At 37.8% G+C, this 65617-nt stretch overlaps 3 protein-coding genes and 2 long non-coding RNA genes across 5 annotated transcripts; 1 reads left to right on the top strand and 4 right to left on the bottom strand.

Annotated features, from left to right (window-relative positions):
- Window positions 1–28750: 28750 nt before the first annotated feature.
- On the bottom strand, window positions 28751–29895 carry LOC113758207 (protein SMG7L-like). Its single transcript, XM_027301159.1, has 3 exons — window positions 29710–29895; window positions 29262–29384; window positions 28751–29071 (listed from the first exon to the last, which is right to left on the bottom strand). Exons 1-3 carry the CDS (start codon window positions 29881–29883, stop codon window positions 28856–28858), a joined length of 513 nt encoding a protein of 170 aa, XP_027156960.1. The 5' UTR covers window positions 29884–29895; the 3' UTR covers window positions 28751–28855.
- A 710-nt stretch (window positions 29896–30605) lies between these two features.
- Window positions 30606–33875, bottom strand: LOC113758208. Its single transcript, XR_003466633.1, has 3 exons — window positions 33671–33875; window positions 31800–31878; window positions 30606–30646 (listed from the first exon to the last, which is right to left on the bottom strand). It is a non-coding gene; the product is annotated as an uncharacterized LOC113758208 (long non-coding RNA).
- A 3094-nt stretch (window positions 33876–36969) lies between these two features.
- LOC113758206 lies at window positions 36970–40231 on the bottom strand. Its single transcript, XR_003466632.1, has 3 exons — window positions 40027–40231; window positions 38157–38235; window positions 36970–37010 (listed from the first exon to the last, which is right to left on the bottom strand). It is a non-coding gene; the product is annotated as an uncharacterized LOC113758206 (long non-coding RNA).
- Window positions 40232–41340: 1109 nt separating this feature from the next.
- LOC113758204 lies at window positions 41341–42331 on the top strand. The gene is made up of 2 exons (XM_027301157.1): window positions 41341–41797; window positions 41984–42331. The coding sequence occupies exons 1-2, from the start codon at window positions 41369–41371 to the stop codon at window positions 42083–42085; spliced, it is 531 nt and encodes a 176-aa protein (XP_027156958.1). The 5' UTR covers window positions 41341–41368; the 3' UTR covers window positions 42086–42331.
- Window positions 42332–55763: 13432 nt separating this feature from the next.
- On the bottom strand, window positions 55764–56398 carry LOC113758205. Its single transcript, XM_027301158.1, has 2 exons — window positions 56203–56398; window positions 55764–56071 (listed from the first exon to the last, which is right to left on the bottom strand). The coding sequence occupies exons 1-2, from the start codon at window positions 56396–56398 to the stop codon at window positions 55764–55766; spliced, it is 504 nt and encodes a 167-aa protein (XP_027156959.1).
- Window positions 56399–65617: the final 9219 nt, after the last annotated feature.

The raw sequence follows: 65617 nt of genomic DNA, 5'->3' as shown, positions 1-65617 counted from the left end.
TTTTATGGATTATATCTTGGTTTTGGTTGAATTGGTGAAGTTTTATAATTATTGGGGATTTTTCTGTTTTCATATGGATATGATTGTGTGGCTATATATGATGATTGGAAATGATGTTTAAGGACTCTATGAGGTGGAAAAAGTGGTCAATTGCAATCAATTTCTGTTTTGGAAGAAATTTCAGAAAATTTGGTTTTGTGAAGGAACATTCTGCCCGAATTTTTTGCTCCTAGTTAGAGGCCGAATTGGCCTTGGCTTAAAACATGAAAATTGTAGGGAATGACATTTTAGAGGTTCCTACAAAATTTCAGGTCAATCGGAGTGTTGTAGAAAGTGAAAAGTTGAAATTACTATTGCTGTTCTGGTTTTACCCGAATGTAAGAATTTCGCCTGTAATTGATTGTTTTGGTTAGGAATGCTTCCGAATTGGTTGTTGAGGCCTTCTGATGAAATTTATCCCTGTTTCTTATCTTTCGGCTGGCTTCGTAATTTCTTGATTTGGACTTAGGTAGCCTGATTTATGATGTTTCCGCTAGAATGCGTTCTGTGAATCTGTTTTTGTGATTCTGGTATGGTATCTTGCATTTTTGACCTGGTTACACTCGAAACTGGGTTGAGTGTGTGACGCCCCACATCTCCCTAAGGCGGACCAAAGGGTATCCGCGGACGCCTGCCCAGCTCACGCCAGGACTCAAGCAATTCCATTCAATTTCAAACCGAACTAATCACTTCGATGAGAACAACATGAATACAATAATGCGGAAGCGTTCAAGCTTAATAAGTCACTTAATGTATAACCAACACATCGGGTAATCATGAAACGACTTAAATTCAAAGTACACATCAGGGCCCAAACTTTTCAAGTTTACAATTTCCAAAAGTACAACCCAAACCAGGGCCTAGTCAAAATATATAACAGGAGTCTTAACAAAATTTCAACGGATGGTTTCTCCATATTTCTCCAAGAGTCGGTCCTGTTAAGGAAAACAAAACTAAAGGGTGAGCGAAACGCTCGTGAGGCCAAGAACACACATGCAAGCACTTAGTCAAATAACAAACCCAAATTTAATAAATAAAACCATGTCTTTTTAACAATCAATTATTCAAACAAGAAAAGTAATCAGAAACAATTCAAGGATATAGTAGCTCTCAGGAGCTAAGTTCCACTCGATCTGCCGTTGCCATTCGTATACCTTCCCGCATTGACCCTCCTGTCAACCGGGTCGGTATTTCCATTTCCGTAGATCACCACTTACTTTCCTCCGTCCACCGTACACCTCAAGGGCCCACAAGTCTATTATTGGGCGATACTCTACAAGTATGCCAAGCAAGACCTCTTATTAGGTCGAGCTTATAATCTCATGGCTCGCCCAAGTTCCCGACCAAGCCCATTGCCGGCTCGAGTTCAAGGTCGGCCTATGAGTTTGGGCGTCCCCCATATTTTTGAAAGTCGAGGAGGTTCACTCCAACGACACAAGCATTCATGACATAACATTGCATTTCATTCATTCATTCAAGACATTCCATTCATTCATTTGAAATTAGAACGAGTGCGATAAAGTACACACCCGCCCTTATTTTTAAAACTTTCAACAAATACCACAATTAAACAAGTATCAAAATTCACACACTTGACACTCACCGAGCAATTCAACAAGAATTATTTTCCGGAAGTTCAAGTGTCCACGGTGAGATCCTCTTGAAGGTCTCCTTGTGCGCCTGGCAAATTAATAGTGGATAACCACACAATTAACCCACTTATCAAGAAAGATTGTACACTAGTACAATCTAAGAATTATTTTGCAAAAAGGAACCTCAATTACACGTAAATCGAGGTTCAACTTGCCGTTTATTAGGTATAATTTTATTTGAGTTTTTATCATGAAAATCGTAAGCAAAACGTTTAAGAATATAAAAAGAATAAAGAGTTTTTTGAAAAACTCTATTTTCTTGGAATTGGAAAATTTTCCAGTTTTATGATAAATCTTTGAAAAATCGTAACTCGCTCGGTATAAGTCGAGAATTGGAAAACTTTATACCGTTGGAAACCTCTTAGAGAGTACTATAAGTTCCTAGAAGACACTTTTCCATGAATCGAAGTGAAAAGTGGTCAAAAATGAGCGTGAAGGCGCAGGGTCGGTTTTCATGGCAGAATGAAGTTGGTTTTTGGCCAACTTTGAAAATTCGGCACGATTCGTACGTTGCAAACCGGCCTCTGAAATTTTCAGCTCAATTAGTGTTGTAAGTGAAGTGTATGACAAAACAAACGGATCAAGAATCGGAGTTTCGAGCACCGAGATACGGTAGCCCGAAGTTGAGCAAATTCAAGACTGGAGAAGAATTTCCAGATTTGAACCCCCAACTTTAGAATTTTAATTAGGTATCGAAACGAACTTGAATTGGCACCAAAATTGGCAGTGTTTCAATACTATATGGAAAGTATCTCTCTATCGAATTTCGGGGAAAAATACCTTCGGCAAGGTAGTTAATGAGCCAACCGAAGTTCAAGAAAATTCCTAAGGCATTCTGCCTTTGACTTTCATTTCCCAAATTTCCAATCGTTCAACCAAGAAGGTTATCCAACCATGGTTCATTTGTAAAATGAGGGTCTAAGATACACCCATAATATCTTTGGTAAGTGTTTAATATCAAAAACATCAACTAACAAGTTCACTACAAGATTTGGTTCCAAACCAGTCCAAACGTTAGGGTTTTCCGAAACAGAGCAGTCCACTTGTTTCAGTCACAACTCAGTCAATATAGCTCGAAATTGAGCATGGCTTACGCCGTTGGAAAATACATTCATAGTACTAAAATATCACAGAAGAAGTCATTCCCAAATTCGGCACCCATCTGGTTCAAATTCGGGCATCAAGTTGCTGCCTGTACACTTCATTCCAGAGGAGCAGAGCAACAGGACAGCGAACTTAAAACATTTGGTTCGGCTTGCTCACAGAGAATCAGAACGTGAATTTTATACCAAATTAAAGCTAGGAATGTCTAGTTTCAAACGCCACCGACGGCACATGATTTCGACATCCGAGGACAGAGTTATAGCCAAAATACCAACGCTGGACAGTGCATTACGGGACAGATTTCCAGATTTGCTGGTTTCGGAAAAAAAATTCATTTGCTCCATTAAACCTCAATATTTTCCAATGAAATTTTTCACACATCTAATACATCCTACAAACATCCAATTCAAGCAATTAAAGCATTAAAAATTGGCCTGGAAATGGCCGAACATGGCAGGGGCAAAATCGGAAAGTTTAGCTTCTTACACCCAATGAAGTTTCCACTAATTACCCATCACTAATGCATCATTAAAATCACTAAACCAACAATATAATCACCATTAATCATCACATCAGCAACAACAACTCAAGTGTGGGAATACCAAGAGCCCACAATCACATTTTTACACCATAAACAAGTAACTAAGTGCATGCATGAGTTTGATCTTGCTATATAACCTCCAAAAGACAAGAATTTGTGGGTTGATCATTACCTCTTCCTTGGGTGTGCAAGACCAGAAAATTTCGGCCCTCTTGAAGCTCCAAAGAAACCGTGAGATGCAGCCTTTTGTTAGCTAAATGTAGTCTCCAAGTGGTTTGCTAAGAGATCTCCAAGTTTGGTGTGATTTGGGTGGATTTTGGTGCATGGATTGAAGATGAAAAATGAAGAACAAATGGAGAGTTCTTCTCCTCTTTGTTGTTCGGCCAAGTGAGGTAAAGAGAGAGAGAGTGTGCTGATGCAATTGGCTTCCAAAGGAAGATTCTTTGTGTGGTGTAAAATGCACCTCAAAGTCAACTTGAAATAGTGTAATTTAGGGTGCGTTTGGACTCGATTTCTCGAGCGTTTGGTTCACTAGTGCACTAAACCTCTAATGCACTCATGTTAATATAAATATTATTCACTCTTAATTGTCCCGGAATAAAGGTCTAAAGTCCCTCAAATGAAGTCGCGCGTGTGAAAACGCGTACCGTCAATTTTACCGCTATAACGCGAACTTTCGAAAAATTCTTATAACGATTGCACTACTAACTATCACTTGAATATTTATACTTAAGATTACCTATTTTAGTACCATAGTACAAGTCTCTAATATTCCAAGCTTATTGTGCTACTACGCGGATAAAATCTCCAAGTACTATTCACTATTTTTACGAAACGCGCTCTAGGAAATTAATTTTCGAAACGAATCATTTTAAAAATATAACGAAGTTATATTACCATGTATTTAGGTCTAATAAGACTAGAAAATATTCCTTGGAAATAAAATCCAATTAAATAATTTATTAAGCCATAAATTAGGCATAAAATAATAGTTTTTGCGAGTCCTCACATCCTCTCCCCCTTAAGAAAATTTCGTCCTCGAAATTTACCTTGGTCGATGAATAAGTCTGGATACTTCTCCTTGATTGTCTCTTCAACTTCCCATGTTGCTTCCTCGACTCCATGGTTCTTCCATAGAACTTTCACTAGTGGTATCTGCTTGTTCCTCAATTCCTTCACCTTTCGATCCAGAAGTTTTACCGGTCTCTCCTCATAGGTTAGGGTTTCATCAATCTCAATATTCTCCGGTTGTAAAACATGAGAGGGGTCTGGATGATACTTCTTAAGCATGGACACATGAAACACGTTATGAATACGAGATAAACTCGGTGGTAATTCCAGCTTATAGGCTACATTCCCAACTCGCTGAATAATCTTATAAGGCCCTACAAACCTTGGTTGTAGTTTCTTCCCTTTTCCGGACATCAAACTTGCTTTTAAAGGCGTAATCTTGAGAAATACCATATCTCCAACAGTGAACTCCAAATCCTTCCTCCGATTGTCGGCATAACTCTTTTGTCTACTCTGAGCGGTTTGAATTCTTTGCCGTACCAATTTCACCTTTTCATTAGCCTCCTCAATCCAAGATACAGTAGTCGTGTCTAAGATTTTCCGTTCACCTACTTCATCCCAACAATCGAAATTCCTTAACCATCAATCCAGCCATTTGTACCTGACGGCTCAAAGCATCGGCCACTACATTGGCCTTCCCAGGATGGTACTTAATAATGCAGTCATAATCTTCCAGAAATTCCATCCATCTACGTTGCCTCAAATTCAGCTCCTTCTGAGAAAATAAGTACTTAAGACTTTTGTGATCTGTAAAAACCTCAAATGTCACTCCGTATAAATAGTGTCTCCATTTCTTCAAAGCAAAGACCACAGCCGCTAACTCCAAATCATGGGTCGGATAATTTCCTTCATGCGGTTTCAACTTTCTGGAGGCATAAGCTATCACTTTATCATTTTGCATCAAAACACATCCCAAACCTTCCTTAGATGCATCAGTGTAAACCACAAAACTATCATGTCCATTTGGTAGAGCTAGAACAGGCGCTCTTGTCAACCGTCTTTTCAACTCCTGAAAACTTCCTTCACACTTAGAATTCCAAATAAACTTTCTATTTTTCTTGGTCAACTCAGTCATAGGTCCAGCGATTTTCGAAAAATCCTGGATGAATCTCCGGTAATACCCCGCCAATCCTATAAAACTCCGAACTTCCGTTGGGTTTTCCGGTCGTTTCCATTTCGAAACAGCTTCCACTTTAGCTGGATCCACTTTAATCCCATCCTTAGAAATTATATGCCCTAGGAAAGTCACTTCCTTCAGCCAGAATTCACACTTGCTAAACTTAGCATATAACTGATGTTCCCTCAAGATTTGTAAAACAATTCTCAAATGTTTCTCATGATCTTTCACATTCTTAGAATACACCAAAATGTCATCAATGAAAATCACCACAAATTGATCCAAGTAAGGCTTAAAAACCCTATGCATTAAATCCATAAAAGCGGCAGGTGCATTGGTTAACCCAAAAGGCATCACTGCAAACTCGAAGTGCCCATACCTCGAGTTAAAAGCAGTCTTAGGTATATCCTTCTCCAAAATCCTCAATTGATAGTAACCTTGCCTTAGATCCAACTTTGAAAACACTACCGCCCCTGGCAGTTGGTCAAACAGTTCATCAATGTGGGGCAGTGGGTATTTATTCTTAATCGTAACATCATTTAAGCCTCGATAATCTATACATAACCTCAAACTCCCATCCTTCTTCTTTACAAACAAAACTGGGGCTCCCCACGGGGAATCACTCTCCCGTATAAAACCTCGTTCCAACAAATCCTGTAATTGTAATTTCAACTCCTTCAATTCAGCTGGGCCATCCTGTATGGTGTCCTTGATATAGGTGCTGTTCCCGGAGCTAAATCAATTTTAAAAGCTATTTCCCGTTCCGGGGGTAGAGACTCCAATTCTTCAGGAAAAACGTCAGAAAATTCTTTTACTACCGGTGTGTCCTCCAGATTCACCTTATCGCTAGGAGTATTAATAAGAAAAGCTAAATACCCTTGAGCTCCTTTACTTAACAACTTTCTAGCCCGGATTCCCGAAATAAGTGCAGACGAGGCTAACTTACCCCTTACATCCAGTAGAGCATGGCTTATATAATAATCACTTATCAGGTTCAAGTATTACATATCACACCAATCCAACCTATCAAATAGTCATGGTCCAATAGGGAATTAATCGCGTAATCAGATAATACAGGCAAAAGGCTTGAAGTCGGACGTAAAGTCCCAGACATTTGGAAGAAATTCAGGATATAGCGAAGCTTCAAATCAAAAGTTCATCCCTGGTGGTGCTGGACAACACAACAAGCAATGCCCCACCAGAGAGTTTCAGTTCAACCGCTACAGAAGAGTAGTAGCCGGTCTACAACCACACCAGTACGAATAAGTTCAAGAGTAGGGTCAAAGCAGAGCCAAATACTTCAGGTTCATGGTGCATGAGTATGAACAAAAGTATAAGTTCAAGTTCAAGTGCAAGTTCAAGTTCAAATTCAAGGGTCATGAGTACGAGTAAGAACACACTGGCCTAACCTCTGTCCAGCAATTCACATTCTTAAACAGTCACAAAATTCAAGTCCACATTCCATATATTCAGTCAAATTAGGTCCATTGAGGATACGCAAGAGCACACTAGCCTAAACAGGTTCAAGTCTCAAGTAAGCTCAGTCTAATCGGTTTCAGGCAGTTCGAGTTCTCTTACCAACCCACTGCAATACTTTCGGAGTTCAAACTTCCTAAGATTGAAATACTGGCACAGAACCAATCATAACATATATTGCGCACAAGAAAAGCTCACCAAGTTTCTAGCTAGGTTAATCCATTATACACTAGTAGATCGGAGCTTCGGGTTTATGTTCGATTCATATTCGGTACTAGGGACCTATTAAATTATATGAAACTGTCTATCAATTTGTCTCACAAGTACAGGGTTGTCTAAGCCCTCGGTCACGGTCCCCTTTTCTCGTTCCTGCTTCCCTACTTAAGAAAAGTCTATAAGCACAGGAAAAGGCATAGCTAAGCATAAAGAGCACATTGCGTATACAAGTTGCAAACACATTTAAAATCAGGTCATGATTCGTTACATGTATCAAAAGTTATAACACGGTTAGAAGTTACAAAACAAGACCAATATGTCCAATATTGCACATAGGCAATTAAGTGCTACAAAAATATAGAAGTACATACAAGCAGGATACAAAAGGCCTCACAGCGTGCACTACCCCTTTCTAAGTCCATAGTTAACCCAAAGGGTCCAGACATCACTAATTTCAATCAGATCACACGCCTTTACGAAATTAGATCCAATAAAGCCATAACGCAAGCTAAAACCAAGATTATCCATTCGAAGTTCAAAATCTTTAATAACCAGCCACCAGTCGGAACACCATCATCTCCAAAATAACCAGTCTTAGGGTTTTGTAATTAAAGTTTCAAGCTCCAAGTTCAAACCCAAGAATAAGTACAACTTACTACCTTACGTGTCGAATGGAAACCAAATCAATTCACACTAACTTGTACTCTTGAATGCAGTTGCTCTCTATATCTCAAAGTTGCCTCAGTCCGTACATTTAAAATTGGCTCACTCTTCTTGAAAGTCAAGAATTTTAAAACATAAGAAGAGTATTTCAAGTAATCAAAAATCTTATCAAGTTCAGGATTCACATTATTAAACATAAGCTTGCCATTCTTTCGAAAACTCAGGATATATAGATATATTTTTCTTCGTGTAAAGCATGGACAAATTCAAGTGTGAGATTACACCAATATACAATCAAGGGGGAAAACTTAGTTTAGAAAATGTTAATCTTGTATTAACCCATCATATACAAAGTTCAACAACTCATTAGTTATTCACAAATTTTCAAATGTGAAATTCAAGTAAAACTCACCCTTTTACCAAAATCGGAAAATTACACATATTTAAAGCACATATATCTTACTTCCACTCATCGCTTACAAATAAAACTAGTACATCCTAGTTTTTCTTTAAATTTTCAAAGCAGAATATCTTTAGAAGATATGTGGGCGAAAAATACATTTTATTCCTTTGTACTTTTATCTTGGTTCAAAATCATCACACATGGAGTTTGACTATCAAATCTCGGTCTCTTACCCTCCATAGCCAGTACTAATAATTATCTCAATTCTTTCCACACTTACAAATATAATGATAATTCAAATTCATCCAATCTTTCACTACAAATCTCTCATCCCAAATCTTCCTTCAATATAACATCACCTAATTCCTCAGTTTCTTCTGCAAGTCCCAAATAAGAACTCCCAAATAATAAATTTCTTTAACCCCTAAGATACAATAGATCCTTGTCACATAATATCCAAATTAATCCCACAGTCAGGCATCCTAAACTTTAAGCCTAGGATACGCTACAGAGATCTGAAGCCTAAGCTCTGATACCAACTGTGACGCCCCACATCTCCCTAAGGCGGACCAAAGGGTATCCGCGGACGCCTGCCCAGCTCACGCCAGGACTCAAGCAATTCCATTCAATTTCAAACCGAACTAATCACTTCGATGAGAACAACATGAATACAATAATGCGGAAGCGTTCAAGCTTAATAAGTCACTTAATGTATAACCAACACATCGGGTAATCATGAAACGACTTAAATTCAAAGTACACATCAGGGCCCAAACTTTTCAAGTTTACAATTTCCAAAAGTACAACCCAAACCAGGGCCTAGTCAAAATATATAACAGGAGTCTTAACAAAATTTCAACGGATGGTTTCTCCATATTTCTCCAAGAGTCGGTCCTGTTAAGGAAAACAAAACTAAAGGGTGAGCGAAACGCTCGTGAGGCCAAGAACACACATGCAAGCACTTAGTCAAATAACAAACCCAAATTTAATAAATAAAACCATGTCTTTTTAACAATCAATTATTCAAACAAGAAAAGTAATCAGAAACAATTCAAGGATATAGTAGCTCTCAGGAGCTAAGTTCCACTCGATCTGCCGTTGCCATTCGTATACCTTCCCGCATTGACCCTCCTGTCAACCGGGTCGGTATTTCCATTTCCGTAGATCACCACTTACTTTCCTCCGTCCACCGTACACCTCAAGGGCCCACAAGTCTATTATTGGGCGATACTCTACAAGTATGCCAAGCAAGACCTCTTATTAGGTCGAGCTTATAATCTCATGGCTCGCCCAAGTTCCCGACCAAGCCCATTGCCGGCTCGAGTTCAAGGTCGGCCTATGAGTTTGGGCGTCCCCCATATTTTTGAAAGTCGAGGAGGTTCACTCCAACGACACAAGCATTCATGACATAACATTGCATTTCATTCATTCATTCAAGACATTCCATTCATTCATTTGAAATTAGAACGAGTGCGATAAAGTACACACCCGCCCTTATTTTTAAAACTTTCAACAAATACCACAATTAAACAAGTATCAAAATTCACACACTTGACACTCACCGAGCAATTCAACAAGAATTATTTTCCGGAAGTTCAAGTGTCCACGGTGAGATCCTCTTGAAGGTCTCCTTGTGCGCCTGGCAAATTAATAGTGGATAACCACACAATTAACCCACTTATCAAGAAAGATTGTACACTAGTACAATCTAAGAATTATTTTGCAAAAAGGAACCTCAATTACACGTAAATCGAGGTTCAACTTGCCGTTTATTAGGTATAATTTTATTTGAGTTTTTATCATGAAAATCGTAAGCAAAACGTTTAAGAATATAAAAAGAATAAAGAGTTTTTTGAAAAACTCTATTTTCTTGGAATTGGAAAATTTTCCAGTTTTATGATAAATCTTTGAAAAATCGTAACTCGCTCGGTATAAGTCGAGAATTGGAAAACTTTATACCGTTGGAAACCTCTTAGAGAGTACTATAAGTTCCTAGAAGACACTTTTCCATGAATCGAAGTGAAAAGTGGTCAAAAATGAGCGTGAAGGCGCAGGGTCGGTTTTCATGGCAGAATGAAGTTGGTTTTTGGCCAACTTTGAAAATTCGGCACGATTCGTACGTTGCAAACCGGCCTCTGAAATTTTCAGCTCAATTAGTGTTGCAAGTGAAGTGTATGACAAAACAAACGGATCAAGAATCGGAGTTTCGAGCACCGAGATACGGTAGCCCGAAGTTGAGCAAATTCAAGACTGGAGAAGAATTTCCAGATTTGAACCCCCAACTTTAGAATTTTAATTAGGTATCGAAACGAACTTGAATTGGCACCAAAATTGGCAGTGTTTCAATACTATATGGAAAGTATCTCTCTATCGAATTTCGGGGAAAAATACCTTCGGCAAGGTAGTTAATGAGCCAACCGAAGTTCAAGAAAATTCCTAAGGCATTCTGCCTTTGACTTTCATTTCCCAAATTTCCAATCGTTCAACCAAGAAGGTTATCCAACCATGGTTCATTTGTAAAATGAGGGTCTAAGATACACCCATAATATCTTTGGTAAGTGTTTAATATCAAAAACATCAACTAACAAGTTCACTACAAGATTTGGTTCCAAACCAGTCCAAACGTTAGGGTTTTCCAAAACAGAGCAGTCCACTTGTTTCAGTCACAACTCAGTCAATATAGCTCGAAATTGAGCATGGCTTACGCCGTTGGAAAATACATTCATAGTACTAAAATATCACAGAAGAAGTCATTCCCAAATTCGGCACCCATCTGGTTCAAATTCGGGCATCAAGTTGCTGCCTGTACACTTCATTCCAGAGGAGCAGAGCAACAGGACAGCGAACTTAAAACATTTGGTTCGGCTTGCTCACAGAGAATCAGAACGTGCATTTTATACCAAATTAAAGCTAGGAATGTCTAGTTTCAAACGCCACCGACGGCACATGATTTCGACATCCGAGGACAGAGTTATAGCCAAAATACCAACGCTGGACAGTGCATTACGGGACAGATTTCCAGATTTGCTGGTTTCGGAAAAAAAATTCATTTGCTCCATTAAACCTCAATATTTTCCAATGAAATTTTTCACACATCTAATACATCCTACAAACATCCAATTCAAGCAATTAAACCATTAAAAATTGGCCTGGAAATGGCCGAACATGGCAGGGGCAAAATCGGAAAGTTTAGCTTCTTACACCCAATGAAGTTTCCACTAATTACCCATCACTAATGCATCATTAAAATCACTAAACCAACAATATAATCACCATTAATCATCACATCAGCAACAACAACTCAAGTGTGGGAATACCAAGAGCCCACAATCACATTTTTACACCATAAACAAGTAACTAAGTGCATGCATGAGTTTGATCTTGCTATATAACCTCCAAAAGACAAGAATTTGTGGGTTGATCATTACCTCTTCCTTGGGTGTGCAAGACCAGAAAATTTCGGCCCTCTTGAAGCTCCAAAGAAACCGTGAGATGCAGCCTTTTGTTAGCTAAATGTAGTCTCCAAGTGGTTTGCTAAGAGATCTCCAAGTTTGGTGTGATTTGGGTGGATTTTGGTGCATGGATTGAAGATGAAAAATGAAGAACAAATGGAGAGTTCTTCTCCTCTTTGTTGTTCGGCCAAGTGAGGTAAAGAGAGAGAGAGTGTGCTGATGCAATTGGCTTCCAAAGGAAGATTCTTTGTGTGGTGTAAAATGCACCTCAAAGTCAACTTGAAATAGTGTAATTTAGGGTGCGTTTGGACTCGATTTCTCGAGCGTTTGGTTCACTAGTACACTAAACCTCTAATGCACTCATGTTAATATAAATATTATTCACTCTTAATTGTCCCGGAATAAAGGTCTAAAGTCCCTCAAATGAAGTCGCGCGTGTGAAAACGCGTACCGTCAATTTTACCGCTATAACGCGAACTTTCGAAAAATTCTTATAACGATTGCACTACTAACTATCACTTGAATATTTATACTTAAGATTACCTATTTTAGTACCATAGTACAAGTCTCTAATATTCCAAGCTTATTGTGCTACTACGCGGATAAAATCTCCAAGTACTATTCACTATTTTTACGAAACGCGCTCTAGGAAATTAATTTTCGAAACGAATCATTTTAAAAATATAACGAAGTTATATTACCATGTATTTAGGTCTAATAAGACTAGAAAATATTCCTTGGAAATAAAATCCAATTAAATAATTTATTAAGCCATAAATTAGGCATAAAATAATAGTTTTTGCGAGTCCTCACAGAGTGACCTTCTGTAATATTGTAGCCCTGTCTTTTAGCTTCGAAATGGTGTATCTTACACCTTCATCCGACAATCTTAGCGCCTTTGGTACCATTACCGCAAAATGACGTCAAAACAGTTTTTCTGGTTTTGAGCTTAACTTTCATTTCCGGACTTTTCCCTAGCTTGACTTGTACTTGTACTACTGGGAGCTTGCTAAATTGCTATTGAATGAACTTGTTGTTGTGTGTGTACCTTTGGGTTGGAATGAGGAAATAATGAAGCCTTGATGGCTGGAAAAGTAATGAAAGATAAGAGGAAGTGCTGTCCGAATTTTGAAAGGACTTGTTTGCATTGAGTTTGTGAACTAAGACTTGGATTTGAGTAAGGCAATGATATATGATGGATGGTTCCTGAGCCATGGAGGTGAGTGACCCCAAACTATTGTTAAAGCTTCTTATGAAATGTTTCTTGCATTATTTACTCGACTGCATCTCATGCGTGCTTGCATGTGAATTCATGATATGAGTTTGGCTTCAATGAGTTCTTGGGGAGTCTTGTGCTGGACACCAACGTCTCCACCTCTGTGTACTTGGAGCAAATGGCTCCGGAGCTCAAAAAGGGGCTCCCTCTGAATGTTAATGTTAATGTTAATGTTAAATGATCTATTTGAGCGTTGGGTGTTCAAGTGCTATGACTTCACTGGCTCACGAGAGCAATAAACGGACATTTGTTCTTTGAATCATGACATCATCGAAAGGATCGAAATGCAATATTGTGAAATATATTTGATTACTGATTTTACTGGTTACTCGCTGAGCTTCTAGCTCACCCCAAAAATATTTTATTCCCCTCCACAGGGCTCGAGGCGAAGGAAACATTTGTATTAAAGTTCTCCGTGTGAATGGTTGGTATTAAAGTTCTCCGTGTGAATGGTTGGTATCAAGGATCAGAGTGGCACAGCGGAAGCGTGGACGCTTCGCTTTTGATATGTAATTATTGGAAAATTTGATGTAATATTTGAGTTTTATCTTGTAATCTGTTTGAGAAATGTAGTGAACGACTGAGTCCCGGCGAGAGCTGGGCAGGCGGCCCGCCGAACCCTCTGGTTCGCCTTAGGGGGAGGTGGGGCTGTCACAGGTGGTATCAGAGCTTAGGCTTCAGATCTCTGTAGTGTATCCTAGGCTGGAAGTTTAGGATGCCGGACTGTGGGTTTGGTCTGAAATATTAGAGATTTTTGCGGGATGTCTTGACTTGATTGGTACAAGAGGGAATGTCGAGGACGACATTCTTTTAAGGAGGGGAGATTGTGACGCCCCGAAAAGTATAAGTGTGAGAACCCGGAAATTTTCTAATTTTCTAGGGTTTATTTTATTTAATCGTCCGCCTTTTCTACATTTTCTTTATTAGAAAATTTCCCCAGATAAAGTTTATGAGCAACGATAGTTTTAAAATGATTTTTCTAGTATCGGTTAGTTTTTGAGAAATTAAGAGCGTATTTTGAACGTGGGACCCGCAAGAGCGGTAAATGCATTATATTTTTGACAACTTGTTGGAATTTTGTATTAAGTGATATTATTTTACAAAGTGTTAAGATATTTGTATTGGAGTGATAAAAAGATAAGTTTTAAACCAAAAAGGTGACAAGTGTCACCTTGTGATTTAATCTTGGACTTTGACCATTATTTCTTACATTTACTAATACTCAATTTTGACCCAAAAATCATCCTATTTCTATGCTTCATGGCCGGCTCTCTCTCAAAGGAAAAGAAGAAAAATCTCTCAACTTTCTAGCTTCTCATCTCACTCAATCTTCAATTCTAACCGATTAAACTTGAATTTACTCCATAAAACCTCTTAGTTTGGTGGAGTTGAGCTTGGTTGTGAAGTTGTTTGGAAAGCTAAGGTGACTAATTGCTCTATCTCTTGTATTGCTAAGGTGAGTTGTGAAGAACCACTTTCCTTCCTCTAATGATGTTCAATTCATGATTGGTGGTGGTATAAGATGCACTTTTATGGATTATATCTTGGTTTTGGTTGAATTGGTGAAGTTTTATAATTATTGGGGATTTTTCTGTTTTCATATGGATATGATTGTGTGGCTATATATGATGATTGGAAATGATGTTTAAGGACTCTATGAGGTGGAAAAAGTGGTCAATTGCAATCAATTTCTGTTTTGGAAGAAATTTCAGAAAATTTGGTTTTGTGAAGGAACATTCTGCCCGAATTTTTTGCTCCTAGTTAGAGGCCGAATTGGCCTTGGCTTAAAACATGAAAATTGTAGGGAATGACATTTTAGAGGTTCCTACAAAATTTCAGGTCAATCGGAGTGTTGTAGAAAGTGAAAAGTTGAAATTACTATTGCTGTTCTGGTTTTACCCGAATGTAAGAATTTCGCCTGTAATTGATTGTTTTGGTTAGGAATGCTTCCGAATTGGTTGTTGAGGCCTTCTGATGAAATTTATCCCTGTTTCTTATCTTTCGGCTGGTTCATAATTTCTTGATTTGGACTTAGGTAGCCTGATTTATGATGTTTCCGCTCGAATGCGTTCTGTGAATATGTTTTTGTGATTCTGGTATGGTATCTTGCATTTTTGACATGGTTACACTCGAAACTGGGTTGAGTGACCTTCTGTAATATTGTAACCCTGTCTTTTAGCTTCGAAATGGTGTATCTTGTACCTTCATCCGACAATCGTAGCGCCTTTGGTACCATTACCGTAAAATGACGTCAAAACTATTTTTCTGGTTTTGAGCTTAACTTTCATTTCCGGACTTTTCCCTAGCTTGACTTGTACTTGTACTACTGGGAGCTTGCTGAATGGCTATTGAATGAACTTGTTGTTGTGTGTGTACCTTTGGGTTGGAATGAGGAAATAATGAAGCCTTGATGGCTGGAAAAGTAATGAAAGATAAGAGGAAGTGCTGTCCGAATTTTGAAAGGACTTGTTTGCATTGAGTTTGTGAACTAAGACTTGGATTTGAGTAAGGCAATGATATATGATGGATGGTTCCTGAGCCATGGAGGTGAGTGACCCCAAACTATTGTTAAAGCTTCTTATGAAATGTTTCTTGCATTATTTACTCGACTGCATCTCATGCGTGCTTGCATGTGAATTCATGATATGAGTTTGGCTTCAATGAGTTCTTGGGGAGTCTTGTGCTGGACACCAACGTCTCCACCTCTGTGTACTTGGAGCAAATGGCTCCGGAGCTCAAAAAGGGGCTCCCTCTGAATGTTAATGTTAATGTTAAATGATCTATTTGAGCGTTGGGTGTTCAAGTGCTATGACTTCACTGGCTCACGAGAGCAATAAACGGACATTTGTTCTTTGAATCATGACATCATCGAAAGGATCGAAATGCAATATTGTGAAATATATTTGATTACTGATTTTACTGGTTACTCGCTGAGCTTCTAGCTCACCCCAAAAATATTTTATTCCCCTCCACAGGGCTTGAGGCGAAGGAAACGTTTGTATTAAAGTTCTCCGTGTGAATGGTTGGTATTAAAGTTCTCCGTGTGAATGGTTGGTATCAAGGATCAGAGTGGCACAGCGGAAGCGTGGACGCTTCTTTTGATATGTAATTATTGGAAAATTTGATGTAATATTTGAGTTTTATCTTGTAATCTGTTTGAGAAATGTAGTGAACGACTGAGTCCCGGCGAGAGCTGGGCAGGCGGCCCGCCGAACCCTCTGGTTCGCCTTAGGGGGAGGTGGGGCTGTCACACTAATCCTCTTCAATTCCTTTGTGACCCACAAGCCATCTTCCAATGAGTTAAGAATTGCTAGGCAAATCACCAACAACGTCTTGATTTGGAACGAGGCTTGATTCAACACTTTGACAGTTTCTGTGCTCACATTGGCAACGACCCACCGTTGTGATAATGAAGTGTGTGAAGATTATAGAGGTAGTCTCGCAATAAGGCTTGGAGCCAGTACTTCTCTTGCAGTGAAGTTTAGAGGAAGAAAAAGTTTTGATGGTAGAACTACATGGCAAAAAGATTAAGCACCGCAAAATTTAACTCAAATTTCTAGAGAAACTCATGCACTTCTGATGTCAATAGGGACCATGAGTTACTGTTTATAACATCAACTTTCCCTTGCTCATTTTATTCTTTTAGTACTAGAATTAGAGAAAAAAGCTTGTTCCGTTGATCCGAACTCACTCCTCTCTTCAATTACCTATATTATTGTGACAACTTAGGATTTTAATTGGGAGCAAATTGCTTGTCATCCGTCCTCCTCCAGTAAACTTTTTCACCTCTTATTAACGTCTTGTCTTTTGCTGTACTAAGGTTTCGATTGTTCACCATCATTAAAAAAAAAACAAATCTTTTATCTTTTGTTTTCATTGGAAAGAGCAATAAAGCAAGAAAACAAAGGTAAAAAGGTAATCTTCGTAAAGGTGAAAAAGACTTGAGATGTGTTATTTCAACTAAAGGATTTTAGAATTCAATGAAAACCCCAAAAGTGCATGAGTGACAAAGAAGTATTTCATAATTTCTTGATGAATAGCTTCTATTTTAAGGCTTTTCTTTTGAATTCATATTTTTTTAATTTAATAAAAAATATTTCCAGTTTAGCAATGGTTATGAGTAATTGAAAGAAAAGGGGGAAAAAAGAAGAAAAAGAAACCAGTCACCATGTGACAGCCCCACCTTCCCCTAAGGCGAACCAAAGGGGTTAGCGGACTGCCTGCCCAGCTCTCGCCAGGACTAACGGTGCAATTTAGAGCGATCTATTGCGTTCCGGAACTTACAAATGTGCGTAAACAAGTTAAAATGTCAAAATAAAAAAAAATAAAAAAAAAAGAAATCCGGAGTCGGCCATGAATAGTAACCGACCCGTCAGAACCCAACCAAATATCAAGCAAACATTCACATCTTGAAACTTAGCATTTACAAGCCAAAGTGGCATACAAAAGTATTCAAAAGTGGATACATGTCTGGTTTGCCAAATCAAAAGAGAAACGGTCCCAAAAGTACATTTAGGGTTTCAATAAATGAGCTATACAAAAGATATGTCCAACTAGCTCAATTCGGCAACCAATTATCAATTGCAGTCCAAAAGTATTTATTTTCCTGTAAGGAAAACAAAAGGAATAGAGTGAGCTAATTGCCCAGTGAGATAATACTACTCAAGCAACCAAGTTCATAGATGCATCAAGCTTTTCAGTCCAATTCATCAAAAGTAAATAAAGACACACATCAATAATGATGATAAAAGGATTCGGGCGGCTCTCAAGAGCCCTTTTCCTCGTTTGCATTCTTGATCGAATCTCATTGACTCTCCATCAATGTTTAAAAGTAACCAACCATAGACTTCACTTTACTTCCATTCCTTCCACCTAACATTCCCCTACCGGGCCCGAACTCCAAACACTTGCACTGTGGTATTACTCGAGTATACCAGAATCGAGAGTCTCTCATACTACAAGATTCCATATAACATTTCTCCAAGGCTCATTAATTGTCACGACCAAGCCCTCGCCGGCTCGATTCAATCAACTACCAATGGGGTTGAGCTCAATGATAACAATCATGGTCGTTGGATACTCGTCCAAACGACACCAAGTCATGTACTTTCATTTCATGTAACATTCCAATAACATGAGAAATAAGTGAGAGTGATAAAGTACACCCTCACTTCAATCAATATCAATGGTACAATAAACATTTAACTCATCAAGTTCAAGTATCAAAGCCATATAGTAACACACAAGTGAGTAGTACACTCACCAAGCTTGCAAATGATATTTCATGCAACCCCGTCAAAGGAACGTCGTGAACCACCGTCACGCCCTAAAACATGCAAACAAGTACAATGAGACTCGATAACGAGTCATAAACCAAAGCCAAATATCACCAAAATAGGGTTCCATAAGCACACACAAGCAATAGAGGAAACCAGAAAAATCCGGAAATGGAACTAGCTTTATCCCTGAAAAAAAATAGTTTTTGACGTCATTTTGCGGTAATGGCACCAAAGGCACTACGATTATCGGATGAAGGTCCAAGACCCACCGTTTCGAAGTTAAGAGATAGAGCTACAATATTACAGAAGGTCACTCAACCCAGTTTCGAGTGCAACCAGGTCAAAAATGCAATCTACTACACCAGAACCCCAAAAACAGATTCACAGAATGCATTCTAGTGCAAACATCATAAATCACCCTACCTAAGTCCAAATCCAGAAATTTCAAAGCCATCCGAAAGATAAGGAACAGGGCTACATTTCATCAGAAGACCTCAACAACCAATTCGGAATCATTCCTAACCAAAATAACCAATTACAGAAGCAATTCCCAAATTCGGGTAAAACCAGGGCAGCAAGGGTAATTCCGTCTTTTCTCAAGCTACGCTACTCCGATTGACCTGAAATTTTGTAGGCACCTCTAAAATATCATTTCCTACAACTTTCATGTTTTAACCCAAGGCCAATTCGGCCTCTAACTATGAGCTACAAAACCGGGCAGAATGTAATTTCCAAGAACCCTAATTTTCCAGTTTTTCTTCCAAAACAGAAATTGCTTGCAATTTACCACTTTTTCCACCTTCTAGCTTCCTTAAATACCATTTCCAATCATCATACATAACCACATAATCATGTTCATATGAAAACAGAAAAATCCCCAATAATTACAAAAGTTCACCAATTCAACCAAAAATCAAGATATAAACCATAAAATTGCATCTTATACTACCACTAATCATGGATTAAACATCATTAAAGGAAGGAGAGGGGTCCTTCTCAACTTACCTTAACAAGACAAGAAAGAGAGCAACTAGTCCTCTTAGCTTTCCAAGCAACTCCACAAAACAACTCACTATCACTCCCTTAAGTGTTTTTATGGAGCAAAAACAAGATTCAATGGTTGATTTGGTAGATTGGAGCAAGATTGAAGCCAAAAACTTGAAGAGTTTTCTTTCTTTTGGTGCTTGAAGAGGTCGGCCAAGATGAAGGAGAAAATGGTGAATTTTTGGTATTTTTTTTATTTATTTGGTCAATTGGTAAGAAAATGAATAGTGGTCTTACAAGTCCATCCAACCAAATGGTGACACTTGTCACTTATTTAATGCAAGTCTATCACTTTGTTTCCTCTCACACCAATCCAAATTGCAACCTCTACTTATCTCTTAACACCCGGTAAATTAATTTCAGTATCCAAAACTTAACCTAGTTGGCCGAATTTTTTCGAACTTTTCGCACTAGTGGGTCCCACGTCCGGTATACGCTCTTAATTTCTCAAAACCTATTCGATACTAGAAAAATCATCTAAAAACTATATCTGCTCCTTAAAAGTATCTAGAATTTTTCCTAATCACGAAAATGCAGAAAACAAGCCATGAAAGATAATAAAACCTAGAAAATTGGAAAAATTACGGGTTCTCACGCACCATCTTTTCTTTTTCTTCATTATCAGCAAGTTAAAGGAACTTCCATTTTTAATTGTAGTATTGAAAAAGAGACTAAAGAAGAGGAGTGCTCCTTTTATTTCTGCTTTTTTTTTCTATCAAATAAAAATATTTATTCTAATTTGTCACTTAAAAAATTGACAAAATCAAACAGATAAAATAAAAGACCAAGAAGAGAAAAGGAAAAATTTTAGTCTAAGTCGTTATAAAAAATATTGATACAAAAGAAAAAGGCCAAGATGAGAGACGTGAAGGATGCCGTTCAAAAAGCAAAACGTCACCATGAAAGTGCATAGTTGTATTTGAGGTAAGACGCAAAATGAAGAAATTTGTTCTCATTAAAAATGCTGAGCTGTCGTAATGTTACTGGTGTCTGCAAAGGGCGCGAATTCAAATCAGCCGGAAACACATTTAACAGTTAGGATTAAATATTAATGTTATTCAAATTATAAATTTAAAGAAAAAAATGTTTGAGTTCCAAAAAAAAATAGACAAAAACATTTTAAAACCTATTTCTTGAATAACAACTTACCTAATGGAGAAAATCTTAAATTTACTCTATGTCACGACCCCACCTCCCCCTAAGGCGAACCAGAGGGTTCGGCGGGCCGCCTGCCCAGCTCTCGCCGGGACTCAGTCGATCACTACAGTCCTCAAACAAATACAAGATACGATCTCAAATAAAAAAATCAAATATCCCAAAACTTTACATATCAAAAGCGAAGCGTCCACGCTTCCACTGCGCCACTCTGATCCTTGATCACAATTAGTATACAGGAGGAAGTCCAAAACTAGACTATTACACATCCAATCAATTCTAAACGTTCAATACAATCCCAATATGAACGATTACACAAAAGGAAATCTAAGTTCAATCCATACATGAGATAATCCAGGATTAAACACTACAAGCCACTCCTTCGCCTTGAGCCCTGTGGAGGGGAATAAAACATTTTTGGGGTGAGCTAGAAGCTCAGCGAGTAACCAATAAAATCAGTTATCAAATCAGTTTCACAATCGTTCATGTCAATAATGTCATTTCCATATGGAGTATCAATAATTCAAGAAACATTTACAATGGAAAGCGATAGTAACATTCATGAAAAGGATACATTCGTTCTCCTGTCATTTCATTGCATTTGGTTTCATTCGTTCATTCATTCACCCCGTCCCTGGCTTTTGGCCAGGCTCCACCAACCTACAAGGTAATACTCGAGTATACCGAAACGTTCACCCAAGTTCCTAGTCGCCCGACCAAGTCCGCTTCTGGCTCGAGACGACCGGTAACAAGGGGCAATGGCCAGTTCAGCCCAAAAGGCTTACATTCATGCGCAAGTAGCATTTAAACATTAATCATTGAAAATTTCATATTTATTTAGGTCGAGTGCGATAAAGTACACACTCGTCTAGAAAACTCGTTTTAACAATCATTGAAAGCAAAATCAATAATAACAAGACACTAATGCAAGCACGCATGATATGTAAGAAACAGTTCCAAAAGTAACTTTGAAAACGGTTCAAAAGTAGATAATGCAGTAAAGCGGTTCAAAAGTAAATTGGGAAACAGTTTGAGGTCACTCACCTCCACGGCTCTAAAACCATCCATCATATAGCATTGCCTTGCTCAAATCCAAGTCTTAGATCACAAACCCAATGCAACAAGTCCCTTCAAAGTTCGGACAGCACTTCCCCTAAATTTGCTAACTTTTCCAGCCATCATGGCTTCATTATTTCCTCATTCCATCCCAAAGGTACACACACAACAACAAGTTCATCCAACATGCATTCATCAAGCTCCAAGTAGTACCAGTCAAGCTGGGGAAAAGTCCGGAAATGAAAGTTAAACGGAAAACCAGAAAAACAGTTTTGACGTCATTTTGCGGTAATGGTGCCAAAAGCACTACGATGGTCGGATGAAGATACAAGACCCACCGTTTCGAAGCTAAGAGACAGGGCTACAACAATGTAGAAGGCCACTCAGTCCAAATCCTAGCACAACTAGGTCAAATATGCAGAATACCAAACGAGAACCGTAATTACAGGTTTACAAATTACACTATGCTGTAATTAGTCCAACTCAGTCTATACAGGTCCGAATGCAGAAATTCCAAAGGCATACGGTAGCTAAGACATCAAGATACATTTCATCAGAAGACACCAATATCCAAATTGATGTGAGACGGATCTAGACGAACACCAAGTTGGGATGTTTTGCGGACTTGACTCTAGAATAAAGCCACAAACGAACTAAGGAGATTCCTTAACCCACGACTAGCCACTTTAGTGAACCAAAAGTATAGATAGAAGAACGCCACAATCAAGGAGACTACTTGATTGATAAGTTCGTTGAACAACTTGAGATTAATTCTCAAGTATTCAAAGGAAATTCTCTTGAGGCAAGAGAGAGTGAATAAACTCACGAATATTTTATAAAATCTGAATTCTTCCCTAATGAATGAAAACCTAGGCTATATATAGCCTTACAAGACAAAACCCTAACTCGGCTAGGCTAGGCCTTTGGCCCGATTCCACTACTCAAATCCACTATCTAATGGTCAGCTTATAATTGATCCAATGAAGGCTTTAAGCTGGCCCAACATAACCCAATAAAAGCTAATTAACCAACTTAAGTTATAGTGAGCCTAGACTCTATAAATCGGATCCAACTCAACATGAGGTCTTGGACCGAATTTATTCCTAGCAAATAAAATAGAAATCTAGAAAATAAACTACTAACTATTACTAAAAGATTCAATCTCTTGCAGCCCAAAACATGGCCCATAAGCGGCCCATATTTCGTATCATTCCCCTCCTCTTGAAAAAGATTTGTCCTCAAATCATGTTTGGAAATGAATAGTACTACAAGAATTGGCAGTATGAAACTTCAAATCTCCACATATTGGCTCTCTTAGAATGAATGATACTTGCATACATCATGATTATTGTAATTCGGTGCACATGTCTCTTGGTCAGCTTGAAAATGCTCACAATCTGCCATGGGAAACTCAAGGCTTGACTCCAACCACTCCAAAGCTCTCTAATCAGTCCTGTGTCATGAATGGTCGACTTTGGACCTACACAATAAATCACACGATTAGCATTTGTAGGTATAAAATCACTTGATAGCTTTCCATTCACATTCACAAGATAAGGATCTTCATAGTGATGCTCAATCAGGTTAGAAAAGTCCCGGACATGATTTTGCAAAGTTACAAAATTCATTGCAAGTTGTTGTTGGTATGGCCTATCTTGCACAAATGGAGTAAGATCGAGATAGGCAGCTTCTGAACCTTCAAATTGAAGAATAAAATCAGGTTGTAAGGAATCAGAATTTGGACCAATGAGGAAAGGATTGTCACCAACAAAATAAGAAGGAAATTTATAACAAGTTTCAAGTGTAGAAACTCCCTTTGAAACTTCATTATTCCTCCCAACAAGCAAATCAGGCTCATGGTTGACGTTGAACATCAGTGGATGACAACGAGAGACAACACTTAAGGTGCAAACTCCATGAAAAGTTTGATATTCACCAATGGATTTAGGCATAGAACATGCCAAGATCAACTCAATTTTTCCTTGCTTAACCTGCATAAAAGTAGAAACACTAAACAAAGTAGAGTCAAGATCGTTAGAAAAAACATATGATCTCACATCCTTTCTCACAATTAGCTTACTCTTAGAATTTTTAATCTCTTTTTCATGCTTAGTAGCTGACTTTTTCCCCTCATTATTCTCAACCTCTTTCTCCTTTTCAACTCCCTCGAATTTTACCTCTTCAGTCACAATTCTCTCCTCCAGCTCTTTCTTCATACTATAACGCTCATACTCACTCTTCATGTATGCTAGATCAATACAAAGTTGCTTAGAGTTAAGCGACACAAGCCTGGTACGACGGCCATTAAATGTGAAGAAATACTTATTAATGTGAAGGAATACTTATTAGTATATCCATCATATTTGACTTCTCGATTAAACATCCACCATTGTCCCAACAGCACATGCGTCACTTGAATGGGAACCACATCACACAACACCTCATCCACGTATTGACCAATACGAAAAGGAACAAGTGTGTGCTTAGTAATCCAAATATCACCACTATCACTTTGCAACTTGTAAGGGCGAAGATGATCAATGGTTGGAAGATTCAATTTCTCAACCAAGACAGTACTTGCGAGATTAACTTCACAACCCTTATCAATTGCTAAGCTGCAAACTTTATCCTTGATATGGCAACGTGTATAAAACCAATCATTTTTTTTGATGATTTCCAATTGCTCAGTTATCTCACGCAATGCCACAGTATTTACTCCTTTAGGCACAAGATGGTGAAGCTCCAGTTGAGCATTCGTTTGTCTCATACTTTTATTACCTGCAAAACTCAACAAAAATTAGTAGAACAGTCCTCACTCGCTCCCTTACGTGTTTCACTCCTCTCGTGTTTTCACTCAAATGCTTATGTCACTCTAATGCTCTCACCAATTCACTCCTCAAGCCAATTGATTGTTTCCTTTGAAGAAATCAGAAATTGCTCAAGGAAATTCAATCAAACTTTAATCAAGTAGCTCCCAATTGTAGCAAAGGAACAAGGAACAAAAGTAGAAACGGAAAGCTCAAGTAATGAATTCGACAAGTAATGGAACGAGGAAGAATTGATGTAAAAAATGTCCAAGTACAATGATGGAGTTTCCCAAGTGTTTACTTAATTTCCTAATTGATTTTAGGAATCAAGTTAGGTGTAGAACCTCTTTGGAAATCTCCCTAAAGTCGGCTAGGACTTCCTTAAAATTTTCCAGATTTGGTAGCTTCCTAACCCCAAAAATTTTCCAGAATTCCCTTTTCTTAAATCTCTCTCATAGTCGGCTAGAACTTCCTGAAAAATTTTCCAGATTTGGTAACTTCCTAACCTCTAAAATTTTCCAGAATTTTGCTTCTAAAAACCTTCCATAAAACTCGGCTATACTCCCCTTCAAAGAACAAGCAATTCGGCCCTCCCCTCTTTGCTCCACACAAGGACAGTTTTGACGCTTGGTGCTAAACAATGGCTTCACAAGATGACACAAGCAACGTCACCCAAGAATACCCCAAGCGGCCTGCTCAAGAAACTCCCAAGAGGTTTACTCCTAAGCCAAGAAAGCCCCGTATGGATGCAAGGCCGTACAAGAAACTGTTTATACGTAGGGAGGTGCAAATCTTCAAGAATCAAGATGGTCAAGATCCTAAAAAAACTCAACGGGTGATACAAGTGATCAAGGCTCAAGGTGTGCAAGATTTTCAAGAGGAGGTTGGTCAAAACTTTTGAGTAGTCTTTTCTTGATGTAATTTTCTGGTTTGTTGGAACAAGTGCAACAAGACAGAATTTGGCAAATAAAAGTGCGGCTTCCTTCTTTGTTGTTTGCTACCCGAATGCCTTTTCTCTTTTCCTTTTTCTGTTTGTTTTTTTTTTTTTGACTCTAAGAACACACAATTACTCGGCTGTTTTTTTTTGGGTAGAATTCCAGAATTTAATGTCAATCCAATGTTCTCCTTCAATCCTCCAATAATTATCAAGACATGTATCAAAGTTTCAAGACTTCAAGATTAGTTTCAAGAAACCCTAGATTATGGTAGTCCCTCTCCAAGATTCCAACCCCAAACAAGTTCAACCACAAAATCAGTTTAGGAAATTAATTAAAACAACTTGGTGGAATAAACTAAAGTTTGGACAGATTTGGCAAGAAACTTGCGCCCAAGGAAACCCTAGCGGCTGGATTTTTTTTTTTTACTCTAAACCAACACAAAACTTCAAGAACAATATAACAAGACACCAAAATAAGAAAGAAACACAAGTTATGAACAAAAGTTTTTTTTTCGGGATGAACAGTGTCGCTACAGTAGCGATGAACAGTATCGCTACAGTGCGGCGCGGTGAACAGTATCGCTACAGTAGCGATGAACAGTACGATGCTACAGTACCCTTTTTTTTTTTTTTTTTTAATAACAATCGGACTTGACACAAAGAAGACACGACCAGAATTGCAAAATAAAATTGACTAGAAAGCTTACGAACAAACTCAACGGGATATACTTGATGTCGTCGACTAGCTCTGAATACCAACTGATGTGAGACGGATCTAGACGAACACCAAGTTGGGATGTTTTGCGGAACTTTGACCCTTCTAGAATCACGAGCCACGAACTAAGGAGATTCCTTAACCCACGACTAGCCAGTTTAGTGAACCAAAAGTATAGATAGAAGAACGCCACAATCAAGGAGACTACTTGATTGATAAGTTCGTTGAACAACTTGAGATTAATTCTCAAGTATTCAAAGGAAATTCTCTTGAGGCAAGAGAGAGTGAATAAACTCACGAATATTTTATAAAATCTGACTTCTTCCCTAATGAATGAAAACCTAGGCTATATATAGCCTTACAAGAACAAAACCCTAACTCGGCTAGGCTAGGCCTTTGGCCCGATTCCACTACTCAAATCCACTATCTAATGGTCAGCTTATAATTGATCCAATGAAGGCTTTAAGCTGGCCCAACATAACCCAATAAAGCTAATTAACCAACTTAAGTTATAGTGAGCCTAGACTCTATAAATCGGATCCAACTCAACATGAGGTCTTGGACCGAATTTATTCCTAGCAAATAAAATAGGAATCTAGAAAATAAACTACTAACTATTACTAAAAGATTCAATCTCTTGCAGCCCAAAACATGGCCCATAAGCGGCCCATATTTCGTATCACAAATCCAAAGCAATTCCAGTCAAAACAGACGATTACAATCGCAGTTCGCACATTCTGATCACCCAGAACAGCAACAGTAAAAACGATATATCTCATTCTACACAACTCCAAATGCCCTGAAATTTTACAGGTACCTCAAAAACATCAATACCTACAACTTTCATGTTTTGAGCCAAGGCCAATTCGGCCCCTAACCATGAGATACAAAACCGGACAGAAAGGGGGTTATGAAACCCTAACTTTTCACATTTCCTTCCAAACCCAAAATTGGTTGCAATTTCCTATCATTTACATCCACTAGAGTCATAACCCCTCATTACCAACCATCATAAATAACCACAAAATCATGATCACATTAAACCAGAAAATTCCTCAAAAAAATAAAAACTTCACCAATTCATTCCAAACCAAGAAATAAACCACAATTTTCAACACTATAGCCACCACTAGGCACAAATTAAACATCATTAGGTGTAAGAGGAAGTGTAATCATCACTTACCTAGTAAACAAGAGAGAGGGAGTTGTAGAACACCTTAGCTTCCTTAAAAAACTTCACCAAACAACTTACTAGCACCTAATGGAAGACTTTTATGGAGTAGAAACTAGTTGATGCAATTGGTTTGGAAGATTTGAGCTAGTTGGAAGCTTAAAATTGGAGAAGTTTTCTTTCTTCTTGAGCTTAAGGTGGCCGGCCAACATGGAGAAAGAAAGAGTGAATTTTTAGTCAATTTTTGAGATATTTAATCCAAGGGTAAGAAAGGTCAAAAAGGTGAATAGTTGTCTTAGGCTTCAACCACTCACAAAGTGACACGTGTCACTTCATTAAATGCATTTCTATCCTTTTGTTTCCTCTCACATCAATCACTTCACCTACTCTACTTATCTCTTAACACCTGATAAATTTTAACCAGTATCCGAAACTTAACCTTATTGGCCGAATTTTTCCGAACTTTCGCACTAGTGGGTCCCACATCCGGTATACACTCTTAATTTCTCAAAACCTATTTGATACTAGAAAAATCATCCAAAAACTATATCTGCTCATTAAAAATATCTAGAAAATTTCCCTACTAAAGAAAACGCAGAAAACAAGCCATTAAATAAATAAAACCCTAGAAAATGGGAAAAGTACGGGTTCTCACACTTATACTTTTCGGGGCGTCACACTCTATATAGTTAAAATTCAATTAAAGTTCATTTACAGAACAAAGTTAAATTTAAAGTACGTACAAATAAATTGTACAGGGGCTGGGGAGTGGATGTTCCGACGAGAAAAGTACAAATAAATGTATGGGGGTTGGGGACGAATGTTCAAATAAGTTAAATACAAATAAATTGAATGATAGTTGGAGGGTGGATGTTCAGATTAGACAAGTGTACTATTGTAATTTCTGAATTTTTTAGAACAATGAAGTATAATACTTCCTTATAATGTATCAAGGGGAAAAATCCATTTTTCATCCTCAAACTTTGTGACTAAGACACATTTGGTCCCCAAACTTTTTGACCAGACACATTGAGTACATGTATTAACTATTTTTTGCCACATTTAGTCAAAAAACGGGAAAATTTTCAATTTGGACGGTGAAACCCACGTGGCCGTTAACTTATGCATCGGGAATCAATGCAAGTCAGACTAAAGTCCACACATTCTCTCTCTAATGCAAGTCGACACAAATAGTGGAGTTTTGGTGTTTAAATCAGTCAACTACAATATCAGTTCCTCTTCAATCAGCAAAAATTCACTATTTCTCTGACATCCACCCTGTAGTTCGCAAAAAGGGAATTGAGGAGATGATAACGAATTTCCCTGTTGTTCCCAAACAGGGAACTGAGAGAATTAAGGTGATGATCTCGACCAGTTTGTAGAATGATATTCCAAATAAATTCAAGAAAGATATACCATGCCTTAGGCTACACCTACTAAACTTGCCGAGTTTGCTACGGAGTGACCCAGTTAAAATGCGTTCTTGCAAGCTTGACTAACTAATGGTCCGCCACACAGAAGTAATAGCAAATAACAACATGATTTTTTATCTTCACAAGCACCATAACTAATAACAGAAATGAAAATAGTCACAAAATCAGCAGGGACTAATCCTGTTTGTTGTCTTCTGATGGGTTAGCCAGAATATAAGTCAGATCAAGAGAATATTGTGTTGCTCTAATTACCTGGATCTCCCAAGGAAAAAACTTATCAATCTCACAAAGAGGGGCCAGAGTTCAGTTTTTGCAGTAGAAAAGATGTTGTTAGTTTCCAAGTTACTCTTATTTGAAGATCCAGTGAGAGACTGTGGTGCGGCCTGCAAGGAGACTTTTTCAAATGGCTTTAACAAATCGATGTGTGTCTCACTGGAAAGTGAAGACAGATGGGATGACCCGTTCTGCAAAATCAGAAGAAACAATAGATTCCTAACTACTTAACTTCAAAAATCAAATTTAAAAATAAAGCAAAGAATTCTAAAAACTACAAGTAAAATTACTGAGTTTACCTCCCTCCTTCCTCTTTTGTTACATAGTTTTGGTAAAAAGGCAAGGATGAAAAAAATAAAAATAAAAAAGAAGAACTCTTACCTCTTCAAAGAGTAGCATAAGGTTATTCCATGCATCAGGGAAAGGTTCTTTAACAGCTAAACTTCTCGTGCAGTGGTACAATGCCAGGAAAGCATCGCCAACATATGTTGCTAACAGTGCCAGCTGCAAAGAAACACAAATTTTAAGATCGAGGAAATATACAGTAGAATAAGTTTAGCAAATGAATTTGAATGTAGAAACTTCTTAAAAATCAGGATTAAACAATTGCTCCAACTGTTGCCAAAGAATCAATCTAGAAATGAAACAAGGTCCGCAGGATGGTTTCAAAAGTGACTTTTGTTCGCCAATTCAGGCTTGTCCCCAACACTAGTAGAGAATTTGGAACTGAAAATAGTGTAAGAGCAAAAATGACAGATACAAAGCTTTTCTAACATTCTAGAGCTAAACAAAGCCTGTGTTCATCATTAAGTAATATGAAGAAACCTACTTGATTATGGGGATTCCCGCTAGCTGGCCATATCCTGCTTGCTTCTAAGTAGTAAGTAAACGCAACCGACCATTTAGAAGCATCCTGTTTCTTACAAAGCTCGCCATATCTAGCAAGATCCCCAAGACATATTAGAAAGCGGTGGCATGCAAACTGACACTTGCTCAATTTCATTTGTTCAGTAGAAAATGAACTCTCCTTTGTTATACAAGAACACCTCCCCTGGCAGACCACAAACTTCTCTGAAAGCCTTGGTCAAATTGCTATAGAAGTCAGTCGCTTCAGACAGGAATGTCTTGAATCACTCCCAGTACACTCAAAGCTTCGTTGAATCACTCCCCTACCTCTGCTAATCTCACGCAGCTTTTCACTCCACAAGCTCGGTGGGAAAGAGATAAACTTGGAGAGGAAAAGGAGCTCCACCCTTAGACTTTGAGTGTACTTTTAGTCAACATTTTGTGTCGACTTGCATTAGAGAGAGAATGTGTGGACTTTAGTCTGACTTGCATTGATTCCCGATGCATAAGTTAACGGCCACGTGGGTTTCACCGTCCAAATTGAAAATTTTCCCGTTTTTTGACTAAATGTGGCAAAAAATAGTTAATACATGTACTCAATGTGTCTGGTCAAAAAGTTTGGGGACCAAATGTGTGACGCCCCCACTTCTCCCTAAGGCGAACCAAAGGGTATCCGCGGAACGCCTGCCCAGCTCTCGCCAGGACTCACTACAATCCATCATTCAAAAGCTCGAAATACTTTAAGTAACTTCAATACATAATTAAAGTACTTCAAATATCTCACACTTACAATTATGTAGCTTTCAAGCTTAAATACAACCCAACGGAAAAGGGTACAATAGCCATCCGTTATAATATAACTTAAAGTTTTCAAAAGAAAACAATCTAGTACTACTCACGAGCACCCTTGGTCTCGAACCCTGTAAAAGAAATCCACAACGTGGTATGAGCTACACAGCCCAGTGAGATTCCAAGACACTCTAACAGTTCAAATAAATCAAGTAAGTTGGGCATATCATATGCATGGTTCAAGGTTACACAATGGCATGTTATCATGAGGTGGTAATCATTGTACGGGTAATTTGAGACATTTATCATGGTATGAGACATTAGCATGTATAGTTCACGAGTGATTGGAGCTTATTACAGGCATAGCTCAGGATTTCATGTTGGCATTTTAGCACGAAACAATCATCATGATACCAGGTAAACATATACTGTAGGATACGGTGTTCCAGTGGAACTCTGTCGGTCATCTGCACCTTATGACTTCCGGATCCCCTCGGTTTGACTGGCCATCACCTTATCCCTCCAGTGGTAATACTCGAGTATACCGAAACGGTGTCCCAAGGTTCCAACCTACCCGACCGAGCCCAGTCCTGGCTCGAGTAGGTTAGTAACGATGAGCAGGGCCCAATTCAGCTTAGAGCTTACAACATGCACAAGTAATCAAGTAATTCGGCAAAAGGTAAAATTCATCATTTGAGTAGGTCGAGTGAGGTAAAGTGCACACTCGCCTAACAATGATGGACAACTTCATATAACATGCGATTCATGATAATCAAGTGATCAAGTAAGTTGGTGATTACGTAAGCAGATAATCAAGTAAGCAAGTAGCCGAATAGATTAGAAAACGGTAAGTAAACATGGTTAACGGTAAACGGTTAACGGTGGTAATTACGGTTAATTGGTAGACATATGTCATTTTAATAGGCCACCATTGGCCGTTTTCACTTTTTCCACATAAGAGTCGAGGAGATTCACTCCAACCGACTTATGCTGTCATAGCATAATTAATCATTTAAACACATCATGTAGATATGCTCTCCAAGCATTTCATATCTAATATTTCAAGTAATCACATAAATATGCTCTTTAAGCATTTCATATCGAATAGTTCAAATATACATATTTCAGGTATTTCATGTCGAGTAATTCAAGTATACCTTATTCAGATATGCATGAATGTGGTAAATACTTAACATATAGCACTTAACACTTAACACTTAATAATCATGGGTTATGCATGTCATAGACTTATTCCAATTACGTATTCCTATATGGAACACTCACCTATAGCAACAAGAGAGTAATACTCAAACAAATGTCTAGACGTCCACTTCGAGTTCCTCTTGAAGGTCCCCTTGAGCGCCTGGGCAAATAACCATCAACTATTATACACTATCACTTAGAACCCCTACTTATCAAAGAAGGTTATACAATCTAAGGGGAATTCATTAATTGGGCCTTAATTATTAATAATCGAGGCTCAAGAGTAAAGTTTTAAAGTCTAAAGAGAGAGACTAATATTTTCCATGAAATCGAGTTCAAAATGTTCAATCGGTATCGAGAAAAGAAGGCAAGTTTCCAAAATCTCATTTTCTAAGAAATTGACAAATTTCAGCTTTGGGTGTCAATTTTAGAAAAATCGTATCTTGCACTATGTAGGTCCAAAATTGGAAAGCTTGATACCGTTGGAAACTTCTTCAAAAGCGATAAAAGTTCCTACAAGATACTTTTCCATGATTCCAAACAGAAGGTATTCAAAAATTGACTCAAAGTTGCTGCTTGGGACCATTTAGACAGTTTCGGGGTTGGTTTTTGACCATCTTTGAAAATCCGGCAAAATTCATACAATACGAACTAACCTCCGAAATTTAGAACTCAATTAGAGCTACAATCAAAGTTTAAAACAAAATAAACGGTACAAGAATTGAAGTTTTGAGCGCCAAGATATAGCAGCTCAAAGTTGGCTAAAAATTCCTCCTCGATCAAGAATTTCCAGATTTAAACATGAACTTTGGGACTTTGTTTGAACATCTAAACAGACTTGAAATAGCACCAAATTTGGTATGATTATACTACCATATAAGGGCTATTCCTCTGTCAAATTTCATAGAAAAATATGCACGGAAAGTCACTTAACGAAATCACTCAAGTTTCCAAATTTTTAAGGCAAAGCTGCCTCGTGTATGAAAATTTCCTTTTTCTAAACTTTTGACCAAGGGAAGATACCTAAAACATGTCTCGTTTATGATAATCAGGTCTAGCAAGAATTCAAAATACATTTGATAGGTGATTTACATCAAGAATTTCGAAATAACAAGTCCCAAGTCATTGTTAGTTACAAATCTGTCCAAGTGGAAAATTCTATCACTGTAGCTGTTTCAAACTTTGGCCACAACTCACTCAATTCAACTTGGAATTGGGCGTGGTTGATGGCGTTGGAAAGCTCTCTCATAAAGCTGAATTTTCTCAGAAGAAACCATTTTCAAATTCCATTCACAAACAGCTCGTTTTTGAGCATGAAGATACAAGTCCTGTCCTGTCTCCTGGAGAGAAACGAAACAGGACAGTGATTTTCAATCGAATGGTGTTGCTCACTCAAGTGGAACTAGAATGTACATTTGGTACCAATGGAAAGATGGGAATGTCTAGTTTCAAATGCCACCGACGGCACTCAATTTCGACATCGGAGTAAAGAGTTATAGCCGATACAAGATGACTGCCTGGGCAATACGGGATTCATTTTCCAGTTTTGCTAACTTTGGAAATCAACTCATTTAACCAACCAAATCATGTTATTTTTCAATGAAATTTTGTACACACTCCCAATAACATGTAAACAATATAATCAAGTCATTAGAACCTCAAAATTGTGCACAAAAATGGTCGGACAAGGCAGGGGTAAAACGGTCACTTTTGCTCCAAGCACCTCCTATGATTTTCTACCAACAATACAACATTAATCCACTAATTTAAGCACTAAATCACCATTAAATCCATCATCAAGCATGAGATCAGTCCTCAAGACAAAGGTGGGAGTTCATAGAGCCCACCCATTTCATTTTACACCATAAACAAGCTACCCAAATGCAAATACTACCTTATACATGTAAGATGATCTTCATAAAGCAAGATTTAAGTGTTGGATTAACACCTACTTGATTAGAGGATGAAGGCAGAAATTTCGGCCCCTTAGATGCTCAAGAAAACCATGGATAGCAGCTCCTTTTCTTAGCTCAATGGGATCTCTAAATGTTTAGTTAAGTGTAGTTCGAATTTGGAGTGAATTGGAAGAGGTTTGATGAAGATTTGATGAAGGAAAAATGAAGAACTTGGTCTTGTTTTTCCTTGGAGTTGCACGGCTGGAATGAGGAAGGAAAAGAAGAGTTGCACGGCTGTTTGAGGTGATAAAGTGGAGGGTTTTGATCTGGTGTGATGCACCCATGTGAAACTAAAATGTGTGGCTCTCATTGATTCAAATGTTAACTCTTTTTTCCCGCGCGTTTCGTGTTTGATTCCTCTCGAATTTGTTTCACTGGTGCACTAAACCTCTAATGCACTTATATTCATATAAATATTATTCACTCTCAATCGTCCCAAAATAAGGGTCTAAAGTTCCTGAATTTAAATCGCGCGTGTGAAAACGCGTATCTCCAATTTAAGCGCGATAACGCGAAACTTCCGAGAAATTCTTATAACGATAGTACTAATAACTATCACCTGAGTATTTAAACATTAAAATACCAAATTTAGGTCCATTGTACATGTCTCCAATATTCCAAACTTATTGTACTCTCAAGCGGATAAAATCTCCAAGCACTATTCACTATTTTTACTAAACGCGCTCCAGGAAATTAATTCGTGAAATGAGTTACTTTAAAAATATAACGAAGTTATATTACCATGCATTTAGGTCTAATAAGACTAGAAAATATTCCTCGAGGCAAATATCCAATTAAATAATTTATTAAGCCACTAATTAGGCTAAAAAATAATAGTTTTTACGAGTCCTCACAACCTCCCCTCCTTAAAAGAATTTCGTCCTCGAAATTCATACCTTCTGTAATCTCAGACAACTCTGAACCATGTGGTGTGTTCATGTCATGCGTTCTTTCTGATGCCATTGGTCGGTTTCTCCTTCCATTGACTTGTCGAGGGATAGTTCCATTTCCTTGTTGAGCAGTAGTTTCTCGTGGATACCTCCTTGGACAGTCATGAACTTTATGGTTGGTACTCCCACACCCCATACACTTTCGTCCCTTTAGCCAACAGTTTTCTTCAGTGTGATTCGTCCTTCCACAATATCCACAAGTCGGACGAGGTGTTGTGACCTGACTTGCTTGCGAGGTTTTCTTTGATCGTGTCTGTCCTACTGAAGTTCCTCGCGATATAGTTCCTTTTGGTTCATTTATCATGAGTGGTGCAGGAAGTAACAGTCCTACTCCATCCACTTCCTTTCTAACTTTGGGTGGTGGTCCATTTTCTCCTAGTGTACTGTCAGATGTATCTCTTTTCCTTACTTGAAAAGCTCTCAGTTGAGATTTTGTGCTTTCTACCCTTTGCGCTTTTTCGAGAGCGTCACTAAATGTTTCAACCTGTGCTGCGGCAAGGGCATCTTGGATTTCCAAATCTAATCCTTGGATAAACCGTCTTATTTTCTTCCGTTCAGTAGCCACCAATTCTGGGGCATATGTAGATAACTTTGTGAATCGAGTTTCGTACTCAGCCACACTCGAAGTTCCTTGACGAAGATTTATAAAATCATCTTCTCTCTTTTCTTGGACAAGTGGAGGAAGAAATTTCTCATTAAACTCTCTTACAAAGTTTATCCAAGTCTTTGGAGTTTGATCTTTTTCCCACTTATTTCTTATAACATTCCACCATGCTCGGGCTGCTCCTTCAAGTTGAAATACAGCAAAGGTGACTTGTCTTTCTTCTGTGTAATCCAAGGCATCGAATATATTTCTTATATTCTCTAACCAATTCTCAGCCACCTCTGGATCAGGTCCTCCAGCAAACTTGGGCGGGAAAAATTTCTGAAACCGCTCTAAAGCTCGATCCTCCCCTATTTCTTGGTTTTCACGTTGGTTTCCTTGTCCAACACCTTGACCTTGTTGAGCTACTAAGAGCTCTAGGATATCCGTCATGCGAGTTAAAACTTGTCCCATTTGGTCATTTCCTCTCCCAACACTTGACTCAATGTTTTGATCAATACCGGACCCATTAGCTACTCTTTCATTTCGGGGTTGTCTAGGTTGACGTCCCTTTCGTTGTCCTCTAGTTTCCATGTTCACAGCTAGTCTATACACATATGTATAAACCTCACACTTAGCTAAAATTGAACTATACTCATATACCGGTAGCAACATTTAAAGAGGATGAAATCACTTATACAAATAACATTATCACTATGCAAGTAAACACAAACTAGAGTTCATTAAATCATAACACAAATTATGGTCAAGTAAAGTTCATGCCAAGTCAAAGTCAATAACAAAAATAAACAAGTGATTATCACAAGTACATTCATCTCCAAGGCGCAAACTCTTAGGTTCTACTCCCATCGTCTCACTATGAAAGATCACAAGTAGGGATCCACTAGATTAATTAAAACTAGATGATTCTCGTTCCCTAACATGCTCGATTTCAATCCCAACACAAGGATCTTTTGGGTTACAATATTTTCCATCTTCCACTCTTAATTATTGTACCATCTTAACCAAACAATTATTGGTTTCCTGTAACCATTCACATGAAATATCGATTCATTCTTATTCCCCAAAAATGGAGATATAAAGTCCTTATGGTTGCCCTCAACTCTCAAGTACTCGGGTACAAGAATCCGAAATAAGGTAATTCACAGCTCGAGCCGGCCGGTCCCAAGAGTAAATCACCACATTCGAGATTCCTACCCAACATACATATCAAATTCCCTCCAATCATCAAGATAAAGGTTTTACAACCTATAACATTCATGATTCACAGCTTACATTTTTAGAAGGGCACTTAAACCTTTACTCAATCACATAGTAAGGACCATAACACCACTTGGTCCTATCTTGCTCCTTTGTAGAGACCACGTGAATTGGCTCTAAATTTCATCGCTACAAGCAATCATTTAACTTTCAGACCAGTCCCACAGTCCGGCATCCTAAACATTTAAGCCTAGGATACACTACAAATATTTGAAGCCTAAACTCTGATACCAACTGTGACGCCCCCACTTCTCCCTAAGGCGAACCAAAGGGTATCCGCGGAACGCCTGCCCAGCTCTCGCCAGGACTCACTACAATCCATCATTCAAAAGCTCGAAATACTTTAAGTAACTTCAATACATAATTAAAGTACTTCAAATATCTCACACTTACAATTATGTAGCTTTCAAGCTTAAATACAACCCAACGGAAAAGGGTACAATAGCCATCCGTTATAATATAACTTAAAGTTTTCAAAAGAAAACAATCTAGTACTACTCACGAGCACCCTTGGTCTCGAACCCTGTAAAAGAAATCCACAACGTGGTATGAGCTACACAGCCCAGTGAGATTCCAAGACACTCTAACAGTTCAAATAAATCAAGTAAGTTGGGCATATCATATGCATGGTTCAAGGTTACACAATGGCATGTTATCATGAGGTGATAATCATTGTACGGGTAATTTGAGACATTTATCATGGTATGAGACATTAGCATGTATAGTTCACGAGTGATTGGAGCTTATTACAGGCATAGCTCAGGATTTCATGTTGGCATTTTAGCACGAAACAATCATCATGATACCAGGTAAACATATACTGTAGGATACGGTGTTCCAGTGGAACTCTGTCGGTCATCTGCACCTTATGACTTCCGGATCCCCTCGGTTTGACTGGCCATCACCTTATCCCTCCAGTGGTAATACTCGAGTATACCGAAACGGTATCCCAAGGTTCCAACCTACCCGACCGAGCCCAGTCCTGGCTCGAGTAGGTTAGTAACGATGAGCAGGGCCCAATTCAGCTTAGAGCTTACAACATGCACAAGTAATCAAGTAATTCGGCAAAAGGTAAAATTCATCATTTGAGTAGGTCGAGTGAGGTAAAGTACACACTCGCCTAACAATGATGGACAACTTCATATAACATGCGATTCATGATAATCAAGTGATCAAGTAAGTTGGTGATTACGTAAGCAGATAATCAAGTAAGCAAGTAGCCGAATAGATTAGAAAACGGTAAGTAAACATGGTTAACGGTAAACGGTTAACGGTGGTAATTACGGTTAATTGGTAGACATATGTCATTTTAATAGGCCACCATTGGCCGTTTTCACTTTTTCCACATAAGAGTCGAGGAGATTCACTCCAACCGACTTATGCTGTCATAGCATAATTAATCATTTAAACACATCATGTAGATATGCTCTCCAAGCATTTCATATCTAATATTTCAAGTAATCACATAAATATGCTCTTTAAGCATTTCATATCGAATAGTTCAAATATACATATTTCAGGTATTTCATGTCGAGTAATTCAAGTATACCTTATTCAGATATGCATGAGTGTGGTAAATACTTAACATATAGCACTTAACACTTAATAATCATGGGTTATGCATGTCATAGACTTATTCCAATTACGTATTCCTATATGGAACACTCACCTATAGCAACAAGAGAGTAATACTCAAACAAATGTCTAGACGTCCACTTCGAGTTCCTCTTGAAGGTCCCCTTGAGCGCCTGGGCAAATAACCATCAACTATTATACACTATCACTTAGAACCCCTACTTATCAAAGAAGGTTATACAATCTAAGGGGAATTCATTAATTGGGCCTTAATTATTAATAATCGAGGCTCAAGAGTAAAGTTTTAAAGTCTAAAGAGAGAGACTAATATTTTCCATGAAATCGAGTTCAAAATGTTCAATCGGTATCGAGAAAAGAAGGCAAGTTTCCAAAATCTCATTTTCTAAGAAATTGACAAATTTCAGCTTTGGGTGTCAATTTTAGAAAAATCGTATCTTGCACTATGTAGGTCCAAAATTGGAAAGCTTGATACCGTTGGAAACTTCTTCAAAAGCGCTAAAAGTTCCTAGAAGATACTTTTCCATGATTCCAAACAGAAGGTATTCAAAAATTGACTCAAAGTTGCTGCTTGGGACCATTTAGACAGTTTCGGGGTTGGTTTTTGACCATCTTTGAAAATCCGGCAAAATTCATACAATACGAACTAACCTCCGAAATTTAGAACTCAATTAGAGCTACAATCAAAGTTTAAAACAAAACAAACGGTACAAGAATTGAAGTTTTGAGCGCCAAGATATAGCAGCTCAAAGTTGGCTAAAATTCCTCCTCGATCAAGAATTTCCAGATTTAAACATGAACTTTGGGACTTTGTTTGAACATCTAAACAGACTTGAAATAGCACCAAATTTGGTATGATTATACTACCATATAAGGGCTATTCCTCTGTCAAATTTCATAGAAAAATATGCACGGAAAGTCACTTAACGAAATCACTCAAGTTTCCAAATTTTTAAGGCAAAGCTGCCTCGTGTATGAAAATTTCCTTTTTCTAAACTTTTGACCAAGGGAAGATACCTAAAACATGTCTCGTTTATGATAATCAGGTCTAGCAAGAATTCAAAATACATTTGATAGGTGATTTACATCAAGAATTTCGAAATAACAAGTCCCAAGTCATTGTTAGTTACAAATCTGTCCAAGTGGAAAATTCTATCACTGTAGCTGTTTCAAACTTTGGCCACAACTCACTCAATTCAACTTGGAATTGGGCGTGGTTGATGGCGTTGGAAAGCTCTCTCATAAAGCTGAATTTTCTCAGAAGAAACCATTTTCAAATTCCATTCACAAACAGCTCGTTTTTGAGCATGAAGATACAAGTCCTGTCCTGTCTCCTGGAGAGAAACGAAACAGGACAGTGATTTTCAATCGAATGGTGTTGCTCACTCAAGTGGAACTAGAATGTACATTTGGTACCAATGGAAAGATGGGAATGTCTAGTTTCAAATGCCACCGACGGCACTCAATTTCGACATCGGAGTAAAGAGTTATAGCCGATACAAGATGACTGCCTGGGCAATACGGGATTCATTTTCCAGTTTTGCTAACTTTGGAAATCAACTCATTTAACCAACCAAATCATGTTATTTTTCAATGAAATTTTGTACACACTCCCAATAACATGTAAACAATATAATCAAGTCATTAGAACCTCAAAATTGTGCACAAAAATGGTCGGACAAGGCAGGGGTAAAACGGTCACTTTTGCTCCAAGCACCTCCTATGATTTTCTACCAACAATACAACATTAATCCACTAATTTAAGCACTAAATCACCATTAAATCCATCATCAAGCATGAGATCAGTCCTCAAGACAAAGGTGGGAGTTCATAGAGCCCACCCATTTCATTTTACACCATAAACAAGCTACCCAAATGCAAATACTACCTTATACATGTAAGATGATCTTCATAAAGCAAGATTTAAGTGTTGGATTAACACCTACTTGATTAGAGGATGAAGGCAGAAATTTCGGCCCCTTAGATGCTCAAGAAAACCATGGATAGCAGCTCCTTTTCTTAGCTCAATGGGATCTCTAAATGTTTAGTTAAGTGTAGTTCGAATTTGGAGTGAATTGGAAGAGGTTTGATGAAGATTTGATGAAGGAAAAATGAAGAACTTGGTCTTGTTTTTCCTTGGAGTTGCACGGCTGGAATGAGGAAGGAAAAGAAGAGTTGCACGGCTGTTTGATGTGATAAAGTGGAGGGTTTTGATCTGGTGTGATGCACCCATGTGAAACTAAAATGTGTGGCTCTCATTGATTCAAATGTTAACTCTTTTTCCCGCGCGTTTCGTGTTCGATTCCTCTCGAATTTGTTTCACTAGTGCACTAAACCTCTAATGCACTTATATTCATATAAATATTATTCACTCTCAATCGTCCCAAAATAAGGGTCTAAAGTTCCTGAATTTAAATCGCGCGTGTGAAAACGCGTATCTCCAATTTAAGCGCGATAACGCGAAACTTCCGAGAAATTCTTATAACGATAGTACTAATAACTATCACCTGAGTATTTAAACATTAAAATACCGAATTTAGGTCCATTGTACATGTCTCCAATATTCCAAACTTATTGTACTCTCAAGCGGATAAAATCTCCAAGCACTATTCACTATTTTTACTAAACGCGCTCCAGGAAATTAATTCGTGAAATGAGTTACTTTAAAAATATAACGAAGTTATATTACCATGCATTTAGGTCTAATAAGACTAGAAAATATTCCTCGAGGCAAATATCCAATTAAATAATTTATTAAGCCACAAATTAGGCTTAAAAATAATAGTTTTTACGAGTCCTCACAAAATGTGTCTTAGTCACAAAGTTTGAGGATGAAAAATGGATTTTTCCCATGTATCAAGTGGGATTTAAACTTTTGACTTACTTCCTTGTAATGTATTAGGTAGGATTTAAACTTCTGACCTAATGCATGATAGAGTTTTAAGAGACTATACCTGGCCATTAAAAAAAGGTCAATCAAATTAAAAAAAGAGGCCGAAACTATAGATCTTCAGAAATTAGGAGGGAGTATTTACTTTATTTTATTTCTTTTCTTTTGGGAGCTAAAGGAGGCAAATATTGGCAAACGACAACGTTGGCACACGTGATCCTGCATATTTTATAAAGCAGTTATTGATATTTGGACCGTTGCGCATACATTAACGTGACAAATTCCAACGGCTACTTTTCTCTTGGTATCTTTTACTTCTGCTTTACCCTTTTTTACTTCTGCTTTACCCTTTTTCGAACAACTTGCATCATTACAGCTTTTCTCTTGGCTAAAATTCCATGGAGATGAACCCCGAGATTGCCCCTTATGGGGGCGCATTGGTGATGGTGGTGGAGTACCTAGAATCCTCTATGTGCAGAGATCTGCTCTCCAAATTCCCTGACAATTCGGCCTTTGATTTTGACTATTCACAGAGCTCCATTTGGTCCCCTTTGATCCACAGGAAATTTCCTTCAACAACTCCCATCAGTAATGACCGCAGAAATGTACTGAGCTGCGGCCTCTCGAGAAAGCTTGTTTACAATGATGATGAAGGGCTGACCAAGATCAAGAAAGTGACTGCAAATATCAAGAGAAAGTTCACTGATGCTGTTTCTGATAATCTCCTGAAGTATCAAAAGATGAGGAAGAGAAAGAGGAAGAACAGTCTTGATTTTACTCCTTGCCCTTCTTCTAAGCTTCCTTCCACTAGTCCAACACCAAGAAAGGTACTATCATTCACTATTCAGAAATAAAAAACTTAATTTTCGGTGACTTTATTCTGATTAATTATCTGAGTGGTATATTTTTGTGGTGATTTGACTATTTTTCTTGAGGTGTAGAGTAGTGCTACTAATAGCTAATATGTTTTTATCTTTAGCAGTCTCATTAATGAGATAAATTTTGTTGTTTAGGGATGGGTAAAGGTGCTGAAAGCTGCTTCTAAGCATTTCAAAAAGAAGAGCAAGAAGAGAGACTCGTATACTCAGATCAACTTCTCAAGTTGTTTCACGTAAACAGACTCCTGAGAACTGCTTTTCTAGTTTTCTTCACATCGGTCATCTTTTGCTGCCATGTTTCTCATTCTTTTATGTAATTCGATTACTATCATCAAATTCTATTAATAGACCGAATTACTGAGTAGTCTTTAGAAATTTATAGGTTTTGCACATTTTCGAACTTCTATCTTGTCATCATCCTAAAGGTTTAACAGATTTTGAAACTGCAGTTAGGTTGTAACCATCCTAATGCTGCTATTTAGATTACTGGAAATTAACACATACTCTTGCTTAGAAAATTGGGCAGTTCCAGGATGCTGTACACGCTAGTTGTATCTATCAAGATGAATCATGACTGAAATATTATTCATCTCGAATATTTGAATGTCACACATGCCTACGGATATTAGCCACAATGTGCCCGGAAAAAAGAACTGTTGTAGTTATGTTCGTATGTTATGAGGAAGATAACATCAGCAGTAGTGGGTAACTATGATTTCCTGATGGCAAAAAAGCCTTGCTCAATTAAGTGTATTGTTGAGTTGGCTTCCCATTGACATAAACAATGACAAAGTAGTTGTGGATTTACATAGACCAAATACACGGCCTGAATAAAGCTTATTGGCACAAGGTACTCAATGTTCTGATAATTTGTTCTAATCTGTTATGATGAAAGCTTGGCAATAATCACAAAATGCAGCTAAATTTGAAGTTACAAGATCCAATTGTCCTTGAATTCTTGAGTATAATTAGTTAGCATACTATACGAGTCTGCAGTATGTTGAACAGGAAACTTGATATGCTATCCACAACCCATAACTTACACTGGTACTAAGCATCCATAAGTTACACTCGTCATTTTTGCGCTACCAAAGGATCTTCAATGAAACGTCTAAGTGAAATGAAAGAAGAGCCACCATCCATCAATGCTTCTATAGCCTTCTTTCCAATCTCCTTAACTCTCCTTCGCACAGGATTTTCATCGTCCATCAAACACCTTATGGCCTTCTCTATCTCATTAAATGGTACAAGCTTATGAGGATTCTTAAAACGGTAGTCTAAGGTCAACTGCATGGCTAATTCCAAATCTTTTACTAATTGAAAAGCATTAGATTGTTGTTCAGCGTATACAGGCCATGTTGCAATTGGCACACCATTCCACAAGCTTTCCAGTATAAAATTCCACCCACAGTGAGATACAAGGCCACCAACTGCTTCATGGGCTATAACACAAAAAATACCTTTTTCTTTGTTCGCTCCAAAAACACTTCTGGCAGAATCTCAGAAAAATTGGTATACTAACTCGCTTTGCACTGAATTCCTTTGGTGCTGCCGCCCGTGCAACCATAAGAATCTATATCCACTTCGCTCCAGAGCAGCCGCCATCTCTGCTATCTGGGGATGCTCAAAACCTCCCATGCTTCCAAAACAGAGGAAAAGAGCAGATGAAGATGGCTGGTCATCAAGCCATTTGATAATATTTTAGGAGTTCGGATGCTTTTCGACCTCAAAGTTGATCACAGGTCCCAACCGTATAAATTGGTGCTAATTCCTTATCTGATTCCAGATACTCAGTTGCATGGGAGATTCTAATTCGGCAAATGTATTTATGATAAAGCTTTTTGTCTCTCTAAATCGTGTACCTTGATATAACATTGATCCATAACCCCCAGTCTTATCAAACAGAAAAGATGGTAAAACCCTCGAGGGTACAGGGTGGGAATAGGTAGTTATGATTGAATCAGGATCTGAAATGCTAAATTCACCCCTTCCCAGAATGGCGAATTGGGAGATAAAGCATAAGCCCAAGAAAAGCAGCACTAGATGTGAATAAAATGTAGGAAGGAACACCAAGCTCATTAGCTACATCAATCATTGATGTGCAAAACAAATCGATCACTAACCCGGCGAGTTGAGTACAGGGTTCGACAAAATTGGTTGGTCATGGCATTTTTGACGAGAGCTTTGTGCTTCTCAATTAAACAGCAGTGAACTTCTCGATCGACCTCATCGGTTCTGGCTACGGTGGATCAACAGAAGGGAGGTTAATGAATCGGATATTAGAATTGGCGGCCGCTAATTTTTCAATGTATGAATCAAGTTTAGGTGGAGTAGCCCGCTTTATGATTAGAACAGTTACTGATTTGCGTTCTTCTCTTTCAAGAAGCTGCTTTGCGAACCCGATTATGGATGCTGTGTGGCCTCTGCCTGGTGCAGGAACAAAAACCAGCTCTGTTTTCTTCATCATTGGATGTGTTGATTGGACTTTCTCCTCCCTTTGTTCCGCGGAGACAATGTGATATACCGGTTTCCATTTTGTGGTTCTCGGATGACCGTCTCAAAACTTGCAGTGGAAAATTGTGGAGGAAAGCAAAGGAAACCATCTGACGGATGTTCTGACATCATGTTTAGATATCGCACGATTTCCTTCTACATTCTTTTCCACCCCTAGATCGGCAAGCCATAGTTTTGGCGCGGGTTGCTGTCCAAACTAACTTGAGCTTCCGAAAGGTTAAAAAATCGCTTTAAATCTTGGAAACTAGTTAACCCGATCGGACGGAATAGTGAACCGTCAATCCGTTCCGATTTAAATCAAACCAGTCTGATGCTTGATTTATTCATTTATGTCCGCTTCTTCAATGCAATCAAGTGGTTTGTTTGGACATTTAATGCATTAATTAATGAAAGTGATACATTCTACGGGTGTGAATCAGAATTGAAATCGGTAATTTGGAACTTTGAAATCGAAATTTTGGCATTAGAATTTTCGACCGAATTCGATTTCGGATTCACTAACTCTGACTTCAAATTCGTTCCGAATTCAATTCGATAAATTTCAATTTAGGAATATAAAAATTATTATTATTATATAAATGTTATATTACATATATATATAAAATATTATATATATATATATATATATGGAAAAACGAATTTGAAATCGAAATAGGAATTCCGATTTGAAAAATCTCATTACTGAATTCGAACTAAATTCGCATAATTCAAAATCGGAAAACCCGATTTTAGTTTCGAATTCCGAATTATCAATTTCGAAAATTTCGAATTCAGTTGGTAAATTAGAATTTTTCAATCTTGCACACTCCTAATACATTCTTCCTAGTACCACATATATATTTTTGCTGTCTACTCCTTTAATTCTCTTAAGTTTTCAAATCTTCTCCATTTTCATGCGGCATTATGAATTTGTCATTTTAGTTTCCAAATTATATTTTAGCTCTAAATTATTTACAAAATCCCAACTTCTATGTAATTTTATCTTATTAACAAAACCATATTTTTGAATTTTTTTTGTTTGAAGGAATTTGATTTCTAATTCAATAGGTTGACCAAATATGTATATGTAAAGTATAAGGTCAGATTAACCTAAGAGGGGGTTGAATTAGATTGATTTGAAATCTAAGCATGATTAATACAAATTTTGTTTAAAATAAATTTACAAAGTTGCCTAGGTGATTAATTATATAATTAAGCACCAACTTGAAGATGTAGTAGAATTAAAGCAATGAAAGCACTTAAACACATAGAAAAGAAGTAATTAGAAATAGGGAATAATAATTGCAAACCACACTAACTCCCAAGTTTGAACTCAAATTCGGAGTTGTACCCACTATTGAGTTTTTTCAATTTGGTAAAGCAAATCAATCTTGTACAACAGAAGACTTCCTTCGTGCTCACACAAAACTCCTTTTGATTGAGTCAAGAAGTTTTACAACTTACCAAATCAACCCTCACAAATCTATAAATTGAATACACTCACTCACAATTGAAAAACTAAACAATATATTACACCTACACAAAAATTAGAAGAAAGAGAAAGAGCATGTGAGGCCCCAAAATTTTACTTGTCTTTATAACTCTTATTTGAACTTACTTGCCTTAGATTCTTGGGTGTTTAATGGTTGAATTTGAGCCAAGGGAGTGAATTTTGTTAAGAAAAAGTTTCATATTCTCAAGTTGTTAGAAAATCTGGAATTTTCACAGGAGGCTTTGCGCAGGTTTGGGAAATTGGCTATAAACTTTGTATAGAAAAGTCGGAATTGAGTTCCATTTGTTGAAAAGTTGAAACTAGACTCATAGAGCTTCCTACGGTGTAAAATTTAGAGTTCGATTCAATTTTTATAAATACCAGAAAATCGGCAAAGTTGACCGAAAATTCTGCCCTACACAAGTAAAAATAGGAATGTTGTAGTAGCTTATAGCTCAATTTGGACCAACTTATGAACTGAATCTCTTTGAGGTGTCTTCTAAAGATTATTAGTGTTTGAAGTCTAGTTTTTAACAGGCTAAGTTGTATGAATTTTTGACATTTATAACTCAAGTTATGATTTTTCTAAAGGAATGATGCATGCTAGGTTTTTTTTGGTGCATTTTGGTAATGTGATCACTTGGTGAGGTGTGTGTACTAAATTTGGTGGATAAGAGTGGGTATTAATTAAGAGGAAGTATGTGATTAGAAGTGATAATAATAAGTTAGTGAATCATAAGTTAAAACACAAGTACGAGAGAGTTAAGGAAAAAATAGGCTTGAACCGACATACACCGTTTGTTACCGATTGAGCATACCATTTGACCACTACTTTCTTACCCTAATCTTTTTGTTTTTATTTCATCTAATCAGCCCTAAATTAAACCCTAAACCAGCCGAAATCTTGGACCAAAGAAAAGGAAGAAAAGAAAAAAAAAAAGAAAGGAATCTTGATGTGCCAAGTGTTGTCAATCAAAGAAGAGATGACCAAGGCAAATTCCTTCCTTCTTATCTTTCATTTTGGCTACATTTCTTCCATTTTTCCTTCATGGTGGCTGAAACTTGGGAGAGAAAAACAAGAGAGGAGAACTTCCAACTTCATCTTGAATTTGCCTTGTGTGAGTTGAAATCTCAAAATCCAAACCGATTAAACTAGTTCCTTGGTGCTTAAGAAGCTTGGAGTGGTGAATTTCTTGGGAGAAATAACTTGGTTCTTCACTTTCTTCAAGTGTTTTGGAAGGTATAAGTCTAAAACTTCCTTTCTCTTTCTTATTTTAGCAAACTATGGAGTAGATGCCTTGAATCTTGAAATATATTGGATGATACTCTAGTTTTGGTGTAGATTAGTGGATTTTCAGCTAAGGTTTTGCCATTTTAGCCTTGCTTTATGTTGTTCAACTATCTTATGTTGGTATGGAGCTTGGATATGGAATTTGTGAGGTGATTAGTAGCATGATTGTGACTTTTAGTTTTAAAAGATGAATTTCCAGCATTGTTAAGGAATTTCCAGCTTTGATATTGTATGGTTACTTGTTAGAAATGAGTTACAATTTAAGGTTTTAAGCCTAGATAAAGAGCTATCTTGATATGCTTGCTTATGGTGTTTGAATTGGGTTGATTTGAGAAGAAAATAAAGCCTTGAAATGGCTGGAAAATTAGGAAAATACAAAGGAAATGCTGTCCGTTTTATTTCGTGAAGTTCAAGCAAGTGAAATTGGAACTTGAGTGGTGATTCTTGGTTGAATTGAACCTAAATTGCTTAGGGTATTTGAATTCCCCTTAATAGAGTTGTATAAACTGAATTTTTTGCCAAAACTTATATATTTTATAAAGAGAAAGTAGCGACTGTTTTAAACAACATTTTCTTGTTTCTTATACCAAGTTGCGAACTTAAAAGTTTTAAACGCTTCTTTATCGAAACTAAAAGAGCGAGCATGAATTTTCTAGGGTTTGATAACTAAAATGAGTACTACTTAAATGAGTTCTATTTACTTGGTTTTCTTTAAGTGAAACTCTTATATTTTGAAACCCTAATTGATTTCAAGTTGCTATACGATATTTTATCGTACATTTTGATTCTAACCAGGGAGTTGAATCTGAACTTGGTTTTGGAAAGCAGTAAATCATTGGTGAGTGTTCCAACTGCATGTCCCCTGCTCATTGTTGCTAGAAATTTACTAAACACCTGATTTGACATTCATAGGCGAGTGTGTACGTTATCGCGCTTGACCTAACTCAACTAAATATTTGATATCTCATTCATGCATGTACAAGTAACTTGATTTGCATGTTACCTGTATATTGACTTGAAATACTTGAAATGTGTGGATATGTGACATGCTAGGCATTATTTGTGACTTGGTCAGGGCCAGGCGGGTATGCCCTTATTCGCACTCGTCTTCCCCTTCTTGAATGATCTTGTACCTGATTGCACTTGATTGACCTGTACTTGTGTTTGTACTTGTACTTGACTTGTAAGTGTTGAGCGGCAGTATGTACCACACTCAATCCGAGTGGGAGGCGCCTCTCATTTTGTTTCCGTACTTTTATCTTTATTAAGTCGATTGGAGATGTTATCTCATCGACTATACTGACTGCTTGGGAACCCAAACCCCACTAGCTAGTTAATTGAGTCGAGTCGGCAATGGCCTGGTCGATTAGATAACGAGCCATGGGTCACCTATTTTGTCGAGTGGAGTATTATCTCCTCGACTAATTGGTATGCTCAAGTATTACCACTAGTGTTTATCTTGGAGTTTGGGCCCGGTAGGGGGTTTGAATGGTGGACGGAGATTGGAGTTAAGCAGTGCTCCACTGGACTTGTTATAATTCCATGGTTGACGGAGTGTCAACAGATTTTGAACAAGTGGCCACGGAACCTGCTCCCGAGAGCAGACTGTATCCTTTTACCTGGAAATGTTGGATATCTAATAATTTGCTATTTGAAGTGTTATTGTTCATTTTTATGAACTTTTATGCTCGCTACTTTGATATTTTAAGTTTTATACAACGGTCAACTCGCTACTTGGGTTGCGTGATATTTTGGAACCTCACGGAGTTTTGACTCATCCTATTAGTTTTGTTTTCTTACAGGTGATACAAGCATAGGCGTGAGGCTAGTATAGGCTGGTATCATCTAGTTTTGACTTTTGTGATTATAATTGTGCTAGTGCTCGATTACGGTTGAGAGTTATCTAGAACTTGAATCTTTTGTTATGTTGGGAAATGTATGAATGCTTGAGATAGAACTGGGTATAAATGTACATCCTAAGTTTGGGAACTGCTGTTTCGTTTACTTTTGAAGTTGTAACCTATTTTATTGAAGTGAGTGAGCGAGTCCTGGCAAGAGCTGGGTTGGCGGTTCGCTAAACCCTGGGGTACGCCCTAAGGGGAAGTGGGGTCATCACAGAGCATGTTAGGTTAAAATCACTCTTGGAAACTTATCATCATTGTTAGCAAAAGTCTCTGTTCAATTCTAGAACTACTCTTTATATAGGTGTTGAAAAATCGTGCAGAAATAAGGACAACGGTCAAGTATTAAATGCTGAAAAACTAGTCATTGGGTTTATTGGACATCCGATACTTAAATTAGCATCTAAAGCAATCGCCTGATAATTTTAAAGGGATTTTCATTATTTTCTTTGGATGGCCGGTTCTTTGAGTTTGTGTCCGATCGATAATAAGTTCAAGTTCCATCTTATTTTGTGTCAGACATGTGAGGCCCCACAAATTAGGTTCTTATTTCTTATCTTGTTTTTTTTTCTTGCTTGCTTTGAATTTGTGGTTACTTTGATATTTGAGGAGCGTTTTAACCCTAACACTTTATGTGACAGCCCCACCTCCCCCTAAGGCGTACCTAAGGATTCGGCGGACCGCCTGCCCAACTCTCGCCAGGACTACGGAGTCGATTTACACAAACCCAATATAGTACGCGCGATAGGACCCAAAGAAAATGAACAATCGAAAACTACTAAGGTGAGAACATGCCCACCAAACCATAAAATCATAGTCTCAACGGAACACATTTAATAGACAAGGTTAAACACTTATACATATATGTACATTGGAGTCTTGAACAATTTAACATACAGTGCAATCCGAGGTATTCGTACTACACAAAATACAATTAGGGCTTCGTTTTCAAAAGAGCAAGTACAATTAGGGTTTCCAACCATTGAGGAGCAATACAAAATATCTAAACTAGCTCAACTCATGCTTCAAAGTCACAGTTCCAAGAAGTGGTTCCCTGTAAGGAAAACAAAGGTAACAGGAAGGGGTGAGCTTTCGCTCAATGAGGTACCAAACATATAGGGGTAAAATCATGGCCTTTCACGTTTAACCAATCAGATACATATACCAGATATAAAGGAAAGCAGATTAGACACAATGATTCAAAGGGAAGGATACAGTGGCTCTCAGGAGCCAGATTTCATCTGCAGTACTTGATCCGAACCTGTTGACTCTCCGTCAACGTAAATAGAACCAACATATCCGTAGACCCCACTTTACACCAATTTTCCGTCCACCAAACATACCCCTACCGGGCCCGAACGCCGAACAGAACAGAAGTGGTAATACTCGAGTATACCGGAATTAAGGGTCTCAATACCCAAAGATTCCTGAAACAGACTACTTGGGTCGTTATCTAATCGACCAGGCCCTTGCCGGCTCGACTCGAGTAACTTGCCACAGGTGTTGAGCTCAGAGGTCACAGAAAGGTCGTTGGATACCAGCCTCCAAACGACGTCCGAACAGACTCAGAAACAGATAACAGATTACACACAGTAAATAGGCATATGGACAGACAAGAGAACGAGTGTGATAAAGTACACCCTCGTCTCAAACAGAACAAACAGATAGTACAGTCATTTAAATCACAGATTGCAGGTGCAGAAACCAAGTTAAGCAACAAATGAGGGGAGTGGTACACTCACCTATTAAGGCAAAATAACGTCCAGAATATCTTTCCGGGTAACACTCTCAATCACCGATGAACCCTAAGGTTAATCAAGAGAAAATATTACAGTTCCTCCAACAAGAGTCAGGTGAATTGAAGACAATTCAAATACCACTAGTACAAAGTATAAATATGATTTTGGAAGTGAAAAGAGTACATTTAAACCGAAGAACATGAGTAAAATATTTAGGAAAACTTATGCTCGCTCGAAAAACTTTGAAATATCCATTTGAGTCGAAGAAAGGAAGAAAACGTATTTCTATTAGTCGTAAATTTCATTTTTCCAAGTATACAAGTTTCACCCAGATTCGAACTTATATACCTCGAGAAAAGAGGACGCAAATATCTAGATGGTTCATATGGTACTCACTCTCAAATCGTTACCTAATCCTCGAGTGTAAATTTGGGCAGCACGCCCTTTGTATTTATCTATTTTCCAGCCATTTATGGCTTCATTATTTTCCTCAATCAATCCCAAAGTCATACACAATATAATCTCATTTCACTAGCCGTTCAATAGGCTCAAAGTGGTACAAGTATAAATTCAAGCTAGGACAATGTCCGGAAATGAAGTTTATGTCCTAAAACCAAAAGACAGTTTTGACGTCATTTAGCGGAACGGACACAACTGGGGTTACACTTATCGGATTGAGGTGTAATTTACACCGTTTAGAAGCTAAGGAAAAGGGATACAATGTTGAAGAAGGCCACTCAGTCCAGTTTGCAATGTATCTAGGTCAAATTTACCAAAACAATCCCAGATTGTCCAATTCGAAATTTACTGTGGCAGTCCTGATTCATTCAGTCATATCTCAGCATATACAATTCCAATTCAAGTGATTCCAAAACCATTTGGAAGCTAAGATACAAGAATATAAGTCTTAAGAAGACATAGACAACCAAATCAGTAGTATTCCTGGTCAAAACAACCAATTACAGAAGCTGATTATCAGGTTCGGACAGAAACAGGGCAGCAGGGGTATTTCAGTCTTTTCACAGGATACGTTGCTCCGATTGAGGTGAAATTTTGTAGGAAACTATAAAATATCATTCTATACAACTTTAATGTTTTAACCTAAGGCTAATTCAGGCCTCTAACTAGGGGAAACAGTACCGGGAAGAATGGGGGTTAATTGAAACCCTAATTCCGAAATTTCCTTTCAAAGCGGAAATTTTCCGCAAATAGCCACAATTTACGCCTTAAGGCTTCATTCTAAACCATTCCCAACCATCATCCATGGCTACATAATAATAAACATATAAAAACAGAAAAATCATGAATAAAATAAAATTTTCATCAATCTCCACCAAACATCATAAAAGCTTCCACTAAAACATCTCTTTAGCCATCACAAGTCATGAATTCACCATTATTGGAAACAAACAATGAATATTTACACACCATACCTTGATAACTCACAAAAGGTAGTAGCTTAGGTCTCTTGCTTCCAAAACAACTCCACCAACTTCCTCAATCCTACCTAGCTAGAAGGTTTCATGGAATAATTTCAAGTTTGGATGGTTGGATTGCAAGATTTGTGCAAGAAATGGAAGTTGAAGCTTGAAGCTCTCTTTCTTTTCTCTCCATATGGAGTTCGGCCAAGGAGCTTGTAAAAAGATGAATTTTGGGTCAATTTTTGGTGATTTAGTAAAGGTGATAAAATGGTCAAAGTCCAAGCTCCAATAAAAAAGTGACACCTAGCCCCCTTTTAAGCTTAACCTTATCCTCTTGTCTCTCTAACATTAATCCTTTTAGGTAAGTCCTAATTATTTCTTAGCACCTAGTAATTTAATCCCTGTATACGAAACTTAACCCAATTGGCCGAATTTTATCGAACTTACCGCACTAGTGGGTCCCACATCTGGTATATACTCTTAAAACCTCATAAACTAACTTATACTAGAAAAATACTTTTAAAACCCTATTTACTCATAAAATTATTTAGAAAATTTTTCCTAATAAAGAAAATATAGAAAAGGCATGCAATTAAATAAAATGAAGTCTAGAAAATAAGAAAAATTCACGGGTCCTCACACTTTATTTACCTTGGTGCATGTTTAATTTGATGCATATTAAGTTCCATATTGCATGATACTAGTGTGGCCAACTAGTGAGGTGCGTGCAATAAATTTGGTGAATTAGAGGAAGTTTTGTACAAAAAAGATTTTGTATATAGAAGTGTTAAGAGTTGATAGGTGGAAAAGAAATATTTAAGGTTAATTAGATGGACATTAGTTGGTTGTTTGCCATTTGTCGATCATCTACCTAGGGTTGACCTTGACCAAGACCAAGTTTTCTTTTTATCCAACCAAGTTATTATTCCATCACAATTTTTCATTCTTTTCTTTCTCATTTGGCCGAAATTTTTGAAGGAGGAAAAGAGGGGTATGTAGGTCATCAAATAACCATTAATCCTTGCCTTGCCAAGTGTCACTCATCCATGGAACTTTGACCAAGATTAAGACAACTTTCTTACATCATTAAACTTCCATTTCACCCAACAAACATTTCTTTTTCTTGAGCTATGGCTGGATGAAATTTTAGAGAGAAAAGGAGAGAAAAACAACAAACTTCAAGCCTTGATTCCTTGCTTATTTAGTGAAGGGAAAAGAGAGAAACCCTAATCTACTCCATAAACCCTTGAGTAAAGATTGGAAAGAAGTCTTGCTTGGAGGAAACTTGGACTTGTTGTTTGGTTGAAATTGCTAGCAGAGGTATTGGCTTGAAACCCTCTTGTAGACACCAAAATTTCATTTATTTGATTTTTTAGCTTTATTTCTTATTTAATTCAATTTTAGATTTATTGGTTAGCTTTGTTATTCTCGTTTTATTTTATTTTATTGATTAAATGATATTTAGGGTTTTTAATTATCTTTATAAATTAGGTTCATTATTTTATTTCTAAGATATTTCTGTATTAAATTTCTGAAAAAGGAAAATTTTCACAAAAATTTGTTTTTAATCCTCTTAGATTCAATTTGAAAAACAAAAATATATAATTGACATTTGAAAATTTTCAATTTGTTTGTTCACTTAAATTGATTTTTTGAAGAAAAGAAAAGGACAAGAAATAATAATGAAAAAAATAAATAAATCCCACGCGCGCTTGTGGGGGTACGCGTGCCATTTCCTTCAATACTGGTACGATAGTTTCAGTACAGAAGTGAAAATTGCAACGGCCATTTTGAGTTTCAATCCCACTTGTTCTTATTCTTATTTTTTTCTTTTTCCTCAACCATTTACCACCTCATGCCCCTAATATACATGAAGATCTTTCTAGAAAAATGCTATCCAATGGCTCAAGTTTTCTGCAGAAACCCACCCTTCTCCCGAAATGCACAAAATTCAGGGTGATAATCTTCCACTTCCACTCAGGTATCTCCAAAGGTTGCAATAGGCTAGAGGGTTTCTGATGCTCGGCTTTAACTTGCTGGCAAATCAAATAAGTCTGGACAAATCAGGCAATTTCCTTCTTCATATTCTCCGACCAATAAAGACTTTTCAAATCCTCGTACATTTTATTTCCTCCGGGATGCACCATATACTTGGTACGGTGAGTTTTTTCTAAAATTTCCCTTTTTAGTCCACCCCTTTGGCACTACTATACGATTTTGGAACCTTAGTATTTCATTAGATCCCAAATTAAAATCCGACGTTTCCCCCTTTTGAACTTTCTCTAACCACTTTTGTACCTCTAGATCCTTCTCCTGTGCCTCCTTGATATGATCTAATAAGGTAGATTTCATAACAATGTTCCCAAAGATCACATTTCTTTGCTCAAGGCGAGAGTTTCAAACACTAACTTCTTCTAACAGGTGTAATTCTTTTATTATCAATCCAACCGCTAGCACTTTACGACTTAAGGCATCAGCTACCACATTAGCTTTTTCCTGGGTGATAATTAATCGTACAGTCATAATCTTCCAAGAACTCTACCCATCTACGTTGTCGCAAGTTCAACTCTTTTTGGGAAAACAAGTACTTAAAACTCTTGTGGTCGGTAAAGACCTCAAACGTCACCCCATATAAATAATGTCTCCACTTCTTCAACACAAACACTACTGCCGCCAACTCCAGATCGTGAGTTGGGTAATTTCTTTCATGAGGTTTTAACTTTTGAGAGGTATACGAAATCATCTTTTCATTTTGCATCAACACACACCCCAACCCTTGTTTTGAAGCGTCTGTGTAAACCACAAAACTATCTTTTTCACTAGGTAAGGCTAAGACAGGTGCCCTTGTCAATCATCTCTTTAACTCTTGAAAACTTTCCCCACATTTAGAACTCCACATGAACTTTTCACTTTTCTTAGTCAACTCGGTTAAGGGTCCTGCAATTTTAAAAAAATCTTTGATAAACCTACGGTAATACCCTACTAACCCTAAGAAACTATGAATTTCAGTAGGGTTTTCTAGTTTCTTCCACTTAGAAATTGCTTCTACTTTGACCGGATCCACCTTAATTCCTTCCTTGAAAATTATATGACCTAGAAAAGTTACTTCCTTCAACTAGAACTCACATTTGGTAAACTTAACGTACAGTTGATGTTCTCTCAAGGAAGATAATGCTCAAATATTTCTCATGATTTTCCAAAATCTTAGAGTACACCAATATATCATTAATGAACACCACCATAAATTGATCTAGATAAGGCTTAAAGATTCAGTGCATTAAATCCATGAAAGCTGCAGGAGCATTAGTTAGCCCAAACGACATCATAGCAAATGGAAAGTGCCCATATCTTGAATTAAAGGCAGTCTTACGTATATCCTTCTCCAAAATCCTCAATTGATAATAACCCTGCCTGAGATCCAACTTTGAAAATACTATCACCCCTTACAATTGGTCGAACAATTCATCAATATGGGGCAAAGGGTACTTGGTTTTAACAGTGACATCATTCAAGCCTCGGTAATCTATACACAATCTCAAACTCATGTCCTTCTTCTTAACAAATAACACTGAAGCTCCTCACGGAGAATAATTTTCTCTAATAAAATCTCGCTCTAGTAAATCCTGCAATTGCAACTTTAACTCTTTCAATTCAGTTGGAGCTATTCTATAAGGTGTCTTAGAGATAGGTGCTACCCCTGGAACCACATCAATTTTAAATGCTATCTCTCTTTCAGGCGGCAATGATTCTAGTTCCTCGAAAAAAATGTCTGGGTATTCCTTTACCACTAGCATATCTTCCAACCTCACCTTATCCCCAAGAGTGTTTATAAGAAAAGCTAAATATCCTTGAACTCCCTTACTTAACAACCTCCTAACTCGAATTCCTGAAATAAAAGCAGACGAGACAAGCCTACCCCTTACATCCATCTTTAGGGTTGCCTCTCCCGAAATACATAACTCTACCATTTCTTCTTACAATTCAACTGAGCGTGGTAGCGAGCTAACCAATCCATACCTAGGATAACATCATACCCCTTAATAGATAGGCCTATCAAGTCAGCCAACAACTTTTGATCTCCAACCCATACCTCACAATTTCTATACATCAAATTAGCAATCAAACTTTGATTTCCTGGAGGCTTTTTAACTTTCAAATCATAGGACAACTTAATCGGCCTCACATCAATCGGCCTCACATCTACCCCACTCATGCTTTCAGGGTTTACAAAAGAATATGTCGCACCAAGATCAATTAAAACCTTAGCTAGGCAATGGTAAATAGGAATCATACCTTCAATGACTCAGTAGAATCGGGAACTTGTTGATGGTCTAAGGCGTAAATCCTAGCCGGCACCCTCGATTGACTTACTCCTGCATTAGATTGCTTAGCTGTAGACTTGTCTGGCCATTGAGTACTACCTGTGATGCCCCTACTTCTCCCTAAGGCGAACCAAAGGGTATCAGCGGGACGCCTGCCCAACTCTTGCCAGGACTAAGTACAATTCCAGTTAAAACTTAAAGTACAATACTAACTATGAAATCGGAATAAAGGCACGAAGTCATTCCCATACACAAATATTCAATCTTACAGCACAAGTTCAAAATACAATCACTTTTCAAAAATATACAACTTTCAAAATATGTCTAGTCAATTACAATCAAAACCCTAATACAAAACTGCCTCAAGTCGGCTTCTCCATCACTCCTTCCATTTCGGATCTTGTTAAGGAAAACAAATCTAATGATATGAGCTAACGCTCAGTGAGGCCAAGAAAACATGCAAAATACATAATTCAAGTAGCAATGGCATTTAAGCAAAAATTAAAGCTGTAACATTCAAGCAATTCACAATTTTCAATTAAACACATTCAATGAGGATACAGGAGCTCTCAGGAGCTAAGTTCCACTTGCTTCGCCAAACCTCGATCGAATACCTTCCCGCAATGATACTCCGTCAACCAGGTCGGCATTTAAGTCCGTATGTGACAGCCCCACCTTCCCCTAAAGCGGACCAAAGGGGTTAGCGGACTGCCTGCCCGGCTCTCGCTAGGACTACTAAGACGGTAAAACACAAACTCAAGTCGATCTGGAATCTATTGGCGCGCTTACCGAAACCAACAATCAGGAAATGGAAAACGAAAATCGAAACAGAAAGTGAATAGTGACTACCATGTCACAATCCGACTAAGACCCAATCGAAGACAAGTAACTTCAGATAATCCTTGAAAAGGATATATACAAACCAAATACATCACATGAACATAAGTACACACTTTTACAAAACCACATTCGTATATTTACACATCCAAAAGGCAATATTTGAATCCAAACACAATTAGGGTTTCCAATCATGGAGGAGCTATACAAAAATCTCTAAACTAGCTCAACTCATTCTTCAAAAGCAAAAGTCCAAAAGATAATTCCTTGTAAGGAAAATAAAATTTAACGGAGTGAGCTTTCGCCCAATGAGGTACTATCACGGAAATATACCAGGATCACATAAAGACAAGAACATTCAATCCAAATAAGTTCATCAAGTGAGTAAAATCAACACCACACAACTATAGTGAATAAAAGGATACGGACGGCTCTCAAGAGCCCTTTTCCTCTTTTTCGATGCTTGATCTCATCTCATTGACTCTCCGTCAATGTATACAGTGTAATCATAACCGTAGACTCCTTTTTACTCCAATATTCCGTCCACCACACATTCCCCTTACCGGGCCCGAACACCAAGCAGTACAGAATTGGTAATACTCGAGTATACCGGAATCAGGGGTCTCATACCCAAAGATTTCGAAATACAGTCCCCATGGCTTGTCAAATGTCCTCGACCAAGTCCTTACCGGCTCGAGTCAATTGACTTCCAATGAGGTAGAGCTCAGAGTTAACAGTAAAGGTCCAAAGTGAACAGTAAAGGTCGTTGGATACACGTCCAAACGACACCAAATCAAGTACAATCAAGAGTATTGCAAATGGTATAGTAAACAGTCAAGTAGGCCAGAGAGCACGAGAGTGGTAAAGTACACCCTCGCTCACCTAGCCTAAACAATAATCACAACTAGTCCAACCACAGAATTCAAGCACAAGGAAGCCACGGAATAACAAACATGTGAGTAGTACACTCACCAAGGCAAACAAAGTAATTTCACAAGTTTTCGCCTGACGTGAGCCTCAGATCACCGGCACGCCCTATAATAATCAAGAAAGTACAATTAAGACTCGAACACGAGTCGAATACCTTTTTAAACGAACTATTAAGGGAAAAACCAAATATAGCTTGGAAATGAAAAACATATAACATTTAGGGTTAAAAGTAGAAACAAACCCTAAAACCGTTCATTTCTATCCAATCTCAACCCAACTCACAAGAATCCAATACCCTAGACATTTGGACAGTATTTCCCCTAAAATTTCAGCTTTTCCAACCTACAATCAACCATTAAAATGCATCCACAAACAACCACAAGCATCCAATCAATTCATAGGCCATTCAATATACTTCATTAGGGTCACAATGCCCAGCCAATTAGAAGCTCAACAATCAACCATAGAAAACCCCCAATTAGAAACCCTAAATCTGAAATTTTCCGCACAAGCGGAAATTTTCCGCAAATAACCGCAATTAACGCACAAGAGAGCTATTTAACACCATTTAGAACCATCAATTCAAGCCCAACCATATCCATCATAGGAAAACAGAAAAATTCTCACAAAAATCAGAAAATTAGCTAACTTCACTCTAATCCATAAAATCTTCCATAAAATCAACTAATTAGCTACCATAAGGCACCAATTGGCCATTATTAGGAACAAAGAGTGAGTTCCAAGCAAAATACCTTAACTTTTCAAGAAAGGTAGTAGCTTAGGGCTTTTTCTTCCAAAATAACTCCACCAAATCCTTCAAACCCCCTTAGCAAGTCGATTTTGTGGACTAATTCACGAAATAATCGGTTGGTTTTCAAGATTTGTGCAAGAATAGAAGATGAAAGGTTGAAGCTTTATTTTCTTTTCCTTCTAGAGAGGTTCGGCCAAGGGAGATAGAGAATGAAGATGACTTGGGTCAAAATTAGTCTTTTAGTAAAGTTAAAGAAAGTTAGGCAAAAGTTAGGCAAGTCTATTCCAATAAGAAATGGACACTTGGCACTTTGTTGTTGCTAGAAGTCATTTTCTTGTCTCCTCATGGTTAATTCATCTAGGTAACCTCCAATTATCTCCTAAAACCTAGTAATTAAATCCCTTTATGCAAAATTTAACCTAATTGGCCGAATTTCTCTCACTTAATGCATTAATGGGTCCCACGTCCAATATACACTCCTAATTTCTCATAAACTAACTTATACTAGAAAAATGATTTAAAAACTATATTTACTGATAAAATGTTGATAAAAGTAATATAATAAAGAAAATAAAAGAAAACGGGCCTAAAATTTTTTTTTTCTGGGTTCTCACACCGTAGAACTCCACTTACTTCACAGTTCCGTCCACCATACACCGCACCGGGCCCGAACATAAAAAAAGCACTACTACGCGAGTAGGCCATGCAAGATCTCTCAATAGATCAAGCTTGCAGTTGTCTCATGGTTCACCAAGCTTCTCGACCAAGCCCTTGCTGGCTCGAGTCGCAAGGTCGGCCAATTGAGATTTGGGCGTCCCCACAGTTCAGTTAAAAGTCGAGGAGATTCACTCCAACGATATACAGACAGTTCAGTTATAAGTCGAGGAGATTCACTCTGTGAGGCCCCAGTCCGATCGTAAGTCGATATTAGGGTTATTTGATATTTGGTTTGGAAAAAAAAGGGTTTTATGGCTAGGAAGGAAACCCTAATTCGGTTAAGTTGGAAAATCCTAGTTTACGTATTATGATTATACGGTTCAAGCTATAATTTATATTCGGTAATCTAGTGTGTGCCTTGACATAGGTTAGTAAGTTTGAATGATTAGCAAACCTCTAGTGTTGCAATATTAGAAAGTTTCAGTGGAGATTATTTATCGCCGCTTTTCTACATTTTCTTATTAGAAAAGTTCCCCAGATAATTTTTTATGAGTAAATATAGTTTTTAGATGATTTTTCTAGTATCGGTTAGATTTTGAGAAAAGAAGAACGGATTTCGGACGTGGGACCCACTAGTGCGAAAAGTTCGGGAAAATTCGGCCAATAAGCTTAAATTTCGGATACTGTGAAAAATTTATCGGGTGTTAGGAGATAAGTAGAGGAGGTGATTTGATTGATGTGAGAGAGAAAAGAATAGATAAGATTGTATTTAAGAGGTGACAAGTGTCACCTTCTTAGTGGTTCCAAGTTAAGATTTACTATTCACATTTTTGACTTTTTTTTGACCAAAGGTTAAATATCTTCAAAATTCATTAAAATTTCCTCATTCTTTCTTCACCATAGCCGGCCCTCTCAAGCTCCAAAAGGAAGAGAACTCCATCAACTTTCAAGCTTCTACTTGGTGCAAATCACCCAAAAACATTAGCTTACATCCATTTTACTCCATAAAATCTTTCCTTTTAGTGATAGTGAGTGGTCTAGTGAAGTTGTTTTGAAGAGCTAAGGTGTCCACAATCCCTATCTCTCTTGTTACTTGGTAAGTGATGCTAGAACACTCTTCTACACCTAATGATGTTTATGTTATGCTTAGAAGTAGCTTGAGTGATGGAATATATGATTTATTTCTTGATTTGAAGAGTTTTGGTGAAGTTTTCCATTTTATGATGAATTTGCTGGTTTAATATGAATGGGATGTTGTGGCCTTGTATGATGAATGGTAATGGTTTAAAATGACTCTAGTAGGTGTGAATAGTTGATAATTGCACTCAATTTTGGATTTGGAAGAATTTCTGGAAAATTAGGGTTCTTGGTTGAACATTCTGTCCGAAATTTTAGGTCATAGATAGAGGCCGAATTGGACTTTTCTCAAAACATGAAAGTTGTAGGTATTGATGAGGTTGAGGTTTCTGCAAAATCTCAGGGAATTTGGAGTAGTATAGAGTGAGTTATGCCGTTTTTACTGTTGCTGTTTTTGGTGAACAGAATGTCCGAACTGCGATAGTAATTGTCTGTTTTGACTGGAATTGGTTTGGATTTTGTTGTTGGTGTCTTCTGATGAAATGTAGTTTGATGTCTTAGCTTTCATATACCTTTGGAATCAATGCTTTTGGACCTGTATAGACTGACTTGGACTGATTACAGTTTTGTGTGATTTGGGAACCTGCAATTACGGTTCTGGGTTGGTTTTCTGCATTTTGACTTAGTTGTGCTAGGATTTGGATTGAGAGGCCTTCTACATTGTTGTAGCCCCTTAAGTCCTGGATATCCCTGTAAATTTCAGGATTACGGAGTGGTATAACCTGAGTTCTAAACGAAATACTCAGACCTGTTTTGACCGTCAAATTCTGTTCTGTTCTTATATCCGGACAGTTTACGACTGGAACTTTGGCTTCACGTTTGACTAGGTTACAAGCTGTTTGGGCTTGCGACCAAAACACCAAACTTATATCTCTATATCAGAGCTTTCTAACGCCCTTGGAATTTCATGAATCGGGTTTATAGAACCTGAGATATAGCCGAGCAAATAAGGCCTGCCCGTGAAAATGACCATTTTCTGGTCAGATTGTTTTGGTCCTGACGACCAACTTCTGTTCCGAATTTGGATTGCCGACCTTCATGAAAGTTGTTCCATTTGGAATGAACTATCTAACTGCCAATTTTCAGCTCTTTTGCCCATGTGTAGCATAGAAAACAGTTTGCACTCAAAACTGACCATTTGTGCATTAGCCAGATTTCGTATGTGATTGTGTTTGGTTCATTTGGGGCTGAAGCCTCCAGTTTCAGTTCTGGATGTCTTCATAACAATTGTTTTTCATCCTTTAAGCTTCGATATGGTGTCTCATACGCCTTAATCCGATATTCGTAGCTCAACTTATGATTACAATAGAAACGAGTGTCAAATCTGCCGTTTCCGCTAACGGCCGTTTCCGTTTCCGTCCGTCATATGTACGTGCGCGCGTGCCATTTTTGCCGTTTTGCTTGTTTTAGGCACGATAGTAGCCGTTTGCGATATTATGTGACACAATCTTCTATTTCAGACGGTGGTGAGCTGGGCGGAACTGGTGGGGCCCACTACTAGCTGTTCGTTTCGATCCGACTTCGTACTTTTGCTATTTCCGTTTTGAGTAAGTATTCAGGCCAGTTTGGTGTGTTTTCTTTGCTATGTGTTTGAGATATGTGAAAAGGGTACTTAGGCGAGGGTGTACTTTATCGCACTCGACCTAAACCCTAATTTGAATGTATAATTGTACTTGGCATATGTATATGAACCTTTTGGAACCAAAACCCTTGAGCTTGTGGCTCGGGGCGACTTTCGAGTAAAGTTTGTGAAGTTTGCAAAGTTTGTGAGTTCGTGGGCCCGATCTAAGACCTGTTTGGACTATTCGAGCCGGTTAGGGCTTGGTCGAAGTCAGTCCAACTTAGTCTGAGGTCACCAAGTTTGTAGGTTCATGTTATGAACCAATTTTGTGAATCCGGTTCACCGAGAAGGTGACCAAGTTTGTGACCCGAGCTTGTGACTCAAGCTCAAGTTTGTGATTTCGTTCGCCCGGGCAAGTTTGTGAGGTGACTGGCCAGTGAGGGTGATAAGGTGTCGGTGGGTGTACAAGTGAAGTTCTACGGACTATTATTTGCAGTCGACGGAATGTCGGCAGGAGATCACGCATGGCATACGAATTGGCTTTGGAGCCACCTGTATCCTTATTATGTGATGTTACTTTTCTGCTTTTGCTTTACTCTTACTGTGTAACTGTTGTTACTTGAAATTTATGCTTTCGCCCCTGTTTACTTACTAAGCATATAGCTTACCCCGTTCCATTTGTTTTCCTTAGTAGGGGCCGACGCGGGGACTTTTGGTTCGTACACTAGTATAGATAGATTGGCTTGTATTAGTTAAACAGTTAGGATGTTTGTTTTAGTTTTGGTGGTTTGTATAAGGACCCTTCTTAGGGTCTATCTTCTGCTGGTTGTGGTTATAGTGTATTAGAGTGGTTTGACTCGAGACTTTTGAGGATGTAAATGTAACTTTTGGGATTGTATATATATTGTATATAGTGCTCTTTCGATTTATCTAGTTTTATTGCTTTAAGTTTTGAGTCCTGGCGCGAGCTAGGCAGGCGGCCCGCCGATACCCTTGGGTTCGCCCTTGGGAGAAGTGGGGTCGTCACACACTCTAACGACATGCAAACAGTTCAAATACAGTTCAGTTACAAGCAGTTCAGTTCAGTTGTTCAATCGGTTAAAAGAGAACGAGTGCGATAAAGTACACACTCGACTCAACAGTTATAAACCATTCAGTCCATAAGAAGCAATTTACATAATTGCAACAAATCATGCACTTGACACTCACCAATCAAAATAGGGAGTAAGTGCTCAAACAAGCATTTAGGCATCCGCTTCGAGATCCTCTTGAAGGTCCTCTTGAGTGCCTGAGAAAATAATAATTGGCTATCACACACTATTACTTACAAACCCCTTTGCTAACAAGGAAGATTGTACACTGTACAATACTAAGAAAATGTCATGAAAGAGAGCCTTAATTACTCGTAAATCGAGACTCAAAAGTGGGGTTTAATAACACAAAGAAAACTGATTTCCTTCATGAAATAAAGTTTAAAACGGTCAATCAATCTCAAAGGATAGGGAGGAGTTTCCAAAAACTCATTTCCCATCAAGTCGGAAAATTTCAGTTTTGCACGTCAAATTTAGAAAAATCAGAACTTGAACTTTGTAGGTCTAAAATTCGAAAAATTTATACCGTTGGAATCTTTGTTCAAAGTACTAAGAGTTCCTACAAAACACTTTTCCAAGATTCTAAACGGAAGACATTCAAATTTCAGCCCAAAGTGGCTGACTTGAGCATACAAGACAGTTTCAGTCATGTTTTTCGGCAAATTTGGAAATTCGGTAAAATTCATAGAAAGTGAACTAGCCTCTGAAATTTGTAACACAATATGATTTCCAAACAAAGTTTCAAACAGGCCAAACGGAACTAAATTTGGAGCCTTGATTATCGAAATATAGCAGTCCAAAGTCGGCAAACTTTCATTACTAAACAGTGAATTTTCCAGATTTAACAAGCTGTTTTTGGAACATCATTTGGGTATCGAAATGATCTTAGTGTGATGGCCCCACCTTCCCCTAAGGTGAACCAAAGGGTTTGGCGGACCGCCTGTCCAGCTCTCGCCAGGACTCGATCGCTCTCATCAAGTGAAATAAGATATAACCTCGAGACTAAGCGAAAAATAATTCTCAAACTTGAAACATGTACATACATTCATATCCATCTCAAACAGAAATACAATCCCAATTAGAACAAAAGATTTAAGTTATTACTACATCCAACCTTATCCAAGCACTAGCGCGAGAACAATAAAAAAATAAAATTTCAAAAAAACTAGACCAAGCTAGTCTGCACAGGACTCATGCCCTCGCTCGCATCCCCTGTAAGGAAAACAAAGCTAACGGAATGAGCTAAAAGCCCAGTGAGGTTCCATACACATAGCCAAATAATTAAACAAGGAAATTAATCATGTAATAACAAGTAATCCAGAATAACAAGTAATCCAGAAAATATTTACAATATAAAGTAATGATAATACATTCATTAAAAGGATACATGCTCACATGGAGTCCTTCGTTCATTCATTCCACCAACCATTTCCTTATTCCTCCAGCATTAAAAATAATTTCATTTGTACATGAAAATCCATCCATTGTTCTTGCCATTCATTCATTTATTTCATTTCCCCCCTACTGGACACTGGCCAGTCTCCACCAGACTTCGTGGTCATACTCGAGTATACCAAACATTAACCCAGGGTCACCAATCGCCCGACCGAATCCGCTTCTGTATTGAGTCGATCGGCAACGAAGGGCAAGGGCCCAGTTCAGCCAAAAGGCTTACATTCATGTACAAGTAGTATGTAAACATTTAATCATTTAATCATTGTAAATTTCACATTCATTTAGGTCGAGTAAGATAAAGTACACACTCGCCTAGCAAAATTCATTTTTAGAAATCATTGAAAACTTTAGCATTTAATCCAACATTCACAAATAGTCACATAGTCACAACATGCCACTAGTCATTGGAACATGAGTGCAAGACATCATCTCTTTAAGCAAATAACGTCAAAGTTCTTTCTGGATAAATCCTCAATAACCAAGGAACTCTAATAATAACCAAGGAAAATATTAGGTTAAACATTCCAAAAGTTTAGGTGAACGCAAAAGAAAATCGAAATAACTCTAGTCAAAGTTATAAGTATAGTTTTTGAAGTGAAAAGAGTAATTTTAAACAAAAGGCATGAGTAAAATAATTTGTAAACTTATGCTTGGCTCGTAAACTTTGAATCTCATTTGAGTCGAAGAAACG

The sequence above is a fragment of the Coffea eugenioides genome, unplaced genomic scaffold (genome assembly GCF_003713205.1).
Source record: "Coffea eugenioides isolate CCC68of unplaced genomic scaffold, Ceug_1.0 ScVebR1_38;HRSCAF=212, whole genome shotgun sequence".
NCBI lineage: Eukaryota > Viridiplantae > Streptophyta > Magnoliopsida > Gentianales > Rubiaceae > Coffea > Coffea eugenioides.
Note: the sequence above shows the minus strand (reverse complement) of the source record. Positions and strands in the feature narration are given on the sequence as shown.

What these genes read in the sequence shown, in the direction of transcription:
- LOC113758207 (XM_027301159.1), bottom strand. Translation starts at nt 29,883, where the DNA reads ATGAAATTGAGCAAGTGTCAGTTTGCATGCCACCGCTTTCTAATATGT. An exon ending in GCGGGAATCCCCATAATCAA is followed by an intron (nt 29,385 to 29,709) that starts GTAGGTTTCTTC and finishes GTTTCTTTGCAG; the next exon opens with CTGGCACTGTTAGCAACATA. An exon ending in TTATGCTACTCTTTGAAGAG is followed by an intron (nt 29,072 to 29,261) that starts GTAAGAGTTCTT and finishes CTGATTTTGCAG; the next exon opens with AACGGGTCATCCCATCTGTC.
- LOC113758204 (XM_027301157.1), top strand. Translation starts at nt 41,369, where the DNA reads ATGGAGATGAACCCCGAGATTGCCCCTTATGGGGGCGCATTGGTGATG. An exon ending in CTAGTCCAACACCAAGAAAG is followed by an intron (nt 41,798 to 41,983) that starts GTACTATCATTC and finishes TTTGTTGTTTAG; the next exon opens with GGATGGGTAAAGGTGCTGAA.
- LOC113758205 (XM_027301158.1), bottom strand. Translation starts at nt 56,398, where the DNA reads ATGAGTGGGGTAGATGTGAGGCCGATTGATGTGAGGCCGATTAAGTTG. An exon ending in GGGGTATGATGTTATCCTAG is followed by an intron (nt 56,072 to 56,202) that starts GTATGGATTGGT and finishes CTTTTATTTCAG; the next exon opens with GAATTCGAGTTAGGAGGTTG.